At 45.3% G+C, this 72,089-nt stretch overlaps 1 protein-coding gene across 1 annotated transcript; it reads right to left on the bottom strand.

Moving 5' to 3' along the window:
- Positions 1 to 28,486: 28,486 nt before the first annotated feature.
- On the bottom strand, positions 28,487 to 65,696 carry ANKDD1A (ankyrin repeat and death domain containing 1A; the record flags this gene model as incomplete). Its single annotated transcript, XM_079699082.1, is given in 22 exon segments — positions 28,487 to 28,671; positions 29,659 to 29,730; positions 29,733 to 29,762; positions 31,704 to 31,803; positions 31,807 to 31,908; positions 34,315 to 34,410; positions 35,694 to 35,776; positions 35,779 to 35,791; positions 37,419 to 37,517; positions 40,849 to 40,923; positions 40,927 to 40,947; positions 44,108 to 44,206; positions 44,627 to 44,725; positions 48,115 to 48,213; positions 48,891 to 48,995; positions 53,528 to 53,626; positions 57,937 to 58,035; positions 60,463 to 60,545; positions 60,548 to 60,565; positions 64,592 to 64,619; positions 64,621 to 64,689; positions 65,526 to 65,696. Coding segments are annotated over 22 exon segments (1,845 nt in total).
- Positions 65,697 to 72,089: the final 6,393 nt, after the last annotated feature.

Below are 72,089 nucleotides of genomic sequence, written 5' to 3'. Positions count from 1 at the left end.
CCACAGCTTAGTGCTGGATCTTGTAGACATGACCTGAGAGAAGTCTGCCACAGAGGCAGCCCAGAGCTCTGGTGGGCAGTGCAGCCACCTCAGTTTCTGCAGCCACACATCACAACCCCCAGCCTCAGCCTGCTCCACAGCATCGCCTTGCAGTAGATCTGAGACAAACACAACTGAGAAAGGGACATGACCTTGGGCGGCTTCTGAGCAGAACTGTGGATGCATACACAGGTAGCACATAGGTCCCCTGTGACTGCATGGGCCTCACTTGCTCCAGCAACTACCTCATTTGCAGCAGGGCACGTGCCCAAAGGCAACAGAGCCTGACTGAACCCAACCCTCAGGGCTTCTACTTCAACAACTGAGGAGCAGACCCCACCCCTGACAGAGCTGTGACGGCGGTGGAGCAGAGGGGAAGTCCTGCCTCACACCCCGCACAGGCTTTAGATGCTCCAACACCAACCACACACCCCTATCAAGGGGATAATGGCCAGCACTTCCTGAGGGAAGATGTGGCTGTCATCCATACTGAACCAGCCCTTGCACCAAAAACACTGGACACACACGGTCTACACACGGACACTCCCACAAAAAAATGCCTCTTCAACACCACAGTAGATAACTGTTTCTCCTAAATTCATAGAGACAGAGAACGTTAAGTCAAATGAAAAGGCAGAGGAATTACTCCCAATTAAAAGAGCAAGAGATCCTCTGAAAGAATAAAGAAACAGAGTTCACCAGTCAACTAGACACTGAGTTCAAAAAGGTGGTAATAAAAATGCTAACTGAATTAAGAAAGATTATCAATAGAAACACAGATCACTGTAACAAGGAACTAGAAGTTACAAAAATGAACAAATCAAAAATAGACAACTCTGGGCCTCCCTGGTGGCGCAGTGGTTTAGAGTCCTCCTGCCGATGCAGGGGACATGGGTTCTTGCCCCGGTCCGGGAGGATCCCACATGCTGCGGAGCGGCTGGGCCTGTGAGCCATGGACGCTGAGCCTCCGCATCCGGAGCCTGTGCTCCGCAACAGGAGAGGCCACAATAGTGAAAGGCCCGCGTACCAGAAAAAAAAAAAAGACAGTTCAGGGACTTCCTTGGTGGGGCAGTGGTTAAGAATCCACTTGCCAATGCAGGGGACACAGGTTCAAGCCCTGGTCCAGGAAGATCCCACATGACACAGAGGAACTAAGTCCGTGCACCACAACACCTGAGCCTGCGCTCTACAGCCCCCAAGCCACAACTACTGAGCCCGTGGGCCACAACTACTGAAGCCCATGCACCTAGAGCCCATGTGCCAAAAGAGAAGCCAGTGCAATGAGAAGCCACACACCACAACAAAGAGTAACTCCCGCTCGCCGCAACTAGAGAAAGCCCACACACAGCAACGAAGACCCAACGCAGCCAAAAAAAAAAAAAAAAAAAAAAAGATTGCTATTAATATTCTGTTAATTTAGTTAACTACATTTGAGGACAAAGGAAATTCATGGTAGAATGTTTTCCGCTAAACAATGAAACAGACATTTGGCAATAAAATCTGTATTAATGTTTTCCATTGGAGTTAGAGTCACCAGGGATGAGCAAGAGGGCTCTAGAAGGGTTCAGCCATGTCTCTTGAAAGGAATGCTTGTTGGGGGTGGTTGGGCACTTTGCTGAACGTGAAAAGAACACATTGAAATAACAGTTTGGGCCTCATGTTCTTTTAAAGGTGTTTGACCAGAGTGCACTTTCAACTGAAGCTAAAGAAGAAATGTACAAACTGTATCCTAATGCCCGGAGGGCTCACCTGAAAACAGGAGGCAATTTCCCATACATGTGCAGAAGTGCAGAGGTGAATCTCTATGTACACGTAGGTCCTAGGTTGCAACACAGAGCACTTTGAACCCAGAGTCTGGTTTGGAACATAAAGTTTTTTTTTTTTTTTTGGTGGTCGAGTAAGAGAACTACAGAATTCTCTGTAGGAATGAAGCATTGACTTGATAAAGGTGGTCTACATTAGTAACTTACAGGAGAATTCAAGCATACTAGAGACACCTGGGGGACTCTATGCCCACTATCCCTTTTCTAAGAACCACAGGCCTGAACTCACACACTGAAGCAGCCGTTTGGTACAATGGAACCTTGGCTCCTGGACGCAATGAATTCAGCCAGAGCAGGACACCAGACTTAAATGAAGCCAACCTGAATCCCATGAAGTGACTTCATGGTCTAATTTTAATGCATTAAAACACACGCACACAAACAAACAAACACCACTTCTTCTAATACCTGCCTAAATGGATATTAGAATAGTGGTGAGAAATGGTTGCTTTGCAATTTGGCAAGTAGTATCAAGAGCCTTAAAAAAGGAGTCACGTTCTTTGATCCTCTTGTCCGTCCACATGTGGCAACAGATCCTGAGGAGAGGATCATAAATACAAAAACACTTGATTCCCAGAGATAGTCATTACAGTGTTAGAACAGCAGAGGATGGGAAGGACCTGATTCGTAGCAGCAGAGGGGAAGGGTAAACACCCACCGGTGAAGCAGCATGTGGCAATTTAAGATGTTAATAACAACTTGTAGTTACCTGGAAAGACTGGTTACATATTAAGTGAGGAACAAAGATCCCAAATTGTGGTTTTGTGGTTTTGGTTTTGGGGTTTTTTTTGGTTTTTGCCTGTGTTGGGTCTTCATTGATGCACGCGGGCTTTCTCTGGTTGCAGCAAGCAGGGGCTACTCTTCATCATAGTGCGCGGGCTTCTCATTGCAGTGGCTTCTCTTGTGGCAGAGCACAGGCTCTCGGCACGCAGGCTTCCGTATTTGTGGCGCACGGGCTCAGTAGTTGTGGCTTGCGGGCTCTAGAGCACAGACCCAGTAGTTGTGGCGCACGGGCTCAGTTGCTCCACAGCATGTGGGATGTTCCCAGACCAGGGCTTGAACCCATGTCCCCTGCATTGGCAGGCGGATTCTTAACCACTGCACTGCCAGGGAAGTCCCCAAATTGTGGTTTTTAAACATTTTTGGACTTTTCTGTTTTCTAATTTTTCTAATTAGTATGTAATACTCTAATTTTTTAGTGTATATATTTATTTTTATTGAGGTATAGTTGATTTACAATATTAGTTTCAGGTGTTCTATATAGTGATTCAACATTTTTATAGATTATACTACATTCAAAGTTACTATAAAATATTGGCTATATCCCCTGTGCTGTACAATATATTCTTCTATCTTATTTTATACATAGTAGTTTGTAACTTTAACTCCCTGACCTTATCTTGCCCATTCCCCAGTACTCCATAATTTTAGAACTAGGAACCATTAATACACAACAGTGATGTTTAAATAATTATTCTGCATTTCTGCAAATACATTTGCTGCAATTCCACGGGACCAAATATGCGGCTATTGACCCATCGATGGTCAGTGCTGAGGAGCTCGAGGTGCAGAAAGGCAACCTTGGCATCAGTCAGGAGGAGCAGTAGCCGTTAGAGTTGGCTGTTAGTGATGAGTGATCCAGGGTGTTCGTACAATCAGTGACATCAGTGCCCACCAGTCAGCCTCTCTCTTCGGTTCGTCAGGTTCACCGGTTATCACTGTGTTTGGAACTAGGACTGATTGTCATCTTCGTGACAGGCGGCAGCTCTTCTAAGCCAGTGTAACTATTCCCTCTTCAGTATTTTTTTTAGCTTTTAAACTTAAAGAAGTACTTCTGAAGATTCCCATTTTAAGAATTGTGAAAATTTTGCTACCAAAGTCTTCACGACTGTGTTGTTAAGTGAATGTTAATTTCTGAATTTGGGGATTCTGTGGATTTTTTTCCTTTCCTTTCTTCCTGTTATTTGCTGTAAATCCTGCACATCCACATTGTGTATCAGAAGGACATTGGTTATTTTTATGCTTTCTTGGTTACAACATATCAGAGTGCCAAGGCTGTCACCCACTGTTTGCTCTCCTGCAAATGAACTACTTCTAATTTCCAGTTAAGCAAATTGTTTTCAATTTTGGCTGTTGTCTTTCTACCCATTACAGTCTTTGGAATAAAAATTCAATTTGAGTGAGTGGCTTTTGTGATTATCATAGCTGCCAACTGGGCTACCTAAACATAGGACTCTGAGAAGCAGACTGGTGTTTGCCAAGCCTGTGTGTCTTTAGGTTAAGTTACTTAGTCTCTCTAAAGTGCAGTTTGCTCATTGTTAGATTCCAGAAACAATCCTTTATTGAGCTGCTGCTATGCACAAAGTATTTTTCATACTTGATTTTTCCCCCCTCAGTGGAAGATTTTAAACACACATAAAGTAGAGAAAATAGTATAATGAACTACATCCCCATCACCCAGTGTCAAAAATTAGCAACTCATGGACTGTGTTGTATCATCTCTTACCCAACCCTCACTTTTTCCACACATACTCTTATGACTGAATCATTTTAAGGCAATTTCTGATACCTTATTTCATCTGTACATTACTATATATACTTTCAAGGGATAAAATAATGCCATTATCACACTAAAAAATTCACCAATAATTCCTTCATACTAACATCCAGTCAATGTTCTTATTTGTGATTATCTCATAAATGTCTTTTTACAGTTGACTTGTTCTAATCAGCTTCCAAAGTTGACACTGTTGAAAGACCAGAGACTACCAAAAAGGTCTTCTACAACTAAAGATAGTATAAAGAAGGAGCCACAACAAGATGGGCATGAGGGGTGGAGTCGCAATACAGCCAAGTCCCATACCCCCAGGTTGGGGACCGACATACGGGAGAATTTCAATTGCAGGGGTTCTCCCAAAACAGAGTTCCAAGCCCCAAGTCAGGCTCCCCATCCCAAGGGTCCTGCACTGGCAAGATGAGCACCCAGAGCATTTGGCTTTAAAAGGCAAGAGGCGCGAGTAAACAACCTGACCCTGCACCTAAAGCAATTAGAGAAAGAAGAACAAAAAACCCCCAAAGTTAGCAGAAGGAAAGAAATCATAAAGATCAGATCAGAAATAAATGAAAAAGAAATGAAGGAAACGATAGCAAAGATCAACCAAACTAAAAGCTGGTTCTTTCAGAAGATAAACAAAATTGACAAACCATTAGCCAGACTCATCAAGAAAAGAAGGGAGAAGACTCAAATCAATAGAATTAGAAATGAAAAAGGAGAAGTAACAACTGACACTGCAGAAATACAAAAGATCATGAGAGATTACTATAAGCAACTCTATGCCAATAAAATGGACAACCTGGAAGAAATGGACAAATTCTTAGAAATGCACAACCTGCCAAGACTGAATCAGGAAGAAATAGAAAATATGAATAGACCAATCACAAGCACTGAAATTGAAACTGTGATTAAAAATCTTCCAACAAACAAAAGCCCAGGACCAGATGGCTTCACAGGCGAATTCTATCAAACATTTAGAGAAGAGCTAACACCTGTCCTTCTCAAACTCTTCCAAAATATAGCAGAGGGAGGAACACTCCCAAACTCATTCTACGAGGCCACCATCACCCTGATATCAAAACCAGACAAGGATGTCACAAAGAAAGAAAACTACAGGCCAATATCACTGATGAACATAGATGCAAAAATCCTCAACAAAATACTAGCAAACAGAATCCAACAGCACATTAAAAGGATCATACACCATGATCAAGTGGGGTTTATTCCAGGAATGCAAGGATTCTTCAATATACGCAAATCAATCAATGTGATACACCATATTAACAAGTTGAAAGAGAAAAACCATATGATCATCTCAATAGATGCAGAGAAAGCTTTCGACAAAATTCAACACCCATTTATGATAAAAACCCTGAAGAAAGTAGGCATAGAGGGAACTTTCCTCAACATAATAAAGGCCATATATGACAAACCCACAGCCAACATTGTCCTCAATGGTGAAAAACTGAAACCATTTCCACTAAGATCAGGAACAAGACAAGGCTGCCCACTCTCACCACTCTTATTCAACCTAGTTTTGGAAGTTTTAGCCACAGCAATCAGAGAAGAAAAGGAAATAAAAGGAATCCAAATTGGAAAAGAAGAAGTAAAGCTGTCACTGTTTGCAGATGACATGATACTATACATAGAGAATCCTAAAGATGCTACCGAAAAACTACTAGAGCTAATCAATGAATTTGGTAAAGTAGCAGGATACAAAATTAATGTACAGAAATCTCTGGCATTCCTGTACACTAATGATGAAAAATCTGAAAATGAAATCAAGAAAACGCTGCCATTTACCATTGGAACAAAAAGAATAAAATATCTAGGAATAAACCTACCTAAGGAGACAAAAGACCTGTATGCAGAAAATTATAAGACACTGATGAAAGAAATTAAAGATGATACAAATAGATGGAGAGATATACCATGCTCCTGGATTGGAAGAATCAATATTGTCAAAATTACTCTAATACCCAAAGCAATCTACAGATTCAATGCAATCCCTATCAAACTACCACTGGCATTTTTCACAGAACTAGAACAAAAAATTTCAAAATTTGTTTGGAAAAACAAAAGACCCCGAATAGCCAAAGCAATCTTGAGAACGAAAAACGGAGCTGGAGGAATCAGGCTCCCTGACTTCAGACTATACTACAAAGCTACAGTAATCAAGACAGTGTAGTACTGGCATAAAAACAGAAAGATAGATCAGTGGATCAGGATAGAAAGCCCAGAGATAAACCCACGCACATATGGCCAACTTATCTTTGATAAAGGAGGCAGGAATATACAGTGGAGAAAGGACAGCCTCTTCAATAAGTGGTGCTGGGAAAACTGGACAGGGACATGTAAAAGTTTGAGATTAGATCATTCCCTAACACCATACACAAAAATAAGCTCAAAATGGATTAAAGACCTAAATGTAAGGCCAGAAACTATCAAACTCTTAGAGGAAAACATAGGTAGAACACTCTATGACATAAATCACAGCAAGATCCTCTTGGACCCACCTCCTAGAGAAATGGAAATAAAAACAAAGATAAACACATGGGACCTAATGAAACTTCAAAGCTTTTGCACAGCAAAGGAAACCATAAAGAAGACCAAAAGACAACCCTCAGAATGGGAGAAAATATTTGCAAATGAAGCAACTGACAAAGGATTAATCTCCAAAATTTATAAACAGCTCATGCAGCTCAATAGCAAAAAAACAAACAACCCAATCCAAAAATGGGCAGAAGACTTAAATAGGCATTTCTCCAAAGAAGATATACAGACTGCCAACGAACACATGAAAGAATGCTCAACATCATTAATCATTAGAGAAATGCAAATCAAAACTACAATGAGATATCATCTCACACCAGTCAGAATGGCCATCATCAAGAAATCTAGAAACAATAAATGCTGGAGAGGGTGTGGAGAAAAGGGAACACTCTTGCACTGCTGGTGGGAATGTGAATTGGTACAGCCACTATGGAGAACAGTATGGAGGTTCCTTAAAAAACTAAAAATAGAACTACCATATGACCCAGCAATCCCACTACTAGGCATATACCCTGAGAAAACCATAATTCAAAAAGAGACATGTACCAAAATGTTCATTGCAGCTCTATTCACAATAGCCCGGAGCTGGAAACAACCTAAGTGTCCATCATCGGATGAACGGATAAAGAAGATGTGGCACATATATACAATGGAATATTACTCAGCCATAAAAAGAAACGAAACTGAGCTATTTGTAATGAGGTGGATAGAGCTAGAGTCTGTCATACAGAGTGAAGTAAGTCAGAAAGAGAAAGACAAATACCGTATGCTAACACATATATATGGAATTTTTTTTTAAATGTCATGAAGAACCTAGGGGTAAAACGGGAATAAAGACACAGACCTACTTGAGAATGGACTTGAGGATATGGGGAGGGGGAAGGGTAAGCTGTGACAAAGCGAAAGAGAGGCATGGACATACATACACTAACAAACGTAAGGTAGATAGATAGTGGGAAGCAGCTGCAGAGCACAGGGAGATCAGCTCGGTGCTTTGTGACCGCCTGGAGGGGTGGGATGGGGAGGGTGGGAGGGAGGGAGATGCATGAGGGAAGGGATGTGGGAACAGATGTATATGTATGACTGATTCACTTTGTTATAAAGCAGAAACTAATAAAAAAAAAAATGGGCAGAAGACCTAAATAGACATTTCTCCAAAGAAGACATACAGATGGCCAAGAGGTACTTGAAAAGCTCCTCAACATCACTAATTATTAGAGAAATGCAAATCAAACTACAGTGAGGTATCACCTCACACTAGTTAGAATGGGCTTCATCAGAAAATCTACAAATGACACCGTGGAGCAACTAAGCCCATGCACCACAACTAAACCTGCGCTCTAAAGTCCACGAGCCACAACTACAGAGCCCGTGTGCCACAATGAATGAAGCCCTCGTTCCTAGAGCCCGTGCTCTGCACCAAGAGAAGCCAACGCAATGGGAAGCCCGTGCACCACAACGCAGAGCAGCCCACACTCGCCGCAACTAGAGAAAGCCCACGTGCAGCAAGAAAGACCCAACGCAGCCAAAAATAAATAAACTAATAATTAAGAAAAGAATATCTATGATTTACATGGATAACGGAGTCACAGGTTCTGCAAATACTATTGTGGTTTGCTGCCTATATTCATAATTGAAGGAAATGCTAATTTTCAGTTTGACCAGTATGCATTTTTTTCCCACTGAACTTCATGGACCTGCTGCATTACACCATGGGCTCGAGTTCAAGAAATCCTTTTCTAACGAAGCCTTCTCCTGCCAGCACCAGATCCGATGAACCACTCTGGGCCCCAGCCACACTCTGTTTAAAATGCTGGCTTAGCACCTTTCACACAGCCTGCCTTGTTAACATCTCTAAATCACTGAGGGACTGCAGTCTTCTTCCTTTATTTCTCTTCACTATGTTGGACAGGTATGCCCCTCGGATGCACTTAGCAAATCCCCGTCAGCAGTCTGTGATGCACACAGGCGAACAAAACTCTCAAAATCAGCCTGGAGCTAGTGAGTAGGTAATGCAAAGACACTGACCAGGAGCTTCTGCCTTCCCTTACCTGTTTTTCCCTTAGATCCAAGCCCCAGGGCAAATTCAGACAAACAGATACACCCTCTTGGGATGTCCACTCTAAGATGCTCCCTGGACTGTGGCACTTCAGGAGCTCAGGTGTCCACCTTTCCTCTACCCACCTCTCCTGGACCTTTGCACAGCCTGCTCTGCCAGGCACCTGTCTCACACCATGTGTGCCCTGCCCTGCACTAGGATTGCTCTCTACGAAGCAGGTGTGGAAGACTGGGTCACCTGCTGACCTCCTATATGGAGGATAAAGGGCAAAGGAAAGCAGAGGCCAGATCTGTAACAAGTGCTCCACAACAATACCTTTCAAACTCAACTCTTCAGGAACCTCCAGGACTGCGCTTGGCAAACTTTAGAGTTTTTAAAAATCACCACAAGAGATTGCTAAAACAGACTGCTGGATGCCACCTCCAAAGATTCTGATGCAACAGCTCTGCAGTGGAGCCCAGGAATCTGTATTTCTAACAAGTTTCCAGGTGATGCTGATACAGCTGCCCCAGGTACCACCCTTTAAGCAGCAGGTGCTGAGATACTCTTTGCTGATTTCCAAGGTTTCCAGGGCCTTCTGGTTTGTACAGAATTTCCTTCTGGTTCCTCCTCATGTCCCTAACCTCCAAGAGTTAGGGCTGCCTCAAGACTCAGTCCAGAAAGTTCTTCTCTATCTCGACTCATCACTCTCTTGGTGAACACATTCAACTTCATGACTTCAAAGTGCATCCATATGCTGACGACTCAATGCCAACTTCACGGCTCCAGTTGGGTGTCTAAAAGGTGTCTCAAGCATGCGCAAAACAAACGCCACACTTGCCTCTAGAGGTCCCTCTATGCTTTCAATTGAGCAGGCGATATATTCTGGAGCAATCCTTGATTTCTCTGTTTTTCATACTCCACATACAATCAGCAGCAAGAACCTTCAAATTATAGCCAGACTCAGACCAATTCTTCTTGCTGTCACCATCCAAACCACCATCTTCTCTGCCTGAAATACTCCAATAGCCTCCTAACTGGTCTCTCTCATTCTATTTCAGTCCCACCTGCAAGTCTATTTCCTATAAAGCAGCCAGAGTGGTCTCTCTCTTTTTTTTTTTTTTTTTTTTTTTGCGGTACGCGGGCCTCTCACTGTTGTGGCCTCTCCCGTTGCGGAGCACAGGCTCCGGACGCGCAGGCTCAGCGGCCATGGCTCACGGGCCCAGCCGCTCCGCAGCATGTGGGATCCTCCCGGACCGGGGCACGAACCCGTGTCCCCTGCATCGGCAGGCAGACGCTCAACCACTGCGCCACCAGGGAAGCCCTCTTTTTTTAATTAAAAAACACTTGATAGTTAAATAGTGCTAGCCATCATAAAAAAAAAAAAAAAGAAAAGAAAATGTACAAACAACAAATGCTGGAGAGGGTATGGAGAAAAGGGAACCCTCTTGCACTGTTGGTGGGAATGTAAATTGATATAGCCACTATGGAGAACAGTATGGAGGTTCCTTAAAAAACTAAAAATAGAATTACCATATGACCCAGCAATCCCACTACTGGGCACAGACCCTGAGAAAACCATAATTCAAAAAGACACATGCACCCCAATGTTCATTGCAGCACTATTTACAATAGCCAGGTCATGGAAGCAACCTAAATGCCCATCAACAGACAGATGGATAAAGAAATGTGGTACATATATACAATGGAATATTACTCAGCCATGAAAAGGAACGAAATTGGGTCATTTGTAGAGACGTGGACAGAGCTAGAGATTGTTATACAGAGTGAGGTAAGTCAGAAAGAGAAAAACAAATATCGTATATTAACGCATATATGTGGAATCCAGAGAAATGGTACAGATGAACCGGTTTGCAAGGCAGAAATAGACACAGATATAGAGAACAAACGTATGGACACCAAGGGGGTAAAGCCGGGGGGTCGTCGGATGAATTCAGAGATTGGGATTGACATATATACACCAATATGTATAAAATAGATAACTAATAAGAACCTGCTGTATAAAAACAATAAAATAAAATTCAAAAAAAAAAAAGAACAGGGCAAAGTGAAAAAATAAAAAAAAATGGTCCTGCGAAATCCAGGCAACTTCATGTAAAAGATGGAAATTAGAACACTGTCTAACACCATATATAAAAATACACTCAGAATGGATTAAAGACCTAAATGTAAGGCGGGAGGCTATAAAACTCCTCAAAGAAAACATAGGCAGAACACTCTTTGACATAAATCGTAGCAATATTTTTTTTGGATCTGTGCCCTAAAGCAAAGGACAGAAAAGCAAAAACAAACAAATGGGACTTAAATGAACTTAACAGCTTTTGCACAGCAAAGGAAACCTTCGACAAAATAAAAAGACATCCTACTTAATGGGAGAAAATATTTGCAAACCATGCAACTGATAAAGGCTTAATATCCAAAATATTTATACAGCTCAGACAGCCCAACATCAAAAAACAAACAACAAGATTGAAAAATGGGCAGAAGACCTGAATAGACATTTTTACAAAGAGGACATGCAGATGGCCAACAGACACAGGAAAAGATGCTCAAGATCATTAATTATCCAAGAAATGCAAATCGAAACCACTATGATGTGTCACACTCCACTCCTGTTAGAATGGCTATCACCAAAAAGAACACAAATAACAAATGGTGAGGATGTGGAGAAAAGGGATCCCTAATACACTGTTAGTGGGAATGTAAATTGGTGCAGCCACTGTAGGAAACAACATTGAAGGTTCTCAAAAAACTAAAAATAGAACTACCATGTGATCCAGCAATTTCACTACTGGGTATCTACCTGAAAAAACAAAAACATTAATTCGAAAAGATACATACACACCACGTTCACAGCAGCATTATTTACAATTGCTAAGATATGGAAGCAACCTAAATGTCCATCAACAGACAAATGGATAAAGAAAATGTACACACAATGGAACACCACTCAGCCATGAAAAAAAGAAGGAATTTTGCCATTTGCAGCAACATGGATGGACCTGCAGGGTATCATGCTTAGTGAAATGAGTCAAAGAAAGAAAAATACTGTATGATATCACTTACATGTGGAATCTAAAAAATAAAACCACCTACTGAATATAACATAAAGGAAAGAGACTCACGGATATAGAGAACAAACTAGTGGTTACCAGTGGGAAGGGGAAGGGGCAAGATAGGGGTAGGGGATTAACAGGTACAAGCTACTATATATAAAAATAAATAAGTTATAAGAATATACTGTACAGCACAGGCAATATAGCCAATATGTTATAATAAGTATAAATGGAGTATAACTTTTAAAAATTGTGAATTATATGTACACCTAAAAGTTATATAATATTGTACATCAACGATACTTCAATTAAAAAAAGTTACCTCAGCTCTGTGCTGTCAGTCCCTCCACCTCCCTCCTCAGAGACACAAGGGAGGATCAAGATGGCGGAGTAGGAGGACATAGAGCTCACCTGCCCCCCACAAACACATCAAAAATACATCTACATGTGGAACAATTCTTGTGGAAAACCAACTGGAAACTGGCAGAAGAACTCCTATATAACCAAACCTGCAAGAAAGATTTCCATGTAACTGGGTAAGACAGGTAAAAAAAGCCACTGGATTCGGACCTGCACTCTTGGATTGGAACCCTCGCCCTGGAGAGCAAGCAAGTTGAGCCACAATCTGCGTATCCCAGTCCTGGGGGTCTTGCATGGAGGACACAAGCCCACTTGCCTGCTGGGAAATCCACTGGGATAGACAGAAGGGCTGGAGAAGCCTAGACTCCACTCACAAGGAGTATGCTCATGCTGGCTCACTAACAATCAATCAGGGCAGAGAGAGCCTTGCACTGGCTGCTGCCACCTCACCACACTTCCCAATCCAAAGGGGTCAACACCTCAGCTCTGCCCACTCCACACCACAGCTTAGTGCTGGATCTTGTAGACATGACCTGAGAGAAGTCTGCCACAGAGGCAGCCCAGAGCTCTGGTGGGCAGTGCAGCCACCTCAGTTTCTGCAGCCACACATCACAACCCCCAGCCTCAGCCTGCTCCACAGCATCGCCTTGCAGTAGATCTGAGACAAACACAACTGAGAAAGGGACATGACCTTGGGCGGCTTCTGAGCAGAACTGTGGATGCATACACAGGTAGCACATAGGTCCCCTGTGACTGCATGGGCCTCACTTGCTCCAGCAACTACCTCATTTGCAGCAGGGCACGTGCCCAAAGGCAACAGAGCCTGACTGAACCCAACCCTCAGGGCTTCTACTTCAACAACTGAGGAGTGGACCCCACCCCTGACAGAGCTGTGACGGCAGTGGAGCAGAGGGGAAGTCCTGCCTCACACCCCGCACAGGCTTTAGATGCTCCAACACCAACCACACACCCCTATCAAGGGGTTAATGGCCAGCACTTCCTGAGGGAAGATGTGGCTGTCATCCATACTGAACCAGCCCTCACACCAGAAACACTGGACACACACGGTCTACACATGGACACTCCCACAAAAAAATGCCTCTTCAACACCACAGTAGATAACTGTTTCTCCTAAATTCATAGAGACAGAGAACGTTAAGTCAAATGAAAAGGCAGAGGAATTACTCCCAATTAAAAGAGCAAGAGATCCTCTGAAAGAATAATGAAACAGAGCTCACCAGTCAACTAGACACTGAGTTCAAAAAGGTGGTAATAAAAATGCTAACTGAATTAAGAACGATTATCAAGAGAAACACAGATCACTGTAACAAGGAACTAGAAGCTACAAAGATGCACCAACCAAAAATAGACAATTCAGGGACTTCCTTGGTGGGGCAGTGGTTAAGAATCCACCTGCCAATGCAGGGGACACAGGTTCAAGCCCTGGTCCGGGAAGATCATACATGCCACAGAACAACTAAGTCCGTGCGCCACAACTCCTGAGCCTGTGCTCTAGAGCCTGCGTGCCACAATTATGGAAGCCCACGCACCTAGAGCCCATAATCCGCAACAAAAGATGCCACTGCAATGAGAAGCCTGTGCACCGCAAAGAAGAGCAGCCCCTTCCCACCACAACTAGAGAAAGCCCACATGCAGCAACGAAGATCCAACGCAGCCAATAAATAAATAAATAAAAATTTAAAAAACAGACAATTGCTGATATGAAAACCAATGTTGAAGCAATCAATAGTCAACTAATTGACACAGAAGAATGTATAAGTGATTTGGAAGACAGAATAATGGAAATCACCCAATCAGAAGAGCAGACAGAAAGACAAATGAAAAAAAAAATGAAAGTGACATACAAGACCTATATAATATAAAACATGCCAACCTACACATAATAGGGGTTCCAGAAGGAGAAGAGAGAGAAGGGGACCAAAAATGCATTTGAAGAAATTAAGGCTGGGGCTTCCCTGGTGGTGCAGTGGTTGAGAATCTGCCTGCCAATGCAGGGGACACGGGTTCGAGCCCTGGTCTGGGAAGATCCCACATGCCGCGGAGCAACTAGCCCCGTGAGCCACAATTACTGAGCCTGCGCGTCTGGAGCCTGTGCTCCGCAACAAGAGAGGCCACGATAGTGAGAGGCCCGCGCACCGCGATGAGGAGTGGCCCCCACTTGCCGCAACTAGAGAAAGCCCTCACAGAGAAACGAAGAGCCAACACAGCCATAAATAAATAAAAATAAATAAATAAAATTTAAAAAAAAAAGAAATTAAGGCTGGAAACTTCCCAAACATAAAGGAAACAGATATCCAGGTACAGGAAGCACAGAGGCTCCCAAATAAGATAAACCCAAACAGACCCAGACCAAAACATATTACAATTAAAATAGCAAAATTTAAAGAGCAGATTCTAAAGGCAGCAAGAGAAAAACAAAGAGTCAGTTAAAGGGACCCCCCCACACACACATAAGGCTATCAGTTGATTTCCCTGCACAAAGTTTGCAGGCCAGAAGCGGGTAGCATGAATGTAGTCAAAGTACTGAAAGGGAAAAACTTGCAACCTAGGATACTTTACCCAACAAGAGTATCATTTAGAATAGAAGGAGAGAGAAAGAATTTCTCAGACAAGCAAAAACTAAAAGAACTCAGCAATACTAACCCTACCCTAAAAGAAATATTGAAGGGTCTTCTCTAATAGAGGAAAGGCAAAAATCTATAGGAAAGGGAAAATCATAATAGGAAAGGCAAATATGGAAAAAGATTGAAGATCACTTAAATAAGCCAGTACATAGATTAAAAAACAATTTAAAAAATTGTAAAAGTGACTTCAGGGCTTCCCTGTTGGCGCAGTGGTTGGGAATCCACCTGCCAATACAGGGGACACGGGTTCAAGCCCTGGTCCAGGAGGATCCCACATGCTGCGGAGCGGCTGAGCCTATGCGCCACAACTACTGAGCCTGCGCTCTAGAGTCCACGAGCTACAACTGCTGAGCCTGCGTGCCACAACTACTGAAGCCCACGTCCCTAGAGCCCGTGCTCCACAACGAGAGGCCACCACAATGAGAAGCCCACGTACTGCAGCGAAGGGTGGCCCCTGCTCGCCACAACTAGAGAGGGTCCCACGCAGCAGCGAAGACCCAACACAGCCAAAAATAAATAAATTAATTTTTTTTAAAGTGACTTTAACTATCAATACAATAAACAGGAAAAGGATAAGCATGAAGATGTAAAATAGGACATCAAAATCACAAAATGTGGGTAAGGAGAGTATAAAAATGTAGATCTTGGGCTTCCCTGGTGGCGCAGTGGTTGAGAGTCCACCTGCCGATGCAGGGGACACGGGTTTGTGCCCCGGTCTGGGAAGAGCCCACATGCCGCGGAGCGGCTGGGCCTGTGAGCCATGGCCACTGAGCCTGCGCGTCCGGAGCCTGTGCTCCACAACGGGAGAGGCCACAACAGTGAGAGGCCCGCGTACCGCAAAAAAAAAAAAAAAAAAAGTAGATCTTTTAGAATGTATTTGAACTTGAACGACTATCAGTTTAAAGCAAGTAGATTTAGTTATGGGTCAACATACTTGACCCCATGGTAACCACAAATCAAAAACATACAACAGGGCTTCCCTGGTGGCACAGTGGTTGAGAGTCCGCCTGCCGATGCAGGGGACACGGGTTCGTGCCCCGGTCCGGGAAGATCCCACATGCCACGGAGCAGCTGGGCCCGTGAGCCATGGCCACTGAGCCTGCGCGTCCGGAGCCTGTGCTCTGCAATGGGAGAGGCCACAACAGTGAGAGGCCCGCGTACCACAAAAAAAAAAAAAAAAACATACAACAGATTCACACAAACCAAAAAGAAAGGAACTCAAACATGCTACAAAAGAAAACCATCAGGGCTTCCCTGGTGGCGCAGTGGTTGAGAGTCCACCTGCCGATGCAGCGGACATGGGTTCGTGCCCCAGTCCGGGAAGATCCCACATGCTGTGGAGCGGCTGGGCCCATGAGCTATGGCTGCTGGGCCTGCGCGTCCGGAGCCTGTGCTTCGCAACGGGAGAGGCCACAACAATGAGAGGCCTGCGTACTGCAAAAAAAAAAAAAAAGAAAACCATCAAACCACAAAAGGAAAAACAAACAAAAAGAAATGAACAAAGAAGAGCTACAAAAACAACTGGAAAACAAGGATTAAAATTCCCCACAAACAAAAGTCTAGAACTGGACAGCTTCACTGGTGAATACTACCAAACATATAAAGAATTTATACCTATCCTTCTCAAACTATTCCAGAAAACTGAAAAGGAGGGAACACTCCGAAATTCATTCTATGAGGCCACCATCACCCTGATATCAAAACCAGACAAAGATATTACAAAAAATGAAAATTACAGGCCAATGTCTTTCATGAATGTGAAAATACTCAACAAAATATTGGCAAACTGAATCCAACAATACATAAAAGGGATCATATACCATGATCAAGTTGGATTCACTACAGGGTTGTGAGGATGGCTCAACATATGCAGATCAATCAATGTGATGCACCACATCAACAAAGGAAAACACAAAAACCATGATCATCTCAATAGATGCAGAAAAAGCATTTGACAAATTCAACATCCATTCATGACAAAAACTCTCATCAAAGTGGGTATAGAGGGCTTCCCTGGTGGCGCAGTGGTTGAGAGTCCGCCTGCCGATGCAGGGGACATGGGTTCGTGTGCTGGTCCGGGAAGATCCCACATGCCGTGCAGAGCGGCTAGACCCGTGAGCCATGGCCGCTGAGCCTGCGCTCCGCAACAGGAGAGGCCACAACAGTGAGAGGCCCGCGTACCGCAAAAAAAAAAAAAAAAAGTGGGTATAGAGAGAACATATCTCAACATAATAAAGGCCATTTACAACAAACCCACAGCCAACATAATACTCAATGGTGAAAAGCTGAAAGTCTTCCCACTAAATTCAGGAACAAGGCAAGGATACCCACTCTCACCACTGTTATTCAACATAGCCACACCAATCAGACAAGAAAAAGTTCTAGCCACACCAATCAGACAAGAAAAAGAAATAAAATGTATCCAAATTGGAAGGGAAGAGGTAAAGCTGTCACTATTTGCAGATGACAAGATACTCTATATAGAGAACCCCAAAGTCTCCACACAAAGACTACTAGAACTAATAAATGAATTCAGCAAGGTAGCAGGATAGTAGATTAATATACAGAATTTTATTGCCTTTCTTTATATGAACAATGAAATATCAGAAAGTTAAAAAAAATCCCATTTAAAATCATGTAAAAAAAATACCTGAGTATAAACTTAACCAAGGAGCTGAAAGACCTATATGCTGAAAACTACAAGATACTGATAAAGGAAACTGAAGATGATTCAAAGAAATGGAAAGATATTCCGTGTTCTTGGATTGGAAGAATTAATACTGTTAAAATGGCCATACTACCCAAGGCAATCTACAGATTTAATGTGATCCCTATCAAATTACCCATGACATTTTTCACAGAACTAGAACGAATAATCCTAAAATTTATATGGAACGAAAAAAGACCCAGAATTGCCAAAGCAATCCTGAGGAAAAAGAAAAAAGCCAGACGTATAACCCTTCCAGGCTTCAGACTATACTATAAAGCTACAGTTAACAAAACAGCCTGGTATTGGCAGAAAAACAGACATATAGATCAATGGAACAGAATAGAGAGCCTAGAAATAAACCCACACACCCATGGTAAATTAATTTATGCAAAGGAGGCAAGAATATACAATGGAGAAAAGATGGTCTCTTCAACAAGTGGTGTTGGGAAAGCTGGATGGCTACATGTTTATCAACTGAAATTAGAACACTCCCTCACACCATACAAAAAATAAACTCAAAATGGTATAAAGACCTAAATGTAAGACATGACAGCACAGAACTCCTAGAAGAGAACATGGGTGAAATACACTTTGAAATAAATCGTAGCAATATTTTATTACATCAGCCTCTCAAGGCAAAAGAAATAACAGCAAAAATAAACAAATGGGACCTAATCAAACTTAAAAGCTTTTGCAAAGCAAAGGAAATGATCGAGAGGAACCAAGATGGCAGAGTAGAAGGACATGCTCTCACTCCCTCTTGCAAGAACACCAGAATCACAACTAGCTGCTGGACAATCATCGACAGGAAGACACTGGAACTCACCAAAAAAGATACCCCACATCCAAAGACAAAGAAGAAGCCACAGTGAGAGGGTAGGAGGGGTGCAATCACAGTTAAATCAAATCCCATAACTGCTGAGTGGGTAGCTCACAGACTGGAGAGCACTTATACCACAGAAGTACACCCACTGGAGTGAAGGTTCTGAGCCCCACGTCAGGCTTCCCAACCTGGGGGTCCGGCAATGGGAGGAGGAATTCCTAGAGAATCAGACTTTGAAGCCTAGTGGGAATTGATTGCAGGACTTTGACAAGACTGGGGGAAACAGAGACTCCACTCTTGGAGGGCACACACAAAGTAGTGTAGGCATCGGGACCCAGGGGAAGGAGTAGTGACCCCATAGGAGACTAATCCAGACCTACCTGCTAGTCTTGGAGGGTCTCCTGCAGAGGCGGGGGGTGGCTGTGTGGCTGTGGCTCACCGTGGGGACAAGGACACTGGCAGCAGAAGTTCTGGGAAGTACTCCTTGGCGTAAGCCCTCCCAGAGTCTGTCATTAGCCCCACCAAAGAGCCCAGGTAGGCTCCAGTGTTGGGTTGCCTCAGGCAAAACAACCAACAGGGAGGGAACCCAGCCCCACCCATCAACAGTCAAACGGATTAAAGTTTTACTGAGCTCTGTCCACCAGAGCAACAGTCAGCGCTACCCACCACCAGTCCCTCCCATCAGGAAACTTACACAGCCTCTCAGATAGCCTCATCCACCAGAGGGCAGACAGCAGAAACAAGAAGAACTACAATCCTGCAGCCTGTGGAACAAAAACCACATTCGCAGAAAGATAGACAAGATGAAAAGGCAGAGGGCTATGTACCAGATGAAGGAACAAGATAAAACCCCAGAAAAACAACTAAATGAAGTGGAGATAGGCAACCTTCCAGAAAAAGAATTCAGAATAATGATAGTGAAGATGATCCAGGACCTTGGAAAAAGAATGGAGGCAAAGATCGAGAAGATGCAAGAAATGTTTAACAAAGACTTAGAAGAATTAAAGAAAAAACAGAGATGAAAAATACAATAACTGAAATGAAACCTACACTAGAAGGAACCAACAGCAGAATAACTGAGGCAGAAGAACGGATAAGTGACCTGGAAGACAGAATGGTAGAATTCACTGCTGTGGAACAGAATAAAGAAAAAAGAATGAAAAGAAATGAAGACAGCCTAAGAGACCTCTGGGACAACATTAAATGCAACAACATTCACGTTATAGGGGTCCCAGAGGAGAAGAGAGAGAAAAAGGACCTGAGAAAATATTTGAAGAGATTATAGGCGAAAACTTCCCTAACATGGGAAAGGAAATAGCCACCCAAGTCCAGGAATTGCAGAGAGTCCCATACAGGATAAACCCAAGGAGAAACATGCTGAGACACATAGTAACCAAATTGGCAAAAATTAAAGACAAAGAAAAATTATTGAAAGCAGCAAGGGAAAAATGAAAAATAACATACAAGGGAACTCCAATAAGGTTAACAGCTGATTTCTCAGCAGAAACTCTACAAGCCAGAAGGGAGTGGCATGATATACTTAAAATGATGAAAGGGAAGAACTTAAACCAAAATTACTCTAGCCAGCAAGGATCTCATTCAGATTCCATGGAGAAATCAAAAGCTTTACAGACAAGCAAAAGCTAAAAGATTTCAGCACCACCAAACCAGCTCTACAACAAATGCTAAAGGAACTTCTCTAAGTGGGAAACACAAGAGAAGAAAAGGACCTACAAAAACAAACCCAAAACAATTAAGAAAATGGTACTAGGAACATACCTATCGATAATTATCTTAAACGTGAATGGATTAAATGCTCCAACCAAAAGACACAGGCTTGCTGAATGGATACAAAAACAAGACCCATATATATGCTGTCTACAAGAGACCTACTTCAGACCTAGGGACACATCCAGACTGAAAGTGAGGGGATAGAAAAAGATATTCCATGCAAATGGAAATCAAAAGAAAGCTGGAGTAGCTATACTCATATCAGATAAAATAGACTTTAAAATAAAGAATGTTACAAGAGACAAGGAAGGACACTACATAATGATCAAGGGATCAATCCAAGAAGAAGATATAACAATTAAAAATATATATGTACCCAACATAGGAGCACCTCAATACATAATGCAACTGCTAACAGTTATAAAAGAGGAAATCGACAGTAACACAATAATAGTGGGGGACTTTAACACCTCACTTACACCAATGGACAGATCATCCAAAATGAAAATAAGAGAAGTTTTAAATGACACAATAGACCAGATAGACTTAATTAATATTTATAGGACATTCCATCCCCAAACAGCAGATTACACTTTCTTCTCAAGTGTGCAAGGAACATCCTCTAGGATGGATCACATCTTGGGTCACAAATCAAGCCTAAGTAAATTTAAGAAAATTGAAATCATATCAAGCATCTTTTCTGACCACAACACTATGAGATTAGAAATCAATTACAGAGAAAAAAACATAAAAAACACAAACACATGGAGGCTAAACAATACGTTACTAAACAACCAAGAGATCACTGAAGAAATCAAAGAGGAAATCAAAAACTACCTAGAGACAAATGACAATGAAAACACGATGATCCAAAACCTATGGGATGCAGCAAAAGCAGTTCTAAGAGGGAAGTTTATAGCTATACAAGCCTCCCTCAAGAAACAAGAAAAATCTCAAATAAACAATCTAACCTTACACCTAAAGGAACTAGAAAAAGAAGAACAAACAAGACCCAAAGTTAGCAGAAGGAAAGAGATCATAAAGATCAGAGCAGAAATAAATGAAATAGAAACAAAGAAAACAAAAGCAAAGATCAATAAAACTAAAAGCTGGTTCTTTGAGAAGATAAACAAAATTGATAAACCATTAGCCAGACTCATCAAGAGGGAGAGGACTCAAATCAATAAAATTAGAAATGAAAATGGAAAAGTTACAACAGATACCACAGAAATACAAAGCATCCTAAGAGACTACTACAAGCAACTCTATGCCAATAAAATGGACAACCTGGAAGAAATGGACAAATTCTTAAAAAGGTATAACCTTCCAACGCTGAACCAGGAAGAAACAGAAAATATGAACAGACCAATCACAAGTAATGAAATTGAAACTGTGATTAAAAATCTTCCAACAAACAAAAGTCCAGGACCAGATGGCTTCACAGGTGATTTCTATCAAACATTCAGAGAAGAGCTAACACCCATCCTTCTCAAACTTTTCCAAAATATTGCAGAGAAAGGAACACTCCCAAACTCATTCTATGAGGTCATCATCACCCTGGTACCAAAACCAGACAAAGATACTACAAAAAAAGAAAATTACAGACCAATATCACTGATGAATATAGATACAAAAATCCTCAACAAAATACTAGCAAACAATCCAACAACACATTAAAAGGATCATATACCATGATCAAGTGGGATTTATCCCAGGGATGCAAGGATTCTTCAGTATACGCAAATCAATGAATGTGATACACCATATTAACAAATTGAAGAATAAAAACCATATGATCATCTCAATAGATACAGAAAAAGCTTTTGACAAAATTCAACACCGATTTATGATAAAAACTCTCCAGAAGGTGGGCATAGAGCGAACCTACCTCAACATAATAAAGGCCATATATGACAAACCCAAAGGAAACATCATTCTCAATGGTGAAAAGCTGAAGGATTCCCTCTAAGATCAGTAACGAGAGAAGGATGTCCACTCTCACCACTATTATTCAACATAGTTTTGGAAGTCCTAGCCCTGGCAATCAGAGAAGAAAAAGAAATAAATGGAATACAAATTGGAAATGAAGTAAAACTGTCACTGTTTGCAGATGACATGATACTATACAGAGAATTCTAAAAATGCCACCAGAAAACTACTAGAGCTAATCAATGAATTTGGTAAAGTTGCAGGATACAAAATTAATGCACAGAAATCTCCTGCATTCTTATACACTAATGATGAAAAATCTGAAGGAGAAATTATGGAAACACTCCTATTTACCATTGCAACAGAAAGAATAAAATACCTAGGAATAAACCTACCTAGGAAGACAAAAGACCTGTATGCAGAAAACTGTAAGACACTGATGAAAGAAATTAAATATGATACCAACAGATGGAGAGATATACCATGTTCTTGGATTGGAAGAATCAATATTGTGAAAATGACTATACTATCCAAAGCAATGTACAGATTCAGTGCAATCCCTATCAAATTACCAATGGCATTTTTTACGGAACTAGAACAAATCATCTTAAAATTTGTATGGAGACACAGAAGACCCCAAATAGCCAAAGCAGTCCTGAGGGGAAAAAAATGGGGCTGGAGGAATCAGACTCCCTGACTTCAGACTATACTACAAAGCTACAGTCATCAAGATAATATGGTACTGGCACAAAAACAGAAATATAGATCAATGGAACAGGATAGAAAGCCCAGAGATAAACCCATACACCTATGGCCAACTAATCTATGACAAGGGAGGCAAAGATATACAGTGAAGGAAAGACAGTCTCTTCAATAAGTGGTGCTGGGAAAACTGGACAGCTACATGTAAAAGAATGAAATTAGAACACTCCCTAACACCATACACAAAAATAAACTTAAAATGGATTAGAGACCTAAATGTAAGACCGGACACTCTAAAACTCTAGAGGAAAACATAGGAAGAACACTCTTTGACGTAAATCACAGCAAGATCTTTTTTGATCCACCTCCTAGAGTAATGGAAATAAAAACAAAAATAAACAAATGGGACCTAAGGAAACTTCCAAGCTTTTGCACAGCAAAGGAAACCATAAACAAGATGAAAAGACAACCCTCAGAATGGGAGAAAATATTTGCAAACGAACCAATGGACAAAGGATTAATCTCCAAAATATATAAACAGCTCATGCAGCTCAATATTAAAGAAACAAACAACCCAATCCAAAAATGGGCAGAAGACCTAAATAGACATTTCTCCAAAGAAGACATACAGGTGGCCAAGAAGCACATGAAAAGCTGCTCAACATCACTAATTATTAGAGAAATGCAAATCAAAACTACAGTGAGGTATCACCTCTCACCAGTTAGAATGGGCATCATCAGAAAATCTACAAACAAAAAATGCTGGAGAGGGTGTGGAGAAAAGGGAACCCTCTTACACTGTTGGTGGGAATGTAAATTGATACAGCCAGTATGGAGAACAGTATGGAGGTTCCTTAAAAAACTAAAAATAGAATTACCATATGATACAGCAATCCCACTACTGGGCATATACCCTGAGAAAACCATAATTCAAAAAGACACATGCACCCCAATGTTCATTGCAGCACTATTTACAATAGCCAGGTCATGGAAGCAACCTAAATGCCCATCGACAGACGAATGGATAAAGAAGTTGTGGTACATATATACAATGGAATATTACTCAGTCATAAAACGGAACGAAATTCAGTCATTACAGAGTGAAGTAAGTCAGAAAAAGAAAAACAAATATCGTATATTAACGCATGTATGTGGGACCTAGAAAAATGGTACAGATGAACTGATTTGCAGGGCAGAAGTTGAGACACAGATGTAGAGAACAAACATATGGACGCCAAGGGGGGAAAACCGTGGTGGGGTGGGGATAGTGGTGTGCTGAATTGGATGATTGGGATTGACATGTATACACTGATGTGTATAAAATTGATGACTAATAAGAACCTGCAGTATAAAAAATCAACCAAACAAAAAAAACTAATACTAAACTTTCTTTGGGTTATTTGTATGGTAATATGTTAATATAAATGTTTCAGACATTACATGAAATTTCTAAAAATCTTATATGTTCTGTTATAATGTTATAAGTCATAATTCTAGTTATTACCTTAAAATGTGTATCTCAGAAATAACTAAATTTTCTTGTCATTTTCATTATTATGAACTTTCATCAAATCTTTAACTGTGGTCATTTTTATGTCTTTCGTCATTTACAGACAGTTCTGGGTGTACTCTGATGCTTTTGCAAAAATGTTCCTATAAAAGCGTTTCATCTTCAAGGAATTCATGGAAAAGACTCTGACAAGTACAGGTTTCTGGTAACTAACTATACTGCTGAACTGAATGAATAAGCATTTTCAGAACTCTAATGGAAAACTGATGAATTCATAAAAGTGCTAACAAAAGATCAAGATGAAAAAAAAATTATTACATGGGACTGAGTGAACTGATGAGGATGATTATAATTTTTGTGACTTTGAATAAAAAAAAAATCCCACAAGGACTCAGAGGCAAAAAATATACAAATCAATTTTCACTGCAAAGTAAAGGAGCTGTTACAGTGGAGGATTACTGGACTGAATGTCAATATTATGACATAGTATGAGTGTGTTTCGTGTTTGGTAATTGCAATCATTGTTGTTTTTGTTGTGGTCATCCATTTACAATGCTTGGTGTCAGTTTATCTATCTCTTGTAAAACTAAAATACAGTGGGTGTGTGAGGAAAAAAAAAAGAAACCATCAACGAAACAAGAAGACAACCTACGGAATGGGAGAAAACATTTGCAAATGATGCAATATACAAGGGGTTAATATCCAAAATATACAAATAGCTCATACAACTCAATATCAAAAAACAAACAACCCAATCAGAAAACGGGCAGAAGATCTAAATAGACATTTTTCCAAAGAAGACATACAGATGACCAATAGGCACATGAAAAGATGCCCAACATCATTAATGATTAGAGAAATGCAAATCAAAACCACAATGAGATATCACCTTACACCTGTTATAATAGCTATCATCAAAAAGTCCACAAATAATACTTACCTGGCAGGGGAGATACCATGATCATGAAGGTGGTTTTCCCAGGGCGAGGCTTATCCATTGCACTCCGGATGTGCTGACCCCTGCGATTTCCCCAAATGTGGGAAACTCGACTGCATAATTTGTGGTAGTGGGGGACTGCGTTCGCGCTTTCCCCTGTTTTAAAAAAAAAAAAAAAAAAAAAAAAAGTCCACAAATAGCAAATGTTGGAGAGGATGTGGAGAAAAGTGAACCCTAATACACTGTTGGGAATGTAAATTGTTCAGCCACTATGGAAAACAGTATGGAGGTTCCTTAAAAAACTAAAAATAGGGACTTCCCTGGTGGTCCAATGGTGAAGACTCCGTGCTCCCAAGGCAGGGGGCCTGGGTTTGATCCCTGGTCAGGGAATTAGATCCTGCATGCTGCAGCTAAGATCCCTGGCACAGCCCAAATAAATAAAAATAAACAAATAAATATTTTTTAGAAACTAAAAACAGAGCAGCTATGTGATCCAGCAATCCACTCCTGAGTATGTATCCAGAAAAGATGAAAATTCTAATTCAAAAAGACACATTCACTATGAATAGTGCTGTTCACAGCAGCACTATTTACAATAGCCAGGACATGGAAATAACCCAAATGTCCAACAGGTGAGCAGCTTAAGAAGATGTGGTATATATACACAATGGAATATTACTCAGCCATAAAAAATAATGAAATATTGCCATTTGCAGCAACATGGATAGACCTAGAGAATATTATATTTAGTGAAGTAAGTCAAACAGAGAAATACTATATAATATCACTTATATGTAGAATCTAAAAAATAGTACAAATGAACTTATTTACAAACAAACCTATGGTTACCAAAGGAGTGAGGGAGGTGGGGAGGGACAAATTAGGAATATGGGATTAACAGATATAAAGTACTATACATAAAATAGATAAGCAACAAGGGTTTACTGTATAGCACAGGGAACTACATTTAGTATGTAATAAATACCTATAATGGAATATAATCAGAAAAAAAACTGAATCACTATGGTATACACTTGAAGCTAACACAATATTGTAAATCAACTATAATTCAATAAAAAAGTATTGATCTAAATATTTTTTAAAGTTAAAAAATTTTTCTTTAAGTTTAAAAAAATTGTTTACAGGTTGATTGAGTAGGCAACAAGAGATCATTCATGAGAACCCTATAAATCAATCTTATAAATCCTGTTTAAAAAAAAAAAATCCACAATAGCTTGTTTGAAATTTTGCTATTGATCTCCCAAACAAAAGAAATAAGTATTGAACTTGAGAGATATGTTTCAACGTTTAAACTTTATTTATGGACTTGCTTTTTTATCTCAAAAAACAAACAACAGGGCTTCCCTGGTGGCGCAGTGGTTAAGAATCCGCCTGCCAATGCAGGGGACACAGGTTCGAGTCCTGGCCTTGGAAGATCCCACATGCCACAGAGCACCTAAGCCTGCGCACCACAACTACTGAGCCTGTGCTCTAGAGCCCATGAGCCACAACTACTGAGCCTGCATGCCACAACTACTGAAGCCCTTGTGCCTAGAGCCTGTGCTCTGCAACAAGAGAAGCCACCACAATGAGAAGCCCACACACTGCAACGAAGAGCAGCCCCCACTCGCCGCAACTAGAGAAAGCCCGTGTGCAGCAACAAAGACCCAATGTAGCCAAAACTAAATAAAAAATAAAACAAAAAACAAAATTCATCCAGGTAAGTGATCCAAGTCCCATGTGGTATGAAATACCTTTCTCATATGGAATAGATGGTAGAAGAAGATTCTCCATCTCAACACAGCATGTGCAGATGAAAGGTGCCACAATGGCAGGGAGGCTGTGTGTTGTGCTGGGGACTGAATCCCACTGCAAACTGTGAGGCCTCAGGCCAGACACACCTCTCAAATCATCACCCTGATGGGTTGGTTTCAAAGCCTCGTTTTCTTTCTTTTTGTAAGTTTTAGTTTCAGTTATTTTAAAAAATAGACTATTTTTAAAAAACGGTTAAAGAAAACTGAGCAGGTAGTACACAGCTCCCATACATCCATCTCACAGCATAGTTTCACCTTTGTTCACTTGCATGTGTATTAGTATTATATAACGTTTGCAGGTTTCTCTGTAGGATAAATGCCTAGATGTGGGACTGCTAGGTCAAAGGGTAAATGTATTTGTAGTTTCGATGGATAATGCCAAATTGCCTTTCAGAGGATTGTACCACTGTGAACTCCCACCAGCCATGTTTGAGAGCTGGAGCCCCTTTCAGCTCTAGCAGTTTTTATTCTATCTTCTTCCCAGGACGCAGGCCCAAAGGCTAACTTTGTGAGGAGTTTTTCTAAGATATGGGCTCCGAAACTGGCCACAGCCAGCTGTGCCACATGCAGGAGAGCTCACATTAGACAGAAACAGCTTTCAGGCAGAACTTCCAGGTTCAAATGACAAAATTTGAATAAGGTGTGAAGGTGAGTTAATAGTATCCTAGCAGTGTTAATTTCCTGGTTATGTAAGCTGAGTGGGGGAAGCTGAGTGAAGAGTATTTGGAAATTCTTTTAACTATTTCTGCAGCTTTTTCGTAAGCCTGAAATGATTTTTAAATTAAGAGTTTAAAACTTTAAAAGGTATTTTGAAAAAGAGGGAAAAAATGCGAGTGTATGCCTCCAGGAACTGTCAAAATGTACAAATAAGCTGAGAATAGAAACAGTTGTGGAGTAAGCACAGCATTCATAAAAGTCAGGGATTGAATTAAGGGCAGTCCTTCTCGTAAGGGATGGATGGAGCCCTTCGCCAGGTTGGGGAGACAGGAATGCTGAGTTTGGCCCCGGACCTCACCACCTGATGAGCTGCTTATCCACCCTGTGCCTAGAGTCCTCTCTGAAAAGACATCCCTTGCACCACAGGGGGCTGCTGTGAGGCTCCAGTGAGATGCAGGAGATGAAAGTAAACTGAGAGCTGCAAAGGACCATACCTCTGAGAAGGGATTACCTGCAAAACCTGAGACAGGCCCCCGTGAAAAAGATCACAAACATTTGCCTGCTGGTCCTGCCTAATATGGGTTTCAGTGGAAGCAGCTGAAAATCTGTTTACAGTAATTGTTTTTTAAGACCTTAAACAGTGGTCCTCCTCTGTTCAGTGGCCCCCACTCTGAGGTCCCATGCTCCTGAAGGTCCAGTCCCTCCAGGTACATGGCTGTGCACTTCCTTGGGGCGCTAGAGTCATCGTTTGCTTTCTTCCTGATGCTTTCTGCAAAAGACAAGAATCCTGTTGCCTCTGGTTGCCTGAGCGCTGCCTCACAAGGCTAGTTTGATGTTTTAATTGCCTGCAAGAATTTGTGTTAAAAGAAGATGCAGAATAATATTTAAGAACATGCTGGAAGAAGAACCAAGTCATCTCTAATTCCTCCCCTCTGAAATGACTGTTTTCGCACCTTGTGTGTGGCAGCTGGGGGAGACCGACCACACAGGGGACTTTCCTCTTGCCCCTTGATAACGTGCTATCAACGCTTTTCCTTGTTGCCAAGTGACTGATATACCTTCATTACTATGGATGGCTGCCTAGTACCCCATCCTGTGGTTGCCCTGTAATGCACCATGGCAATGGAGGTTACAGAGTTTAAGCCTTTTTCATCATGAGCAGATTTTGTTTTTAATGAGGGATCATTACTAGAACCTGTTACTCCGCTTGCCTGATGGTTCTACGTGGTGCCCTGAATCGCAAATCCCAAAAAAAGCTTTTGGGATTGACAGACTCAAATAGGTTGTGACGGCCTCAGAACTTTTATTTGACCAAATCTTACTGGTTCAACTCATCTTAAGCCAGTTTTGGCCCATAGGTCTTAATGTTTTTTAAAAAAAAACCCTGCAGGCTGTTCCCACCTTATTCCAAACTGGAGAGAAAAAAAAAATCAATGTAGTATAGAGAGCTGGATAGGAAGAGATTGTAGCTTCAGTGGCCTTGGGGCTGTGAAGGTCATAGGGATCGTCTGGGTCACCCTCATGGCACAGATGGGGAGACTGGGGCCAGGAGGTACTGTGAGTTGCCCAAGGCTCGGTCTGGGTTCCAGGAGGAGGCAGGGCTAAGGACCATCAATCTGGAAGGTTCAGAGCCAGCGCCACAGCGCTGTGGTCTGAGCAGCCCTGGAGGGCCCTGCTGCACTCCAGCGGGGCCATGCAACTCTGACTCTGCGCCCGGCGCTGCCCTGAGCAGGAGCCGGGCAGGGGGGACACTTACCAGCCAGGTCCCTCCTGCCAGTGGCGACGAGGCCTTTGAACAGCGCTCTGCTGGGGTTCTCACTGGCTGTAACCGGTGCCCGTGCTCCCGGTAGCTCTTGGTGCCTGAGGATCGTGAGGGGAGAAAGAGAGAGAGAGAAGGCGCCAACCCCGCCTGCCTTACCAGAGCCAGGCCTGAGCACACCCCTTACCGCCACCAGCACATCAGACGCTTCTCCAAGTGCCAGCAGAACTCAGCCCAGAGATGGGGAGGGCATGGGAGGAAGGGGAGGAGCAGCCTTATATGGGATGGGGGGTGGAGTTTTGTGTCAGGAACACCTGGATCTCCCCAGTGCCAGGCTTTCCCCTGAGCATCCACCATGTATCCTATTGGTGTCACTGGGAAGAGAGAAAGAATTGGCATTCACTGTGGTACCACGATGCACACATGACTATACAGTTCATCTCTCTGGCGGCTCACAATAACCTATGACTTGCATGCTAGTGGCCCTGTTCTTTCCCCTGAACCAGTGGTTCTCAGCCATAAGTGCTCATTGGAAACACCTGGGAGGCTTTAGCAAACACTGACACCTGGGTCTCCCTCCCCCTTCTGAGATTCCTAGTACTTGAGTCTGGGTGTGGCCTAGGCAAACAGATCAGTGTTAAGCCTTCCCAGGTGATTCCAATGTTTGGAAAATAAGTGCCCATGCTCTTCAGTGCCGGTGGTGGGGTTAACTTGTTATTCAACTGTGACCAGGTCAGCTCTCCCAGCTGGGGACAGACGGTCTGGCACAGCCATGGGGGCACAGCCATCAGGTCCAAGTCAGTCAGCCACTGCGTCCCTAATGTTCTGGTGTCCGTGGGCCCCCAGCAGGCACTTCCTCCTGGTGCTGCTCGTGATGTAGCAGTTTCATTTGACCCGTTTATTCACTACCCCTTGTCCCCAGCCCTGTAATTTACCAGTGCTCCTTTATCCGCATGGGTAATAGAGTTCACTTGTGGACTCCCCACTCTATTCCACTACCTGATTTGCATATGTTTATGTCAGGTATCTCTCTGTGTTAAATATTTTAGCTTTCTAAATTTGAGTCTGGTTGAGTTAGACCCTCTTCGTTTTTTTCCTCCAGAATATTCATTTATATATTCACTATTCTTTCAGATGAACTGTAGAATCCTTTAGTCAAGTTTCAAAAACCTCTTATTTTGATTTGATTAAAATTGAATCAAAGCTTTAATATGGGGAAAATCAGTATTTACATGACACTTTTTTTAGCTGGAAATACAGAATGTCATTCTACTTACCCAAGTCTTCTTTTATAGTTCAAATAATTTATATTGTCTTACTCATATGTCATTCGTATTTCTTCTTAGAAACACACACTATTGTAAATGGAGTATATTTTTACATATATTTTAATATATATTATATATATTTTAAAATATTTTAAAATATACATATTTTTACATATATATATATTTTTTGCATATATATACCTCTATATATTTTGCCCACTTATTGATGGTACAGAGGAATACTATGGTGTTCATATATTTAATCATGTTTAGCCATTTCATTGAATTATTTTATTCTAAGAGTTTTTCCATTGGTTCTTCTGGACTTGCTGTGTGTGTGTGTGTGTGTGTGTGTGTGTGTGTGTGTGTGTATCTCATCTGAAACTAATAAATCTCTCTCTTCCTTTCCAGTATTTACACTCAATTTCTATTTCTGTTTCATGCCTTAATACCAGGGCCAGAATTTCCAAATAGATGTTAAATAATAGTGGCAACGGCAGCTCCTCTCCTTTTTACAGGGAGCACCTTTAGTTTCATGTGTGAATGATGGGTTTCAGCTCAAGCTGATTCGTGAAGAATGTGAAGTTCACAGGTCAGTGTGGAGGGAGGGGCAGAGGGTCCAGTCTGGGTAAAGGCCTGGAGAGGGGAAGAGCACGTGATGTGTTGGAAGTGGCGTGTGGCTTGCTGAGGCTTTTCCCCCAGAAGCACAGAAAACACCCCACGTGCCCCCACCCCTCCACCCGCTTGCTCTGGGGCACCAAGGCAAGGTGGTACCTGTCCACTGTTGCTCGATGGCGTGGACGTGGGCCTCAGTGAACTCCCAGCAATACACCAGCTTCTTCCACTTGTGGGGCTGCAGGCACCTGGAGGCCAGTCACCACAGCACAGAGCGGAGCTGCTGTGTTTCCTGCTGATGGTCCTGCTTAAAGGTCAAGCTCCTCCCAGAGGGGTCACAGAGGTCCCTGCATGAGAGCTGGTCCTGTGGGGCAGATCCCAGAAATGCAGCAGCTGTCTGGGAGAAATCCCTGCCCGGCTCTCCCTCGTGAGCCTGGACACAGAACTGGTGTCATCACAGGCCTGGGGTATAGTGTCCATTACTCTGGTTTCTGACTCTGTGCCTTGCTTTGAGTGCTGGAAACTGAGTTGCTTACACTGTTTCTCATCCAGAATTCCTTTTCTCACCTCCCTGTCTCTCAATCCCATTGCCACAGTCAAAAGACCACCTGGGTGCCACCTCTTCCAGGAAGCCTTCCCATTTCTCTCTTTTCTTTGTGTTCTTATAGCACGAGTGTGAGTAGAATGACTCAGCAGCTGTGGCTAAAACCAGGCAAGCCAAGAATCAGGCACGAACTAAACTTGCCAAGTGACAACAAGTAGAGAAGGTCTGGGTTACAGAATTCTTTCTATGCAAAGCAGGTGATAAAATGAGAGGTTACCAAAAATTATGTAATAGCTTAAGTTAAACCCACAAAAGTCTTAGTTAAAGCCACAAAAGCCCCTCGAAAGGATATGGATGCAGATTTCTAGTTGTTAAAAAGCTCAGGTGATCACTGTAAAGTAAAGGTGCTGTTACAGTGGAGGATTACTGAACTGAATGTCAATATTATGACATAGTATGAGTGTGTTTCGTGTTTGGTAATTGCAATCATTGCTGCTTTTGTTGTGGTCATCCATTTACAATGTTTGGTGTCAGTTTATTTATCTCTTGTAAAAATAAAATACAGTGTGTGTGTGTGTGTGTGTGTGTGAAAAAAAAAAGCTCAGGTGAGTTCTGGCATCTGCAGCTCTGAATCTTACATCCTGGTTAACTGTGTCTGGCCAGTCACCTAAGAGGTGACGACCTGGGAGCTTGGCTCTCTCCCGGGGTGGTAAAAACTGTTTCTTTAGAGCAGTGTTCTCAGCTGCATCTTACATTGGGATCATCTGGGAGCTTTAAGAACCACAGAAGCTTGGCCTTTACCCCCTAGATTCTGATTGAATTGGTCTAGGGGTAGGAAGGAGGGATTTGTGATTCTAACTGCACCACTGCCTTAGTGTTGAAAACTTTTAAAGCCTGAGGTGGTTTAAAATTAAGCATAGAGATGAATCAGTTCATCACACCATTGGTATTAATATTTAGGAGTAATCTGTTGTATGTAAAGGGGTTGTAATATTTATGAGAATCCAGCATGTCAGTGAAAGAGAAAATCTTACGATTCCTATGGAAATTTATCAATTGATTGATTTTTGGACAGTGATTTTTTTGAGAAGTGTAAGAGAAGTTTACTAAGTTTGTAAACAATATCAGAATGTTTATGATATTTGAGATTCACTTTATAGGTTTAATTTATTGGATTTAATGGGATAATTTAAGAATTTAGGAAGCATTTGAAGTGCTTAAAAAGAAAACCTATTATATTAAATTTATTCTTTCAGTTTAAAACGTTAAGGTAGTTTAATTAAGCTTAAACATGGGACCAAACTTTAATCAAAAGGCTTCCTTGAAAGTGACTGTTAAAATTTACTAGTTGTATAAATATAATAATAAGGTTGTAAAAATAAATTTAAAAGTTTGAGGAAAAGTAGAATTTAAATTTTGTAAACAATTTAGTATTAATTTCTAAAACTGAAATAAATGCAAAAATTTATTTTCTGTGTATAAAAGCAACCATTAAGGACAACAAAAAATCTCTCCACCCACCCCCATTTGCTGACACTGGAGCTGCAAATGCAGAACCTTAAATCTGCCACTCCTCTTTCCCAAATCCACAGCAGATATCACTAATCAATCCCAGCACACTTTCCTTCTGGGCTCAGAAAGTTGCCTGAATAGAACACCCCAAGCCACAATTCCAATCACCTGGAGCTGACTGAGCTGGAACCAATTTGCCATTTCTTTATTCATGCATAAATGCATTCATCCATCAACCAGGAGCTAGAGCAGGGTCTACTAGTATCTCCACACTGGCACGGACCTCAGTCAGCCTTATTTCATTTTTTTTTTTTTGCGGTATGCGGGCCTCTCACTGCTGTGACCCCTCCCGTTGCGGAGCACCGGCTCTGGACGCACAGGCCCAGCGGCCATGGCTCACAGGCCCAGCCGTTCTGCAGCATGTGGGATCCTCCCGGACCGGGGCACGAACCCGCGTCCTCTGCATCGGCAGGCGGACTCTCAACCACTGCGCTCCAGGGAAGCCCAGTCAGCCTTATTTCAGTGTGGTTTGGGTGTTCACCCACCTCTGGATGCCCTCAAAGAACCCTAGTGTTAGGTAAGGCAGGGATTATCACTCGCTTGGAAACTGAGGGGCCTCTGAATTGGTCAGGGCTGGGGTTCAAAGCCAACTCCAGCTGAAGCCATGGCCACTCCCTTTCCAACACGGAGAGACCAAGCGCAGGGTCTCAGTACCTTCTCCCATCTGTAGAAGCGATCGGCTTTTATGATCATGTCCACCAGGCTGACATGGTTGATGTGGGCGGCCGCTGGCAAGGCGGTTTTTCCTTGCTGCGGGTAAGAAGGGAGAAGGGAAGCCAGAGTTCCTATAAGAGGGTGTAGGGTGGCCTCTAGCACTGACTATAGACCCTCCTGCCCAAAGAAAGTGGTTTCCAGCAGTCTACACTGGAGAGCAGAAGGGTTTTCTGGGAGTAACTCTGGGTGTGGAAAAGTCACAGGTAGAATAAGGCAATAATTCCAGCAACCACCTCTTGTGTTCCTCTAGAATAGGAGGACTTAAAGCTTATAAAACTCAGCCTGGGGCTTCCCTGGTGGCGCAGTGGTTGAGAGTCCGCCTGCTGATGCAGGGGACACGGGTTCGTGCCCCGGTCTGGGAAGATCCCACATGCCGCAGAGCAGCTGGGCCCGTGAGCCATGGCCACTGAGCCTGCGCGTCCGGAGCCTGTGCTCCGCAACGGGAGAGGCCACAACAGTGAGAGGCCCGCATACCACAAAAAAAAAAAAAAAAAAAACAACTCAGCCTGCATAAGTCTTCAAGGTCATCTGTGAGATAGATGTTACCAGCCTCATGCCTCAGATGAAACCAGAACCCAGAGAAGGGGCTTGGGCTCCTGTGTCAAGTTTACTGCCTCCCCTCAGGTTTCCAGCCCTTTGCTCCAGGCCTCTGGCACAGTGCTGGCCTCCACCACCTCCAGGGACCTGCGGGGAGATGGGAAGCTCCTCTTCAAGCTTGGCCAGCTGCCCCGGGCCCCAGCTTCTCTCCCAGGAAGCAGGAAGCCCTTCCCAGGTCCAGCCCCAGGGCCTGTTCCCTGCCCCCATCTCTTTCCCATACCATCCCAAGGGCTGGGCCACGTGTGCAAGGGCCCCTCCCCTCATGAGCCTGTGACCTCTTCAGCCTCATACTAAGCCTTCAGCTCTTCTCGAACTTCTGGCCACCTGAGGAGGGGGCCACCCCAGAAGCACCGTGACCCGGGAAGCTTCCCCCAACCCTGTTTCACACGTATGGAATTGTGGGGTGGTGACATGCTCTCTTCCCCTCTCCCCAGCAGATGACTCAAGGAGCTCAAAGTCTGATGGGGGCCATGAAACAGAAGACAAACATATCACAGGCAAGGACCAGGAGAGGGGCGGGCCAAGTGCTGAGGGACCTCAGGGGAGGCAGGGGAATGTGATGGAGGGGCAGGAAGGCTTCCTGGAGGAGGTTGCCTTTGAGCTGATATATAACAGATGGGAAGCCTTGAACATTCTGGGAGCAGGAAGCATTTGCATCAGGGTCTCTGGCAAAGAGGGAGTCATGAAAGCTTGCAAGGGAGGTTGGTTGTGAGCAGAGGTACCTTATCTCTCAGGTTTAAGTTAACCCCAGCAATGAGGAGAATATCCGCTATGTTCTGCCAGGCGTGCTTGGCGGCAAGGTGAGGGGTGTCTGCTGCCTCTGGAAAAGAAGCCAAGAGGACGGAGAGCAGAAAAGCATGTAGAGATGGCCTGTGGCTCAAAGCCAGGACAGGACCAAGGTGGGTACACTCCCAACTGGGCCTTAACAGAGTTTCTCTAAGAAGTTATGTGGGGCTTCCCTGGTGGCACAGTGGTTAAGAATCCACCTGTCAATGTAGGAGACACAGGTTCAAGCCCTGGTCTGGGAAGATCCCACATGCTGCAGAGCAACTAAGCCCGTGTGCCACAACTACTGAACCTGTGCTCTAGAGCCCATGAGCCGCAACTACTGAAGCCCAGGTGCCTAGAGCCCATGCTCCCAACAAGAGAAGCCACCGCAATGAGAAGCCTGCGCACCACAATGAAGAGTAGTCCCTGCTTGCTACAACCAGAGAAAAGCCCGCGTGCAGCAATGAAGACGCAACGCAGTCAAAAATAAAAATAATAATGGTAATAAAATAAATTTATATAAAAAAAGAAGTTATGTGGGAGGGTAAACTGGATTTAATCATAAACATAATACTTAGCAAACTTAGTAAATAACAAAAAAGTAGAAAGAACAAAGAAAAAATACCACTCGCTATCCCACCTAAGTCAACCTCTGTTAACAGTCTTAGTACATTTCTTCTAGTATTTTCTTTAATGCAGAATGTTTTTAGTTTTATGGTTTTACATATTTGAGATCATCCTGTATATACATTTTGCATCTGTATAACTTCCTGCATATTATAAACTCTATAAACACCATTTGTTTGGCGGTATGCGGGCCTCTCACTGCTGTGGCCTCTCCCGTTGCGGAGCACAGGCTCTGGTCGCGCAGGCTCAGTGGCCACGGCTCACGGGCCCCGCCGCTCCGCGGCATGTGGGATCCTCCCGGACCGGGGCATGAACCCGTGTCCCCTGCATCGGCAGGCGGACTCTCAACCACTGCACCACCAGGGAAGCCCTATAAACACCATTTTTTGTAACTCCATAAGAGCCTATCTATGCCTATACCATAATTTAACCAAGCACTTCTCTCTTATTAAGTATTTGGGGCCCTTTTTGAAATGAAAACTGATAGACTGCTACAACAAATATCTTGGTGCATGAGCTCTTAATATACTTCTGAAGCTCAACTCTCAGACGTGCAAATACTGACCATTTTAAAGGTATATGTTATATTCTGTCAAATTGCTTTCCACCACTAGTGGTTGTGTGTGGCGGCCCTGAGGATTGTATGGTTGGGGGGTGGATTGTGGGGATGGGGATTTTAAAACGCTCCTGATTGATCACAACTTCAGGACTCAGAGGCTTCTTGTTATACAAGATTAACCCAGTCACCCCTGCCCTGGGAATTTTCCCTAAGGGAAAAAAAAATCAATGAAAGGAAAAGGTTGCATGTAGCAAAATGTTTACCACAGTGTTCTATACGTCATGACAAAAACTTGGAAATACTCAAATGTTCAAAATAGAGGAATGGTTGATAAAATAATGCTACCTTCAACAAATATTCGAACAACTTTTGACAAGCTGAAAGAGCAATTCCTTAATTCTGGGCCAGGCTAGTAGACCACCGTCAAGCCCTGCCAACCTGGGAGGATGCCCAGAGGCTCCATGGGGCCCAGATGGTTTCTGCAGCCAATTACATTGTCAGCGGCGTCCAGGTCACTGCTGGTGTCGATGAGGAGCTGCACCAGGACGGGGAAGTTGTGCCTCACGGCGATGTGCACAGGAGAGGCGCCCTGCTGGGGGCGGGTAGAGACGCACAGATCAGTTAATGGGTCCCTCCCAGGACTGCCCAGCTGCAGGCTGGTGCTAGAAGATGGGAGTTGGGAGGAGTACAGTAAGTCCCCTACGTACGAACATTCAACTTGCAAACTTTCAAAGATGCGAGCGTGCGAGCGTGCGTGCGCGTGTCCGATCACATAAATTAATTCACGTCTGGCGTACATTGTCACATGCGTGCATCCTCTACTAGTCGTGCTTTTGTGTACTTTACTGTACAGTACTATTGCTATGCAACACGAGGAGCTTACTGATGAAGACCTGATGGAACTGGAGGCTCAGATAAAGGACAAAGAGACACAAAAGGAAGAAGAAGTAACTGAAGAAACGAAGAGATTCATGATGCAGGAAATGCACGTGGATTTTCTTTATTTGAGGAAGCACTGTTAGTTTTTGAGGCACAGGACCCGAACACAGAACGGTACACGAAAGTTGCAACAGCCGTTCAGCTGCTGTGTCATCTATGACGAGAAAAAAAGAGCTACTACCCAGACATCACTGAATCATTTTTTCAAGAGGGTAGATAGAATTGAATCCAGCAAGGAACCAGAACCTGTGCCATCAACGTCAGGCATGAGTGAAATTGCAGCTTGCCCTCCATCTCCTGTTGCTGATGATCCTTCAGCTCTACCATCTCCCACCTCCTCTCCCCACCTCCAGTCAGTAACTCTTCTTGCCTGTTCACTCAATGCCAGCCCCTGTATGCCAGCTGTTGTACTGTACTACTGTACTTTTCAAGGTACTGTACTGTAAGATTAAAAATGTTTTCTTTATTTTTTGTGTTTGTTTTTTATGTATTATTTGTGTGAAAAGTATTATAAACATATTACAGTACAGTACTATGTAGCCAATTGTGTTAGTTGGGTATCTAGGCAAACTTTTTTGGACTTATGAACAAATTGGACTTATGAATGTGCTCTCGGAACAGAACTGGTTCATGTGTAGGGGACTTACTGTATAGATAGTGCTTCTGAGTTTGGACCTTCTCACTTCTCAGATGACATGAGTGGCCTGAGGAATTTACAGCCCACAGCCTGAATCCCTTGGGCCACGATTGATCCTCAAGGTGGGTGGGAGCCTGAAATCCCAAGTTTGAGACCTTGCCATGCCAGGAACTCACTACGTGACTTTGGGCAAGTCATCTCGCTTCTCTGCTGCTCTTCATCTGGCAAGTGATGCTTGCTGAGGTCCCTTCTAGCAACAACACCTTAAGATTCTCTGCTATCTCATTTACTCCACACATGAACCTAGCAAGTATATAGGAATGGTATTCTTATTCGTACTTTCATCTTACAAATGAGAACACTTAATAAGTTCATAAAAACTTACATGACACACCCAAGCACACATAACTAATAGAAACCCTGTGTTACTGGACTTTCTACCCCCGGCATCTAGGTAGGTGCTCAACAACTATTTATGTATGAAATGAATGAGTGAGAGAGCCAGCCAGGACCAGAACAGAGGTCTCACCCAAACCCAACATTCACCCAAGGCCTCACTCAAGGCTGGAGGACTCCATCTCCAGTGGTTCCCTGTGAGCACTGACTACATGACAAAGTGGACATACTGCCACAGCATCCTTCTGTCTAGGTGTATGGTGACACACATCTAGTAGAATAGTACAAAGCCAGAAAAATCAATGGGATAGATCTATACTTACTGTGGAAAAACACCCTCACATGTTGAGTACCAAAAGGTGACAGAACAGAACACACACACATACAACAAAAATTCCCATGACTGCCATTACTAGTTTAGGCCAGAAAAAAACAGTTTATGGATATTGGAGAAGAAGAGTTAAACTATATGATTACTAGTAGGCAACGTGACTGTATATCTACATAGGTCAAAATAGTTATTATACCTCCACCAAAAAAAAAAAAAAAACCTCTAGCAAAATCAATGAAAAGTCATATAGAAGATAAAAATACCAAAGTCAATAGCATTCCTGTATTGAATGCCCACAAGAAATTACATATTTTAAAAAGATAGTCTATTTGCAATGACGGCCAAAATATATAAAGTACCTATGAAGAGTATAATTGGAAATGGCTATTACAAAGGCAAACAAAAACCATAGAACATCACTGAGGGATACAGAAGAAGACATAAAGAAATGGCGAGACATGTTTGTAGTGAAAAAATAAAATATTACAAAGATGACCATTTTCTCTTATATTATTTACAGGCTTAATGTAATCCCAAACCCAAATAGCAATAAATGACAAAAAGTATTCTGAAACACATCTGGAAAAAAATTTAAAAACCTAGGTAAAACTACCACAGAATTTCAGCGGTGTCCTCAGATCATTGCTAGATAACTGTGAAATCAAAATCAGGCCAAAAGAAGGTCTACTGTGAGGGCTTCCCTGGTGGTGCAGTGGTTGAGAGTCCGCCTGCCAGTGCAGGGGCCACGGGTTCATGCCCCGGTCCAGGAGGATCCCACATGCCGCGGAGTGGCTGGGCCCGTGAGCCATGGCCGCTGAGCCTGCGCGTCTGGAGCCTGTGCTCCACAACGGGAGAGGCCACGACAGTGAGAGGCCCGCGTACCGCAAAAAAAAAAAAAAAAAAAAAAGGTCTACTGTGAGAGTGAATGGGCAGACATTGGAAACTGGCTCAAGTGCACAAGTCGGATGGGCTAGGAAATTTATCAGAGCTCTAATGGTGGCTCTCCAGGAAGCAGCAGGCCATGGAGATAAAATAACCAAGGACGCTGGATATGGCCTCCATCATCCTGGAAATAAGTCTGTGGGAATGTGGTGGGAAACAGGAGTGGCAAGAGAGCAAGTATTGCTTTTCATTGTTTTACATTTTATTTATAGAAACCTAAAGAATCAAAAAGAACAAAAGGCATCTGGTGAAAAGCCTTCTTCCCACCCTCAACACCCATCTGCTCTGTTGTCCCCACTCCAATGGTAACACCTTACAAAGCCATAGTACAATATCCCAACCAGAACACTGACATTGATAATACCCACCCTCTTACTTAGATCTCCCCAGTTTCACTTGTAGTCATTTGTATACATGTGTGTTCTATGTAATTTTATCACACGTGTAGGTTTGTGTATCCCTTACATAGTCAAGATGCAGCACAGTTCCATCACCATAAGGGTCCCTTGTGTAGTCCTTTTATAACCACACCCTCCTCCCTTCTCTGCCCCACGCCCCCATCCCTAGCCCCCCGCCACCACTAATCTGTTCTCCATTTCTATTTTGAGAAGTGAGGTCCTGGGAGACTCGGCAGTTTATCCCCCGCCTCCTCATCTTCCATCCAGGACCCACACGTACATGATCAGCCATGTCAGTGCTGCCTCCTGCATGGACGAGGGCCCAGGCCATGTCCTCAGAGCCACCAAGGGCTGCTTAGTAGAAGCAGCTCTGCTTTTTCTAGAGGGAAACAGGCATCAGTGCAGCATACTAAAGACCCCTCACAGCAGGGTTTACAAAGCACTTTGAGATTCATTATCCCATTCACAGCTCACAATCCCCCTGGGATTATTATCCCCATTAAACCCTGAGACAGGAGAAATCAATGACTTGCTCAGGCCTAGTGACTAGTAAAAGGAGTTCACTATGGCCTCAGGATTTTCCTCACCTCCAGTCACAGACTCCGGAACAAAGGCCAAAGCCTTCACAATTCCTTAGCCAGTAAAGACACGTGGAGTATAGACGCTGAGGAGATGGTTTTCAAGGAGGGGGACCAGTAAGATTTACCTGTACAGGGCAAATCCCACCCAGCATGTACTGTCCAGCTGCAGCTGGTCTAAGCACATCCACAGAGGAGCCTGGCAGGGCCAGAGGGAGGGCTTCTTCCTGGATGAGACTTCATCTCAGGCAGGACCCACTAGGTAACCAACTGTCCCAGATTGCCTGGGACTGAAGGTTCCCTGGATGTGAGACTTTCTGTTTTAAAATCAGGATAGTATGGGGCAGACCAGGATGAGTTGGTCACCCTCCCAAAGTCGAGTCTGAGCAAGTTTACAGGGTGGCTGGGAATCCATCCACTTCCCTGTGGGAAATGCAATCACTTTAGGTTTGCCCCCTCCTCAGAGGCCCTGCTGCACGACACTGCCAGACGTGGGAGTGTCAGAATAGACCATGGCCTCTGCCAGAAACCTCAAGTCAAGGCTGGAGCACGAGACCCAGTGAGGTGGGCAGCTCCAAGCCACCAACGACCACCAGCTGGATCTAAGCCCCTGAGTCTCTAAGCTCCCGTGCTGTTACTGCTGGGGAGGTGGCCATGGCATGACCTGGCTGTGCCCCCTCCCAGTGCCTGGTGCTGGGCACAGAGAAAGGGCCTTTCTGACTAAGGAGCAACACCTTGCTGATGGAGGTGAAACAGGAGTGAAGGGGGCAGGGCACAACCTTTAAAAGAATGACATATGGGCTTCCCTGGTGGCACAGTGGTTGAGAGTCCGCGGGCCGATGCAGGGGACACGGGTTTGTGCCCCGGTCCGGGAAGATCCCACATGCCGCGCAGCGGCTGGGCCCGTGAGCCATGGCCGCTGAGCCTGCACGTCCGGAGCCTGTGCTCCACAACGGGAGAGGCCACAACAGTGAGAGGTCTGTGTACCGCAAAAGAAAAAAAAAAAAAAAAAAAAGAATGACATAGCCACAGTACATGATGAAAACTAATGAGAACCAACTAGGTCCAAGATGGCAGAAGATTCGACCTCCAGTAGACCTTGAGCCTCATTATATGCTCACTGTAATACCTTAGCATGCTAAATGAGACACCCACCAGCGCCATGACAGTTCTGAGGCTAACTATAAAAGGCCAAAAAGTGGGCAGTGGCCCAATTTCTGGAAACTCCTGCCCCTTCCTCAAAATAGTTGGAATAATCCTCCCACTCATTAGCCTATGAAATTACCCAGTCCATAAAAACTAACCATGCCATATTTCGAAGCCTCTTGCCTCTTGTCTTCCGAGATAGCCCACACTCTATGGAGTGTGTTTCTCTCTAAATAAATCTGATTCTTACCTATCACTTCGTCTCCAAATTCTTTTGCAATGAAGAAAGAACCTTAAATTCACCAGCAACAGAAGGACATGGCTGGTGCCCTGGGATAGCTACTTTCCCCCTCTTGGCTGTAATGTCCCCCACTATGCCCCTGGGGTAGTAGTCTCCACACCTTCCAGGGGAGCAAATTAAATGTTTTGTGGTTTATAAAGCATTATTCACATTTAAGGGAATTTACGATTTATATTATTATTATATTTACATTTGCCATTTTGCTATTTCTTTTCTTTTCTTTTTTCCGGCCGAGCTGTGCAGCTTGTCAATCTTAGTTCCCCGACCAGGGATTAAACCTGGGCCCTTGGCAGTGAAAGTGCAGAGTCCTAACCACTGAACCACCAGGGAATTCCCTTTGCTATTTTTTTTCTGAATGTCTCTTGGTTTTTTTTGTCCTGTTTCCCCTTGACTGCCTTCTTTTGTGTTAAATATTTTTAGCATATCATTTTCATTCCTCTGTTTTTAAACTATTTTTGCTATTATTTATATTATTCACTATTAATATTATTTTTGCTACACTATTGAAATTTAGAACAAAAAGAGAATTCCAGACTCTGCAGCCATTCAACCAGCCAAGAAAGAATATTTGTCACTGATCTAAAAATAAAAAGCAAAACAAGGGCTTCCCTGGTGGCGCAGTGGTTGAGAGTCCGCCTGCCGGTGCAGGGGAGGCGGGTTCGTGCCCCGGTCTGGGAGGATCCCACATGCCGCGGAGCGGCTGGGCCCGTGAGCCATGGCCGCTGGGCCTGTGCGTCCGGAGCCTGTGCTCCGCAACGGGAGAGGCCACAACAGTGAGAGGCCCACATACCGCAAAAAAAAAAAAAAAAAAAAAAGCAAAACAAAACAAAAACACCAACTTCCTACCTAAAGAAAGGCCACAACCCCCTTTTCAAGGACACAGAGAATTTCTAATGGTCAACTCACAGAGTGCAATGGTAAGGGAGAAAGAGGCCTGTCCCAGAGTCACACCCAGGCTCCAGCTCTAATTGCGGTGTGGGCCTCATGTTGGGGACACCCCACCCCTAACCCCGCTGGGCAAGGCAAACGTTTCAGGCCATGAGCTCTGGAGTCAGGGGAATAGGCTTTTCAGACTCAGCTTTGCTTCTTACCAACTTGTGATCTGGGAAAGTCACTGAACCTCTCTCATCTGTAAAATGGGGGGAATTTTTCTGAGGTAATAGTTATGAAAGGGCTTTGTGAACTGTCACGTGCCCAGCAATAAGACACTAATGGGTACTGAGCTCCTATTATGTCCCAGGCAATATGCTAGGTATTTAGGCTTCATAACAATATAAAATAGTAAGTATATATCACCTCCAATTTATAGTTGAGAAATGAGGCTCAGAGAGATTAAGTAACTTGCCCAAAGTCACAGAGCTCAGCAGTAGAGAAGTCAAGTCCAGAACCTGAGCCTGTTCCCTCACAGCCTTGTTCACACAATGTTCAGGAATCATCGTGGCTGCTACAGTTGACACAGTCACGTCTCTGCAGGCAGCCGAGGGCACACACCAGTCGTGAGGAGGCCCGGCTACCTGGGTGAGGACATTCGCGCTACTCCCAGCCCTGAGGAGGAGCTGCACACGGTCGGGGTGGATCCCTTCAGCAGCTGCGTGCAGGGCAGTCAGATTTTCCTGAAACACAGGGGAGCGGTGTGAGGATGGCAGGACGCTGAGGCCAGAGCCCGAGACCGGAGGACACCCCTTCTGCCAGGGCTCCAGGGCTCTTTGAGCTCTCCCCTCCCTGCTACTGCAGACATGACCTGGTGATCTGTGCTTCCCGGAGCCCCGCACCTGATTCTCACCTTGAGGGGCATAGGGTGCATTCACTCCCTCCGCCACAGCTCTGCTCGTGTTCTCCTTGCCCTCCAAGCCGCCTCATCCCCGCTCGGTCTATTCCCTCCTACTCCATCCTGGCCACAGTGACCTCTCCCTTCTTTGAACGCACACTCCTGGCTTCAGAGCCCCTACCAGGGGAAATCAGGCTGCACCACGGGCTGCGGGCTCCTGGAAGGCAGGGGGCAAGCCAGTGTCACACATCTCTGCATCCTCCACCGCATTCCTCTCCTCCAGGTCCAGCCTGACGTCCATGAGTCGCTGCAGCACAGCCAGGTGGCCCCAGCGGGCGGCCGGGTGAAGGGCTGTGTTCCCCTCCTGTGGGGAGAAGGGCTCCTGAGGGGTCAGTGGAATCACAGAGCCTTGCAGGCCCTGGGGACCCGCTGGAGCTGAGATCCAGAGAGGGGAGACATGTCCAGGGTTATAGAGCAAGTTGGTGCACGCTGGGCACGCTGCACGCTGGGCCCGCTGCACGCTGGGCCAATGCCACCCTGCTCTGAGAACTGTGCCAAAAACTACCAAAAACAAGGGGCACTTTCAAGGGCCAAGTTCTGGTCTCTTTTCCTACACTTTAAGACGGACATATTACTTAAAAAAAATTTTTTTTTAATCCCTATTTTTCCATGCTCCAGTTTAAAGCCAGTCCCAAATAGGTGACCCCAGATCCATCCCCTCCCTCTACTCAGGCCACAGCCCCAGACACTCTCCTTGTGCTCAGGCTGCGCCCAGCAGCCACATGGCCTAATTGCTCACCTCCTGTGCCTTTGCTCAAGATGTCAGCTTCTCATTGAATAGTGCAGCCCACCGTGACCACAGTACTGAAAACCACAACTCCCATCTCCTGTTCTCCTGATCCCCTTATCCTGCTCCACTTTTCCTTTTCCCCCATAGCACTGACCACCTAACACCCTCTACAATCCACTTGTATACTATGCTTGTTGTTTATTGGCTGGAACATAAGCATCACGAGGGCAAGGATTTTTGTCCATTTTGTTCTCTGAAATTTCCCCAAGTGCCTAGAATAGGGCCTGGGCACATGACAGACACTCAGTAGATATTTGTTCAATGATAATACATAATGTGATGGAGAGCTTGACCTGTGTCTCCTGGAACTCGAGAACCAGAGGATTGGGAGCAGCCTCACCCTTGAGAAGTCTAAAGGTGACAGTGACAGAGCCAAGAGAGGCGGCCCCACTGGGCGGGCAAAGGGCACAGTGTTCTTTGTGTTGGAAGTGGTCCCACAGAGGGCAGCCTATTTGGGATCGTCCTTAAAGGGATCTTGCTGCAGGAGGGTAAGGGGCCCCAGGGAAGAAGAGGCAGCTGGACGTGGCCAGCCCGAGAAAAGGTATGTCCCTACAGAGGAACCACAGATGGGGGACCAGGACAAGGACCCTGGAGGGACCCACAAAAGCATCCAGAAGGGAGGACCCAGCTTCAGCCATGCATCATGCCCAGAAGGCCATGGGGACGATCGAGGTGAACCAGTCACAGGGGTCTCCTGGGTCAAGTGCTTTCCTCTGCCCTGGCCTGTCTCAGTACCTTCCCCAGGAGACATTCAGTTTAGGCACAGATATCTATAAAGGGCCCAATGAGGATGTGAACACATACAGAAGCCAAAGCAGTACTTAAAGTAGTTAAAAACATACCCTGCCCCCATGATAGATAAACACACACATAAACAGCTATAACTATCTTACAGGGTCAAGGAGGAAACATCTACATTTCCTTTATGATCATCATTATATTATATTAATAAACAAAATTAAGTTTAAAAAATCCCCTCACAGATTTTTTCGGCTCTTCTCCCACCCGCTCCGTGGTCGGCTCGCCACAGCAAGCAAGGGTCAGGCTGTGGGCGGCGTAGCCACAGCCTTAAGTCTCTGTGTTCAAAGAGACTGGAAGGAAGTGTGTGAACGTTGGGGTCTGGCACGTGCCCCCAGTTAGCAGAGCTGTGGAAACAGGGCAGGGCTTCCCTCTTCCTTCTGGATTATAAATATCTACTTCCTGCCCTTTGAAGCTGCAGATGGCATGGACCCCCTGCCAGGGCCCTCACACTCTGCCCAGGCAGGACAGGGGGCTGGGTGGAAGGAGGCCTTGGCCTTGGGCCTGGCCTCTCCCCTCCATCTGTGGGGACATCCAGCCTCTCCACCTCTGTGGGGCCCTGTCAGCCTCTCCTTGACATTTCGGAGGAATTAATCACTCTCTCTGGGCTCTCAATGCCTCCCTACCACAGCACCTGCAGCGTGAGGTATGTTGTCATCTGTTCTGACAGGTCTGTCCCCCTACACAGGCTGGCGGGTCCTCGCACGAGTCAGACCTTCAGTGGCCCAAAGCCTTGAAAAGCTTACTGTGCCCTCTCCCCAAATGAAATTCAAAATGAAAACATTCCTCATTGGAAAATACAACACTTAACAGGGACATGTAATTTTAAAAACTTCTTCCTAGAATTTCTGATTGCAAGATTCTGGGTAAGTTCACCAAAGCTGAGCTTTTCTTGCTTTCTAGTTTGGTGCTCCTGCTCTCTTGGGGCCCTGAGTACATCTTTTTTTTTTTTATCTTGCCTCCTGGGTAGATGTGTCCTGGCAAGGGTCATCCTTTACCCTTGTCTGTACTCCCAGTTCCTGGCTCAGGGCCTGGCACAGAGCACAACCTGCTCAGCCCATGTTTCTGAAATGAAGGAAATCAGCCTGATTTGAAGCTCAGAACCTGACTTAGCCTTTTCATCCTGAAAGGCTGAGTATGGGTGGACAGATCTGGTGCAGACCCCCAGGGCTCAGGGCCGCAGGAGGCAGCCTGATGAAGGAGGAGCACAGGGGGGCATCAGGATGCTGGTTCCAAACCCAGCTCGACCTTTGTCTTGCTGTGTGACCTTGGCTAAAGTATCCCCTTCCCTGGGCCTCAGCTTCCACATCTGTAAAATGAGAAGGTTGAACTGGCCCTTGATCTAAGATCCTGTGATCCATTGGTCTGTGAGCTCTGTCACTAGCTTTGTAAACAGAACTCCTTGTATCCTAGCCAAGCATATTAATCAGAAAATTAACAGTGGAATTCTTCCCTTTGTTGGAAGCACTGTTTAGAATTTGCTGCAACACATTTGCCTAATGATTCGCAACGATCCATTGATATAAGTCATTTGTAGGGTAGTCCCCTTGGGTCCCAACCCCTCACCTATTCTCAGATAGGTGAATTCCTGCTTATAAGCTCTCCACCCTGAATGAACTGCTCCCTCCTCAGCGGTCTCATCCTACTTTTGCCATAATCATAGTAGATTACTAAAACACAAAGAAAGCAAAAACCAGCAGGCATGTGGTTACCGTCCCCCAACTCCTCCCCATTCCCCCCAGCAACAGACATCCCCAGTGGAATCACAGCCCCGCTCAAACCCACTCCAGGCATCACTACCAACCAATCAGATTTGCCATCCTGGCTCCCCACATTGGCTCACAGCTCTTTCCTAGGATTGTGGTTGAATTCCTTAAGAAACTGTGTCTTGGGCATCTTTGTGCTCTTCACCCAGAGCACATGGCTGGCCCATAGTGTGTGCTTGAAAAATGCCTGTTGCATGAGCATCAGACACACGCTGGTCTTTGGGCCACCAGCCCCTCTAGCACGCTGCAGTTGGCAGTAGACACAGGTGAGCTGCCCGTGACCACCCCGGTCAGGAGCCCAGAGCCCGGCCCTCCCCCTGGGACCCATGGTCACAGTACCTTGTCTTTGACACTGTGGTCACAGCCAGAGCCCACAAGGAAGTCCAGAGAATCCAGCTGCCCGTGCTCTGCAGCCCGATGAAACACTGTCCTTCCCAGCTGGCGGGGGAGGAGAAGAAAGTGAATCTTCCTCGCCCTGCCCACCTGGCCTCAGTTTCCCCAACCACACTGGGGCACTTGCAGTGCTCCAGACACTCTCCCCCACCTTGCCCTATACACCCTGCCTGGAAAGCCCAGACCATCTTCCCCACAAGACCCCACTTGGCGGGTCCCTCCCCCACTGAAATCCTCCTGTGGCTCCTGAATAAAGGACCCATTCCTGAGGCTGGGGGTTGAGATCTCCATGAAGGCCCCTAACAACCTCTCAGGGCTTCATTCCCAAGATTCTAACCCATCTGAACTCACACACCAAAAGCCCTTTTCCTCTAAAGCTCTAGCAATTGTCTCTCCTCCATCTGGAATGCCCCTTGCTTTCTAATCTTACTGATGAAATCTATTCATTTACCAAATTCCACCTCCTCCAGGAAGCAGAAAGCACTGTCTCCCTTCTCTAACCTGTCTAGTCCATATCAGAGTCTCTCTGAGGGAACTGACCATGTGCTGCTGGCGTCCTGCTCATTTGTGCCCTAATGCCCCTTCTAGACCAGCAATTCCCTGAGGTGGGGTCCAGTCTGCACTGCCCATGGCTCAAGGGATGCACTCAAGGAAAGTACAGGAGAGGCCCCAGGAACCCCAAGCCCGATGGGAAGGACACACAGCCTTGAGGCCACACTCACCTTGTCAGCGTGGTCCAGGGCCACGTCCTCCAGGTCCTCTGTTATGAATGCCAGCACCGGCACATGGCTTTTTTGGGCTGCGCAGTGCAGTAAGGTCAGTCTGTCCTGGAAACAAGCCCAGGGTGGTCCCTGCAGTCTGCGAAGGGAGGCCCTGCTCACGCACTGGTTGTCTCCCAAACAATGAGTGTTTGGGATCAGAACAGCTTTCCAAAGGAAACCACACTGAAAATGGGGATAGGCCCCTGGGACATCCGCAGGACCCACTTAGCCTCACGGGGGCTGGTGGGAGTCAGGATGCCAGAGTTCAAATCCCAGCTCCAGCATTTATCAGCTCTGTGGTCTTCGGCAAGTTACCTATACCTCTCTGAGCCCCCATTTCCTCATAGGTCAAGTTAGGATAATACAGGCTTATTGTGCTTCACTTTATTGAAGGTCTCTTAGCCCCAGAAGCAATATTTAAGTGAGGGAAGTTTGCAAATCCTATATTTATAGCCCACAGCTTCTACCCTGGCCTTGCATTACAGGTAGATTATTTGGAGTACTTTTCCAAATAGATTGTAACCATCAATGGGTCATAAAAATCAATGGAACAGTCTTCTACATCTTGACAGTGGTTTGGGTTACAGAGGAGTAGCACTTGTCAAATTTCAGTCTGTAGGGACTTCCCTGGTGGTGTAGTGGATAAGACTCCACACTCCCAATGCAGGGGGCCTAGATTCCATCAGGGAACTAGATCTCACATGCAGGCCGCAACTAAGAGTTCACATGCCACAACTAAGGAGCTGGCGAGCCGCAGCTAAAATGAGGAGCCCTGGAGCCGCAACTAAGGAGCCCGCAAGCCACAACTAAGACCTGGTGCAACCAAATAAACCAAATAAAAAATAAATAAATATTTTTTTAAAAACTCAGCTTGTATTTCATTGTATACAAAGAATTTGAACTCTAGTTAATAATATGCATGCTGACATATTTAGAGGGAAGTACATTGATGTCTGCAATTTATTTTGAAATACATCCAAAATCTACAAAGAACTCTAAAAACTCATCAGTAAGAAATTATCCCAATTAAAAAATAATCTGCACACCAAAGAAGATATATGGAATGGCAAATAAGCACATGAAAAAATATATGACATCATTAGTCATTATTGAAATGCAAATTAAAACGACAAAGAGTTTCTAACAATAGAGTATGGAAAGGGAAAAATGCTAACATTCCAGTGGAGAAACCTGGCCGGCACCACTTTAACCAAGTGATCAAGCTTGATATTGTGATTTACAATAAGAAATATATATTTGGTCTTTGTCCTGGCTCCTGGCACAGAGCTCCTAAAACCCTAGGAATCTCCTAAATGGTAACCGTGATAAAGGTGTCTTTTATGATGTTAACGAGGTGACTTGAAGCCCCTAAGTAACCAAAGGATGGGGGCTGGTTGCCGGGGGAACCAACAGTGAGTAGAGGGTTGGAACTTCCAGTCCCACCTCCCCACCTTTGAGGAGAGGAGAGGGGATGGAGGTTCAGTCAATGACTAAGGGCTGAGAATTTAACCTATCAAGTTTATGTAACGAAGCCTCCATTAAAAACCCAAAAGGACAGGGCTTGGATAACTTCCAGGTTGGTGAATCAGATCACATCCATGTGCCAGGTCCCAAACTCCATGGAGACACAAGCACCTGCGTTCAGGATCTTGCCCTGTGCATCTCTTCATCTGGCCATTGATGATGCATATCCTTAATATCCTTTGTAATAAACCAGAAATATAGTAAGTAAACCGGTTACCTGAGTTCTGAGAGCCGCTCTAGCAATTAATCGAACCTGGGGAGGGGTTTGTGGGAACTTCTGATTTACAGGCAATTATATAGCCAGGCAACCACCTGGGCTTGTGATTGACATCCAAAGTGTGGGCAGTCTTGTAGGACTGAACCCTTAACCGGCAGAATCTGACATTATCTCCAAGTAGTGTCAGAAATGAGTTAAATTTGTGGACTCCCGGTCAGTGTCCACAGGGAACTGAGTTAACTGCTTGGTGATGTGGAAAAAACACAAATCGGAATTGGTGTCAGAACTGGATCAAGAGACCGTCACCAGTGACGAATCACAATGGTATCACATGCCCCCTGATAGGAGGTAATGAGAAGGGCATTTGACCTCTGTGATCTTCTTCCCAAAATTCCATAACCCCAATCTAATCATGAGAAAAACATCAGACGAAACCAAATTGAAGGATATTCTACAAAATACTTGACCAGTACTCTTCAGAAGCGGCAAGGTGATGAAAAACAGGATGGACTGAGAAACTGTCCCAAGATCAAGCAACAGGACTGTGCTACTCTTAACATCAAGAGGAGGAATCCGATATTTTCCTCCCCCTGAAACGAGGCTGACCCTGTGATGGGATTTGACCAGTAGAATGCGGTAGAGGTAATATCTCAAGAAACCTTGCTACTTCTACTCTTGCTCTTTTGATGTCCTGGGGCTGTCACAGAAGGAAGTCTCCATGAATGTCAGCTACCACCTGGAGACACTGGCCACACCATCTGCGACGTTCCCTCTTCCTGCAGAGGCCCCAGACATGTGCTGACTGTGTCCTCATAAGTGAGCCCAGGCAAGGCCAGAGGAACTGACCAGCCTATGATATTATGAAAAACCATAAATCAATGTTACTTTAAGCCACTACATTTTAGAGTGGTTTGTTACCAAAAACAGAAAACTAATATGGAGTGGACCTGCTTAACTAGAAGATCCACTACTCAGAGCACTGCCCTCCACACACACTTAAGACCTCACCTCCCTCATTCTAGAACACTGAGGCTCATTCTGTGTTGATAGCAAATTTCATCGCAACAGCTACTGGATTCTCCAAGACCACTGAGACTCTCTCTAAGGCTAAGCTAGACAGGCAGGACTGGACAGGAGGGCCCTCAGCTTGAAACTGGGCTTGGATCCCACACTCTGGGCTTGGATCCTGTGGCCCATAACTTAGGGGTATCCTTCACTGAGAGCTGTCAGACATTTCTACCACTGCCAACAAGATCCAAACAATGGTATAGGGCAGACCTCCTGTGTGCCATGGCCCTTTTTGGTGTCTGATGAACACCCATCTACTATCTTACAGTTCTGGAGGTCAAAAGTCTAAAATGGGCTGGGAGGGCTGCTTCTCTTCTGGAGTTTCTAGGAGAATCCATTTCCTGGCCTTTCCAGCTTCTAGAGGCTACCTGCATTCCCTGGCTTGTGGGTCACATTACTCCAACCTCTGCTTCCTTCAATCACATCTCCTTCTCTGACTCTCCTGCCTCCCTCCTTCTTTCCCCTAAAAGGACATGTGGGCACATGTGGATAATCCAGAATAGTCTCCCCATCTCAAGGTCCTTAACTTAATCACATCAGAAAAATTCCTTTTGCCATGTTAGGTTCTAGAGTTCACAGGTTCTAGGGATAGGGTCATGGACATCTTGGGGCGGACAGCATTCTGCCTACCAGAAAAGAAAAACAGTGATATTGAAATAGAATTATCAAAATATTAAAACCCAAATTTTTTATCTAGTAGCATATGTGCTTTATTGATCCATTAAACAACAAGATCTAGTGAAAGGTCTAATAACTACCATGATTTCAAAGTAATGATGAGCATAAACAGTATTTTGAGATAACTGCAAAAACTGTAATGTGATATGAAAAGAGCTACATTTTGTCTTAGCGGCAATGTCACAGGTAATATTGATTCTACCTGCATTCATCATGGAAAGAAATGCTAAAATTTTAAGCAGAGGGCAGTTTAAAAAAAAAAGGTCCTTGTTTTCCCTTCAAAGTTCATGGATCCCCAAATTCTGTCTCTCTAAGGACCAAGGTTGAGAACTCCTGGCTGAAGGTATTTGGCCCAGAAATGTTTGCATTTTCATAAGGGCCACCAACTCCCTAAAAGTTGAGACACCAGTTCAGGGATTCTGGGCACTCTTGACTCCCTGGGGCTCTCCTCCCTCAAACCATAGCACACACCAGTGAGCAACAGGGGACTGCCAGGGTCGCTAACGTGACAGGCACTGGGCCAGGTACTTTAGACACAGCACCGCACTTACTTCTGCCTCAGCTCAGAGATGGGTACTAGTACCCCTATTTCCAAATGGGAAAACTGAGGCTCAGGGTGGTAAAATAATTTGCCCAAGGTCCCAGAGTTTGGTAAATGGTGCTTTGCTCCTTCTACCTGGCCATACTGACCGCAAGGGAGCCGGGGCCCCGTGGGAGGGAGAAGGCCCTACCTCCTTCTCATGTAATCTTCTGAGGGTGTTACTTTAATTCCCCTTTGTGAACAAGAGGCTGGCCAGAGGGCTGGGGACTGTCCCAACATCACAGAGTGGTAAAGAGTAGGGGGATCAGAAGCCAGGGGCTTTCAATGCTGATGAAAGAGGCATCCCCAGGCCCTTCCAGCCCCAGTGGAAGTAGTGAGGGTCCCAGCTTCACAAGGCTGAGCTCAGGTGGGGGTTCAGGACGGCTCTCAGAGGGTCGAGGCAAGCTGGGGCAGGCAGAGGCACATGAGGAGACAGAAGGGGCAGTGATGGGGACAGGCAGCAGAGGTGGGGGCAGCCCTGTGCAGCAGGAGGTAGAGAGAGGGCAAGGGGGCTGCCAGCTGAGGCCTTACCTTGTTCTTACAGTGGATCTTGGCCCCGGAGTTGACCAGGATCTGGAGGATCCGTAAGTGGCTGAACCAGGCAGACAGGAGAAGCGCATTCATCCCAAACTCGAGGAGGACATGGCGGGGGAAGGGAGGAGACTATAAGGGGGCATGGCTGTGCCACCTGGGCCCAAGTGTGCTTTGCACAATCGTTCAACCATAAGGGACCATGAGTGCCACCCAGGCCGGGGAGCTCTGGGCTTTAGGAATTTAGAGTCCAGGAAGCTGTTTTAAACAGAGGCTGATAAACTATTGCAAACTTTCCCCCACCCCCCGAGTTTTATTGACAAATAATTGACATACATCACAGTATAAGTTTAAGGCATACAGCATGATCGTTTGATTTACATATATTGTGAAATGATCACCACAGTAGGTTCAGCTAACAGCCATCTTCTCACATAGATACAAAGAAAGAAAGAAAAGAAAAAAGGGAAAAAGATTTTCTCCCTGTGATAACTCTGAGGATTTACTCTCCCAACAACTGCAAACTTTTGTGGGGATACCAAATAAACCTTAAAAATAAAAGAGCTGCCATCTCCTCTCACTACCAGTTCATAAAGATGGACCGTTTTACCACAAAAAATGTGAAAGGAGCTGATCTCAGAGTATACTCTTTCCAAATACAGCTTCAAGAAACATACACTGCGTTGTTCTAATTTTCTGATTTTCTGTGACTGGTGAAGACCTCATCCTGGACTGGCGTTTGAGAATCAACTGTTTGAATCTCCTGCGGAACATCCTCCAGGCAGATGGCTTAGGTCTGTGCACATGAAGGGACGGCATCTTGCCGCTGCACAAGACAACCACTGCACTGTCAAACACTTCTCACCGTGAAAAGCCCCTCCTCATGTGGAACTGAAATCTGCATCCCTGTGCTTTCCACCCTACTGGCCCTTTGGAGCAACTGAAAATACATCTAGGCCTTCTTCTGGTGGCAGCCCAGATCCTATTTGCAGGATGCTCTTCCTCAACATCTGCGAAGTGTTTCCAGGTCACCAGAGCCCCTGCACTGACCTCCACCTTCGTGGGGCTCTGCATCTGAGGTCAGGCTTCATCCCCACCTCTACTGAGTCTTTCCTTCTCTGTGAAGAGCACCCCCAGGCCTCCAAACTCACCTCCCAGGATGCACTGACAGCCAGCCACCCTCTTAGAAGTGGTTTTTCTCTGTCTTTCCTTGAGTGTGGTGGGATGCGGCAGGGTCTGAGCAGAACAGAGGCCTGGGAGATCATCACCACCTTCTGCCTACAGGCCGCACTGGCCTCCCTCAGCTTTGGGCAGCCCCAAAGTTTGTCTCTAGTTGGGCGTTCAAAGACCAGAACATATTTTCCCACCGAAACAGGGTCATGTGTGGCTCTGGGTCCCCTGGTGAGGCCAACGGCCTGTCATTCATGGAATGAGCCCACAGGGTGACCTGGTACTGATGGGCCACAGAATCTCCCCACAAGCATAAGAAGCAGGCTTGCAGTGGGAGAATGCTCCCAAGTCCAGCTGGGAGCAGAAATGCAGAGCCCACCTCAGGAAGGGCTAAGGGATCAGTGTCCCCTGATGTGTCCTCATCCCCAGCACACTCTAAGCTGCCAGAAGAACAGGGTTGGCCTAGTCCTGAATCAGCCTCAATTTCACAGTCTGGACCTCTGGGGGAAAGAGTGCCTCACCCCAGCACCTGCACAGAGCACCCTAGTCACAACCACTTCCCCACTTGGCTCCACAAAGAGCTTCTGGGTGGGGGGGGGTACCAGGAAAAGGGGTCTTAGTGGTTGGCAGCAGAATCCCTCTTAGGGACAGAACTGGGTTTGGGTAAAAGCTGTGACAAGTGGTTGGGATGAAAGGTGAAACCCAGAAAGAACTGACTCGGCATCATGTCAGGAATTTGGAGGCAGGGCGGGGACGGTGCAGACAAGGACAGCATTGAAAGTGGGGCAGGGGAAGAGGCCAAGCCCAAGACAAGGAAAGGACCAAGGGACTTTAAAGAACAGGAATGGCATAGAGAACAAACTTGTGGTTGCCAAGGGGGAGGGGGGAGGAGGGAGGGATGGGCTGGGAGTTTGGGGTTAGTAGATACAAACTATTACATATAGAATAGATGGACAAGGTCCTACTGTATAGCACAGGGAACTATATTTAGTGTCCTGGGATAAACCATAATGGAAAATAGTATAAAAAAGAATGTATGTATATGTATAACTGAGTCACTTTGCTGTACAGCAGAAATTAACACAACATTGTAAATCAACTATACTTCAATTTAAAAAATAAATTTAAAATAAAGAAAAAAAGAAAGCATATGGTAAAGGAAAGAAAATAATAAAGAACAGGAATGTCAAAGACAAGATTTTAGGATTTTTACATTGTTTTTGTGTGTAATGTAAATCCCCTCCATCTCTTATTTTGGAAAGCCTGCCCCACATCAAAGTGTGTGAATGGGGTCTCTATGGAAAGTGGGGAGAAGGACTGTGATCCATGTTAGGGGTGATGCCAAGGTAGAGACAAAGGACTATGTGCAAAATTTCAAGAGGACGGCAAAAACCGAGCAGAAGCTGGAAGAGCCAAGAGTGACCACAAGAATTTAAGCCCTTCCTTCTGAAACCTTGGGAAGGTGCTGGACCCACCATAGCACCTCAAATGGGGACTAGAGTTGGTCTCAGCTAGAACCAAAGAGGCCAGGAGACCCAGCACTGGCTCAGAGCTCAGCCACTGGTAGAATATCAGTAACTGTGGGCTGGCTGGATGACGAAGGTCAGAGTCCAAGGGGAGAAGCCCACAGGAGCTTGGGAATGAAAAGGGTCAAGGCTCAAGGCTGGGGGAGGAGAGTCATGGGAGACAGAGCCTCTTGCCAGTGGGAACCCCAAGATACCTCACTGTCCTAGTTCCAGGAACTATCTAGGACAGAGCCCTGTGGCTTTTCACTAGAGACCTTCCCCCCAACAACAGGATTTCCCTTCTCCAGTGTCTCCTCTACCCTCCTGCTATTAAAGTAGGCACGCCTACCAGCCTTCTTATTTTTCAAAATGTATTTATTGCTGTTTGCAAAGGAAAGAGAGAAAATTTGTAAGCACCCTCTCTTACTATTCTCCCTCATATCTTCTTTTCTCACTCAGTCCCTCAAGGAAGAAATAACAGAGCATGGTGGTGATAGTAAGGGTCTTTTATTTTTTAAATTAATTTATTTATTTATTTATTTTTGGCTGCGTTGGGTCTTCCTTGCTGCACGTGGGCTTTCTCTGGTTGCGGCGAGCGGGGGCTACTCTTCATTGCAGAGCGCGGGCTTCTCATTGCAGTGGCTTCTCTTGTTGTGGAGCACGGGCTCCAGGCATACGGGCTTCAGTAGTTGTGGCACATAGGCTCAGTAGTTGTGGCTCACGGGCTATAGAGCGCAGGCTCAGTAGTTGTGGCGCATGGGCTTAGTTGCTCCGCGGCATGCGGGATCTTCCCGGACCAGGGCTCGAACCTGTGTCCCCTGCATTGGCAGGTGGACTCTTAACCACTATGCCGCCAGGGAAGTCCCAACAGTGAGAGTCTTTGTGGGCAAAAGGCTGATGCAAGAAGTTCCAGTGGTTTATTGGGACACTCAGACTAAGGAAACCAGACACTCTCCTTCCAGGGTCATCTCTAAATGAGGCCTAAGCAGGAGCAGGGAGGAGATGGGGGAGGGAGTGGGGAGGCAGGTGTTGCTGCCCCACCCCCAGCCCTGACTTGTAATCAAGCCCCCTTCATGGTGGGGCCTCAGAGCAAAGAGAAGTCAGGACAAAGAAAAGTATTTCCATGGAAGCTAAGTTTCTGCAGAGAAGTTTATAATTTTTTAAAAATGTATCCCTGTCAAATGCCGTTGTCAGATTCAGCTCTTTATCCAAACCCGTAGAGATAAATTTGTAGACCTTGTTATTATTCTGTTCTCTCTCTTAGCAGTGTACTCCCTGCCAATTTGTTAAGTAAGACTGTTAGTCTTTATCCAGGTTGTGGGTTAGTGTTTGCCAGGGCAGAGCCCTGTGGCATATCATGAGAGACCTCCCTCCCGATGACTTTACTAATGAGGCCTTTGTCAACCCACCCGATTACCTGTTCTACAGCCCATATCTCTCCTGTTCACATGACATTACAAGGGACTGAAAAGGTTGAGAACTGAAAGGCCCTTGAAAATGAAGAGATCTTTATGACTGTGCAAAGGGAAAGTGGGATTGGTACACTGTCATTAGCCCCTGAAGACTCTGACCCCCTACCCAGCCTGCACCTGTTCGTCTGTGTATCAGTGACAACCTCAGCAATGACAGCTGGCTCATAGACCCAGAATGAGTTCTGATGCCCCTGCCCCACCCTAAGACAGACAGGAAGACGGACATGCACACACAGACATGCCTGCGTGAGGGGACCCGTACCGCATCCTCATCATCCACAGCAGCCTCGTGTTCCAAGAGCAGTCGCACAGCCTGCTCGTGCCCTGCGCCCGCAGACCGATGTGGGGCCACCCTGCCCACCTGCCAGGAGGGAGAGGAAACCTGTGAGACACCAGCTGGCTGCCCGGCCCACCTCGCACAGCCTCCCTACCTCCCAGCCAGGACAGCTGGTCTGTGGGGTGGAAGGACCTTTGCTGGCTCTGGTGACCAGTCGGCTGGGGCCACAGCCCCACTCTGACCCCCTCCTCTTCCACTCTGCAGCTGCTGAAATGAACGTAGTAAAACACCATGTCTAGATCCGTCTGTCCCCCACCTAAAACTCTTCCCAGCTTCCCACTGCTCTTGGATCAAACTTCTAAACCTTGGGCCTATGAGGCCCTGCATGGCCCGGCACTGCTTCTCAGAAATGCCAGACAACATCCTGTCTCTAAGTCTGTTCCTGTTGCTCCCTCTGCTGGGCAGCCACCTGTGTCTGAGGATTATTTTCCAAGTCCCTGAGGAATCCTGAGTGCCTGGGTTCTGTTCCCTCCTTCCTTCAGAACAGGGCTGAAGGGTTCTGACCTACCCCCCACCCCCAAACTCACTGTCAGACCACCCTGGCAGTTCACCCTGGTCTCTGGCCCTCAGCACATCTGAGCAGGCCTGGGGGAAGCCAGCCTCCAACCCATGAACCCACTTCCCTCCACAGTTTTCAGCATGTGATGGGGCAACAAAAGAAAACACTAATTTTCTGTGTGGTCTCTCTGGGGACGAGCTGTCCCTTCCTTTCCCATGCTGTCCCCTCTGCATGGAAACACTGCCCTTTTTCACTGGCTCCCACAAAAATGCCACTTCCTTGGGAGGACTTCTGGCCGAGAGGGCCCCTCTGACGCCCACATGCTCTCAAATTGTGACAGTGGGAATGAACTATTTGTGAGATACTCTATTTAATGTCTGTTTTCCCCCACCAGACTATCAGCTCCAAGAGGGCTGGGACCATGTCTGCCATGGATTCTGCTGTCCCCATCACCTAGCACAGTGCCAGCACAGAGTAAGCCCTTAATACTTATTGAACAAATGAATCATTCAATGAGTAAATGAATGAATGAATCTGGCATTAGCATCCTATCATCCATAAGATGCAAGTCCAACTTGCAAGTCTATGTTTCCTTGCAAGTGCTTGTCCAGGAGATGAGACCAAGGCTCCAGTCACCAATAATGTGCCGTGTGACCTCAGGTGACTTGCTGCCCTCCTCTGCGCCTGCCTCCATCTATAAATAGGACTAATCCTCCCTGCTCTCCTCCCCTCTCCAGGGGTGAATGAGAACCACCAGGAAACAGGTAGATGAGTGCTCTGAAAACCAAAATACACCAGACACACCCTAGAATTCCTGCTACTATTACTGAGCCCTAGGCAGGCTGTGAAGACCCAAGTTGTACCCATCACATCAAACCAGACAGAGGATAACTGCTGCAGTCAGGAATCCTGCATCCAACCCTTTCAGCCTCCACTGACCTCTCACCCAGACCCTGGCATCTCCTCTAAGATGCTCCTGACAGCTAGAAGCCCCAACACATGGAGAGGCTACCCCACGTGGTACCCAGGCCCGTCCCCAGTGTCCCCAACCAGAAGAATGGCTTTTCCCTCTGCCCCCTTCTCCAGCAGGGCTGTGAACCACCCCACCTGCACCCTTCCCTGAGGCCTGGTCTGCCTCCCCACCAGGCCAAGGGCAGGCCTGGGCCCACAACAGTTTTACACACTCAGTGGGCACAGAGGGCCCTCAGAGAACTGAACTGCCTAGGAGACATTCAGGCCAGGGAGGGGCTGTTCCCCGATCCTCCTTACACAGTGTCGGGGGTCCTCCGCCCTCATCCTGTACCCCTTTTTGTCCACACAGTGCTTCCTCTGGAGAGGCAGCTCCATGAGGCTGCCCGCCGGAACCACGTTGGGAGGATGCCTCAGAGACCTGGCGGTCCAGTGGTTAAGACTTCGCCTTCCAGTGCAGGGGGTGCAGGTTGGATCCCTGGTCGGGGAGTTAAGATCTCACATGCCTTGTGGCCAACAAACCAAAGCATAAAACAGAAGCCATATTGTAACAAATTCAATAAAGACTTTAAAACAGAACACTGTAAAAAAAAAAAAATTGCAACTGACACATCAGCCTCCCTTGGTCCAGAACCCCTGGACTTCTGACCAGAGGCACCAGGCCACCTTTGTCTCTCCAGGTGCCTGTCCCTATCTGCCAGCCTCCAACTCCTGACCTTTGACTCCCTGCCCTATTGACTCTAAATCTGTTTCTTGGAGGAGCCTTCTGGATGGGTCACAAGGATTAAGAGTTAAGAGTGCTGGAATCCTGACCCTGACTTTTGGGCCTCAGAGCTTTTGAGACAAAGTGGACAAGGAGGCCAGGGCCTGAGCCTCCCCCAAGTTAACACGTGCCAATGTGCCTGCCCCAGGCTCCGTGAACTGTCCCTCCTGTGTGGAGGTGACACTATAGCATTATTCCCAGCCGGAGCCCCTTTACACATGTGATTTCTGGCCCTGATGTGTACTCTCCTCTGGATCGGCTCCTTCATCCTCCCAACGTGGCTTCGGCGGGCAGCCTCATGAGCTGCCTCTCCAGAGGAAGCACTGTGGGGACAAAAAGGGGTGCAGGTTGAGGGCGGAGGGCCCCCGACACTGTGTAAGGAGGATCAGGGAACAGCCCCTCCCTGACCTGAATGTCTCCTAGGCAGGGGGTCTTCCAGCTCAGAATGGTGGGTGGATGTTTCTCCTCTTTCTTAATGTTGGAGACTTCCCCAGACAGGCTACTTCTCCTTCCAACGCACCTCATGTCCACGAGACCAGGACTCAGCAGAACCCTAAAGCTGGGAGACCGTGGGCAAGACCATCCACAGGAGCCAGGTGTGTGCCCCTCCCCTCTCAGAGGTGCCCCGTCATCCAGTTTTCCTGACTGTTATTGCTGTTCTTGAGGAAGGGAATGCAATTCATTCTCACTGGAGTTGATAACCACCTTTCCCATGGCTCCATCAGTGAAGAAGGCAGCCAGGATTTACTGGGCCACCCACTGCGTCAGGCCCGGGAGAGGCCACAGGCGCGTGTTCACCCGGCTTCTTGGTCCTCGTCTCTCCACCTCTTCTCTCCTCATCCCCAAATCCTAACCAGCTTTCGCCTCCTGGTTGTGGGGCCCTGTCTGATTGCCTCCTCTGTGGTCTCTGCACTCCTCTCATCCTTGTCGCTGCACCTTCATCTCAGTCTCAGACTAGAAGGAACGTCCAAGCCCCGCTTCCAGTCCCTTGCTATGCCCAGCGGTGGGCTCAGAGGGTTGGTGGCCAGGCCAGGGGGACTCAGGCCTGACGACGTGGTCCAGGGCTCATCTCACCAGAACCCCATGCTGCCGTCATCCTGACTGCTCTTGGCTTATAAAGATGTCCGGTCTCTTTGGCTGGACCCCAAGCTCCTTGGGGGCTCTGGCCACACCTGACACTTGCCAACCCACCCACACTTCACAGTGGGCCCAAAGCTGAGCACATGGAGGAATCCACAAAACTCTGCTTCCATGAGTGACACTGAAAATCGCCAAGCTGACAGATGTCTGTCCCCCCTTCAGAAAGGCTTAGATACACAAGCACAAGGGACAAATATTGGGCTGGCCAAAAAGTTCGTTTGGGATTCCCGTAACATCTTACAAAAAAACCCGAATGAACTTTTTGGGCAACCCAATATCGGCTGGCTCTTTGCACAATCAGTACAGGGCATGTAATTTGAGGTTTTATTGCTGCTGAGCCTACATCCTGCACATTTGGTCCACTGCAAATGCCCAGACCCAGCCCCTCTGTGTATCCAGGGACAGGTCGCCAGTGTCTTGGCAGGGAAGGCTAGGATGCATTAAAGTGACAGAGAAGCCTGCCATCAATTTGTTTTTTCCAGATAAATTCTACGTGGCTTTCCAGATACAGGAGAGGGTGTGGGGCTTTCTGAGGCCTCACAGATGCAACCTATGGACCTCAGAGCTGCTGCCCTGTGGCTGAACCATTTCCTGGCTGTGTGACTTAGGTTACTTAATTTTTCTGTGCCTCAGTTTCCTCATCTGCAAAATGGGGACATGAGCTTCCCTGCAGGGTTATTGTAATGATTCAATATAAGTATGTGAAAAGCTCCTAGCATGGTATCTGGCAAATAGTACCATCGTCATCATCACTATTATTCCTCCAAAACAAAGGGTCAGAGAGTAAATTCTGGCGGCCAAAGACCTGGGGGTGGTGGGGCTTCCTTCGTTCAGGGCTCTCTGAGCCAGTGAAGCCCCAACCAAGGAAACACCCTCCCTACCCACCTCCCTGCACTGCTTTTCTTCACACCACCCCTCACCACTGGCCTATGCTATATTTACATATTTATTAGCTTTATTGTCTGCTTCCCCCATTATAATATAAGCCCATGAAGGGAGAGATTTTTGTCTGACTTGTTAACTACTATATCCCTAAATTCAGGCCCTGGCATATATTTGCTGAATGAATAAGTGACACACAAATCATTAAGTCTCTTCAGGGCTTTTGAACTATATAAGATGTTGCTCCAATTGAGACTCATTTGTTCCCTGGAAAACCAAACCACAAGCTCAGGTAAATGGCAGGAAAGAGGTGTATGCAGACAGGGGGAGCTTCATGTCAATACTTCAGGGGAGAGGGGAAAACATCTCCTTCCAAGTGTGGTCCCCATTGATGGCGCCACCCTTCCTCACCCCCAAAAGGGTCTGCCTTTCCTATAGGGGAGGAGAGGGTCCTGCTGGAAGAATCCCTCTCAGATCTCAAACATCTCCGGGAAGCAACTGTGTCCTGCGCATTCCTTTCCTTAAACTCTTGGACGAAAACCACCATGAACCAGGTTCAGCAAAAGATCTGGCAGTTCAGGCGTAAGCTTAGGGAAGCTGGGGTTTAGTACCCACACTGCCACTTTCTAACAGCAGGAAACATCCCCCTTGGGGGCCTCAGTTCCACTGTAGAATCAGGGGAGGGTGAAAAAGTGATCTGTAGAGATCCCTACCAGCTCTGACTCCCTTTCTCTTGGTGGAAGCCTGGGATAGTGGCCTGGTTTGTGTTGGCAAACAGCCAAGAGCCTGAAGGAGAGCATGGAGACCCTGGAGAGCACCAGTGAAATCAACTTCAGTCTCATCTCTTCCATGCATCCTCTTTCTGGCCACAACAGACAGACACCGCACTCTGGCCTCTGAGCCTTTGCCTATGCTGGATCCTCTGCGCAGAATTCCCTCCCGCGCACCCCAGTGATCCATTGCTGCACATTCTTCAAGGGCCTGCTCAAGTGATGTCTGCCCCAAGCAGAACCCTGTACCTGCTTGAAAGGCTTAGCACCTGATGGAACCCCCACTCCTATCTGCATCCCAGCGAGGAAAATGGCACAGTCCTTCTCTCCCTTTACCAGGCAGTGCAGCCAAAGGTCCCCCAAGCTGGCTGATGTCCACAGGGATGCCACTGACTGGCCCAGAGGCCCTAGCAGCCAGGCACACTCCTGGAGGGGGCTCTGAGGTGCCCTCATCCCCCCTGCAGCACACCATACCTCCTCCACTCCCCATCCAGCCCTGACATTCTAAGGGAGCTGGGACCCTCAGCATTTCTACCACTTTAAGGCTGTGTGACCTTGGGCAACTTGTTTAACCACTTTGTGCCTCAGCTTTCTCTTCCGCAAAATGGAGATAACAGTAGGTCCTACCCAGAAGGCTGCCGTGGAGATCAAATAAAGTGCCAGCTCCGGCTCAGTCTGGCACACAAAGTAAGTACCCAATATAGGATCGTATTACCATCGTCTTTCAAGCTAATGTCTCCTCTATCCAAGCTCCCCGCTCCAGGGTGGGGAGCACCCCCAGTCTCAGGTGAGCAGCCAATGTCCCCTCGGCCAGGTGCGAGTTCCTCTCGGGGCCACAAAGAAGCCCAAGACGCAGGTGGCCACGCGGACCACGCAGATCGCAGGCTCGGTCGCCCCCGCTGGGTTGCGGCGCATTCTCTCAGCCTCTACCCGCCCCTGTCCCGGCCCCCACCCCGCGGACTCAAGGCCCTGGGTCTCCCACGCCAGCTCCTCCTCCATGCCGCCGCTCCGGAGCTCCTCTGCGTTCTGCCTGGTCTCAAGCGGCACGTCCGCCCGACTGGGCCCAGGAGCTGAGGGAGGAGGAGCTGAGCTGGGGGTGACGACGAGGCTCCCGGGAGCGTCGGAGTGCAGGCGGCAGCCACTCCTCCAGAGCCCTCGCCCCTCCTCAGCTCTTGGGTATGATGCAGGCGCAGTTGCTCCGACCTCCCGACCGCCCCCCATCCCGGGCCAGATTGCGGGTCTCTCTACAGGCTCCCTCGACCAGCCCACGGCCCAGCGGTTCGGAGCCACTTGGGGCTCCGCAGGTCCCCCTGGGAACATCTCCTCTGCGAGCTGTCCCAGCCTCCCGGTCCCGGATGCACGACCTCCCGCAGGCCCCTGGCTCGCGACTCGGGAGCCTGGTCTGGCGCCCCCAGGCTCTGAAAGTCAGACCCCTAGCACTTGGGTGGGCATTTAAGGAACAGTAACCTCCGCAAGCCTGCAGGCATATGAAGAGATGGTCAGATTTGTTCATGATCAGAAAAATACAAATTAAAATGACAGTGAGATACCACTTACACCGATTAGACTGGCAAAAATTAGAAAAACTGGATAATGCCAAATGGTGGTGGGGAATGAGGGGTGTCATGGCCAGGTGCACTGCTGGTGGGGGTAGCCTGGGGCAGCCATTCCGGCAAAGAGTCTTGGCAGTAATGAGGGAAACTAAACACAGCGAACTCTGACCCTAAAAGCCATTTCCTTCTCTTACAGGCTCATCAGGGGACATGTAAGAGGATTTTGTTGCTGGGTTGTTGTTTTGTGGTTACTGGGAGCTGGAAGCAACCTAAGTGTCCACACTGGGGGAGTAGATGGATAGGTAAAATGTGGTACTACTATGCAACTACAGATGCAAGGACCACATGTATTTACAGCAACATGGATTGAAACACCAAGTGCTGAGCAGAAAGAGTAAAACCACCAAATGAGACCTAAAACACAATACCAATAAAAATACTTGCACACAAAACAACACACATTTGCAAAGGTACATACAGCACAAACAAAACGATACACATTAAACATATCAGAATGTGTTGTACTTCAGACCCTGGGGGATGTCTATGTCTTCTCTTCTTTGCCTTTTAGGCATTTACAGCCTCTTTAGATTTGGGGATAGTGGGGTCCCACGCATCTCTATCCCAAGGCAAGAAGTCATTACTATTTCTTGTGGGATCAGAGGAGGACAAATATCTTTCAGTCATTAGTGTAGATCAAAAAGGCTTCCTGGAGGAGGAAGTACTTGGAATGGCCTTTGAAAAATAACATAATGATAATAGCTAACAGTTAATGAGCCCCACGGTAAGACTTTGTGTGGATTATCTCATTTTGTCCCCCAAACCACCCTATGAAATGGACATTATTACCACCAGATTATGGGGGAGGAACTGAAGCACAGAGAGGGTAAATAACTCTTCCTACCCCCCACAGTAAGTGGTGAAGCCAGGGTTCTAACCCAGCTGGTCTGATTTAAGAGCCATGGCATGAACATCTGGTAGGTGGATAGGACATTGATGGAGCCAAACCTGCAGACAGCTGGTGGTTGATCACTCTCCAAGCCCTGGCCTCCCTGATGGATGCAGAGGTGCCAGGGAGCAGTTGGCTGGCACAGCTGCCCAGCTGCCATTCTTGATGTCCATGGTCTTGAACCAGCAGAATGAAGTGACTGCTGCTTTATCATTTTCCTCCTGCAGCCACTGCTGCCTGGAGATAGTCTGTGTCTCCACACTTTCCCTGGGGCACCTGGAGGTGAGACCCAAGTGACCATGAGTCAGCATTAGAGAAACCCTTGGGAAGTGGGTGACAGACAGAAGCCTGGCTGTCCCCACCAGACCAGCCACCCTGGCCCCACCAGACCAGCCACCCTGGCCCAGGCTAGGCCACACCCATCCAGTGCTTCCAGGTAAACCCAGAAGTTTCTATGGGCTTCCTCTAGGAGGCCTCCCCAGCCTTCAATGATCCCACATTCTGGCCAGGGATTTTTAAATTCATTATCCCACTTAATCCTCACAGCAATTCTGCAAAACAGACATTGTCACTCCTATTTAATGGATGAGGAAACTGAGGCTCAGAAGGGTCCAATAACTTTTCGAGGTCACAGCAACAAATAGTGGTAGAGGCTGGATTCAAACTCACTGCACCACACTGCCATTTCGGTCTGGACCAAACTGGCCCATTATCCAACCCCTTTTCATCCTTCAAGTTCAACTCCACAGCACGCACTCCTAGCCTCCAGCCTCCCAGGAAGGCTCCCTTGTAGATGCCATAACTAGCTAGTGGTCTAGGTCAGTCCCTTCCCCTCTGTGGGCCTCAGCCTCCTCATCTGTAAAACCACTGGGTTGGAGGTGGAGCCTGTGAGCCATCCAGCACTGATGGTCCATGGTTGGACAAGGCACAGTGATCTTTCCTAAGATCACTCAAGTGGGTTAAGGGCCTCTAGCACTGGTGACAGGTTTCTCCACAAGATGGCCCTCCTGGTTTTCTTTGCTTTTACCTCGTATCTTAAGAAATTAGAGAGGGTTTCTTTGTTTTACAAAATAGAACTGTGACTTGTGTTTAACAATCTACCTAGTTGATTTCATGCTCCTTTGTTATTTGGGTGACATTCTGTTAGAAAGACAGAATCCCAGGCCCCACCCCAGACTGACTGAATCAGAACCTGCATTTCCACAAGACCTCTGGTGATTCCTGTGTACATCAAAATACGAGAAGCACTGCTCTAAGCTGTCAACGCTACTTCATTCCAATCCATCTTTTTCGGGCTTTTTTGCCTATTTTCCCAAGCAGGTCTAATTAATCTCTTTGAGCTGTCGTCATTTCTTGAGCAACAGCTGTGTACCAGCCACTGTATCAGTTCTTTATCAGCATTATTTCCTGTACTCTTCCCAACCTCCCTATGATGCCTTTTCTTCACAATTTGTAATTTTGGAACACACAAATAACACTGGGTCCACCTATTCCCACTCAGAGCCCAGTGCCCTTTCATTTCATACTCAAAAGAATCACTAGCATGGTTCCAAAGCCTTGAAAAATAATGCAGGGGACTTTCCTGTTGATCCAGTGGGTAAGACTCCGTGTTCCCAATGCAGGGGTCTCGGGTTCGATCCCTGGCCAGAGAACTAGATCCCACATGCATGCTGTAACTAAGAATCCACATGCCGCAACTAAAGATCCCACATGCCACAACGAAGATCTCGTGTGCCACAACTAAGACCTGGCACAGCCAAAATAAATAAATAAATAAATAAATAAATAAATATTTTTTAAAGAGAGAAAGAGAAAAAGAATGTAAGTGATATTGTCTTTGTCAACAGTTTATTTAACATAGGCTCACTGCAGAAATTATAATAATTTCACAAGCTATTAGCATACAGGATAATGTCTCTTAAAAAGCCAATAAAGAGGGAGCCATTTTCAAGAACACAGCATTGAGAGAGAAGTGCATTGTTGAGACCATCTGGATGGTCAGGCCTCTATATAAATTCTTAAGAATCTCGTGGGCGAGTGCAGAGATCTACCAGTTCTGCAGGCACCAAGAGAAGCCTGAGGATGTCAGCTCTGAGCCCCAGCAAGAAATAACAGACTCCACCTTGGATTAGTTCACCCACTCCTGCTTCATTAAAGAGGATTTTGAAAAGAAAACCCCAATCAAGTCCCCTTTCCAGCCCCACTTTGTTCCAGAATTGAAGAGAAACAGTTTCCTGTTCCAGCCATGTGGCTAAAAGGGTCTTGGTGCTCTGGCCAGGTGTCAGGCCTGTGCCTCTGAGGTGGGAGAGCTGACTTCAGGACATTGGTCCACCAGAGACCTCCCAGCTCCACGTAATATTAAACAGCAAAAGCTCTCCCAGAGATCTCCATTAAACGCTAAGACCCAGCTCCACTCAACGACCAGCAAGCTACAGTGCTGGACACCCTATGCCAAACAACTAGCAAGACAGGAACACAACCCCACCCATCAGCAGAGAGGCTGCCTAAAATCATAATAAGGTCACAGACACCCCAAAACACACCACTGGACATGGTCCTGCCCACCAGAAAGACAAGATCCAGCCTCATCCTCCAGAACACAGGCACCAGTCCCCTCCACCAGGAAGGCTACACAACCCACTGAACCAACCTTAGACACGTGGGGGCAGACACCAAAAACAACAGGAACTACGAACTTGCAGCCTGCGAAAAGGAGACCCCAAACACAGTAAGTTAAGCAAAATGAGAAGACAGAGAAACACACAGCAGATGAAGGAGTAAGATAAAAACTCACCAGACCAAACAAATGAAGAGGAAATAGGCAGTCTACCTGAAAAAGAATTCAGAGTAATGGTAGTAAAGATGATCCAAAATCTTGGAAATAGAATGGAGAAAATACAAGAAACGTTTAACAAGGACCTAGAAGAATTAAACAGCAAACATTGATGAACAACACAATACATGAAATTAAAAATTCTACAAGGAATCAATAGCAGAATAACTGAGGCAGAAGAACGGATTAAGTGACCTGGAAGATAAAACAGTGGAAATAACTACTGCAGAGCAGAATAAAGAAAAAAGAATGAAAAGAATTGAGGACCGTTTCAGAGAACTCTGGGACAACATTAAACACACCAACATTCGAACTACACAGGTCCCAGAAGAAGAAGAGAGAAAGAAAGGGACTGAGAAAATATTTGAAGAGATTATAGTTGAGAATTTCCCCACTATGGGAAAGGAAATAGTCAATCAAGTCCAGGAAGTGCAGAGAGTCCCATACAGGATAAATCCAAGGAGAAACATGCCAAGACACATATTAATCTAACTATCAAAAATTAAATACAAAGAAAAAATATTAAAAGCAGCAAGGGAAAAACAACAAATAACATACAAGGGAAGCCCCATAAGGTTAACAGCTGATCTTTCAGCAGAAACTCTGCAAGCCAGAAGGGACTGGCAGGACATATTTAAAGTGATGAAAGGGAAAAACCTACAACTAAGATTACTCTACCCAGCAAGGGTCTCATTCAGATTCGATGGAGAAATTAAAACCTTTACAGAGAAGCAAAAGCTAGGAGAATTCAGCACCACCAAACCAGCTTTACAACAAATGCTAAAGAAACTTCTCTAGGCAGGAAACACAAGAGAAGGAAAAGACCTACAATAACAAACCCAAAACAATTAAGAAAATGGTAATAGGAACATACGTATCAATAACTACCTTAAATGTAAATGGATTAAATGCTCCAACCAAAAGACACAGACTGGCTGAATGGATACAAAAACAAGACCCATATATATGCTGTCTACAAGAGACCCACTTCAGACCTAGGGACACACACAGACTGAAAATGAGGGGATGGAAAAAGATATTCCATGCAAATGGAAATCAAAAGAAAGCTGGAGTAGTAATTCTCATATCAGACAAAATAGACTTTAAAATAAAGACTATTACAAGAGACAAAGAAGGACACTACATAATGATCAAGGGATCGATCCAAGAAGAAGATATAACAATTGTAAATATTTATGCACCCAACATAGGAGCACCGCAATACATAAGGCAAATGTTAACAGCCATAAAAGGGGAAATTGATAGTAACATAATCATAGTAGGGGACTTGAACACTCCACTTTCACCAATGGACAGATCATCCAAAATGAAAATAAATAAGGAAACACAAGCTTTAAATGATACTTTAAACAAGATGGACTTAATTGATATTTATAGGACATTCCATCCAAAAACAATAGAATACACATTTTTCTCAAGTGCTCATGGAACATTCTCCAGGATAGATCATATCTTGGGTCATAAATCAAGCCTCGGTAAATTTAAGAAAACTGAAATCATATCCAGTATCTTTTCTGACCACAACGCTATGAGATTGGATATCAATTACAGGAAAAAATCTGTAAAAATACAAATACATGGAGGCTAAACAATACACTACTTAATAACCAAGAGATCACTGAAGAAATCAAAGAGGAAATCAAAAAATACCTAGAAACAAATGACAATGAAAACACGACGACCCAAAACCTATGGGATGCAACAAAAGCAGTTCTAAGAGGGAAGTTTATAGCAATACAATCCTACCTCAAGAAACAAGAAACATCTCAAATAAAAATCCTAACCTTATACCTAAAGCAATTAGAGAAAGAAGAACAAAAAAAAACAAAAGTTAGTGGATGGAAAGAAATCATAAAGATCAGATCAGAAATAAATGAAAAAGAAATGAAGGAAACAATAGCAAAGATCAATAAAACTAAAAGCTGGTTCTTTGAGAAGATAAACAAAATTGATAAGCCATCAGCCAGACTCATCAAGAAAAAAAGGGACAAGACTCAAATCAATAGAATTAGAAATGAAAAAGGAGAAGTAAAAACTGACACTGCAGAAATACAAAGGATCATGAGAGATTACTACAAGCAACTATATGCCAATAAAATGGACAACATGAAAGAAATGGACACATTCTTAGAAAAACACAACCTTCCGAGACTAACCAGGAAGAACTAGAAAATATAAACAGACCAATCACAAGCACTGAAATTGAGACTGTGATTAAAAATCTTCCAACAAAAGCCCAGGACCAGATGGCTTCACAGGCGAATTCTATCAAACATTTAGAGAAGAGCTAACACCTATCCTTCTCAAACTCTTCCAAAATATAGCAGAGGGAGGAACACTCCCAAACTCATTCTACGAGGCCACCATCACCCTGATACCAAAACCAGACAAAGATGTCACAAAGAAAGAAAACTACATACCAATATCACTGATGAACATAGATGCAAAAATCCTCAACAAAATACTAGCAAACAGAATCCAACAGCACATTAAAAGGATCATACACTATGATCAAGTGGGGTTTATCCCAGGGATGCAAGAATTCTTCAATATACACAAATCAATCAATGTGATACACCATATTAACAAATTGAAGGATAAAAACCATATGATCATCTCAATAGATGCAGAAAAAGCTTTCAACAAAATTCAACACCCATTTATGATAAAAACCCTCCAGAAAGTAGGCATAGAGGGAACTTACCTCAACATAATAAACACCATACATGACAAACCCACAGCCAACATCGTTCTCAATGGTGAAAAACTGAAACCATTTCCTCTAAGGTTAGGAACAAGACAAGGTTGCCCACTCTCACCACTTTTCTTCAATATAGTTTTGAAAGTTTTAGCCACAGCAATCAGAGAAGAAAAAGAAATAAAAGGAATCCAAATCAGAAAAGAAGAAGTAAAGCTGTCACTGTTTGCAGATGACATGATACTATACATAGAGAATCCTAAAGATGCTACCAGAAAACTACTAGAGCTAATCAATGAATTTGGTAAAGTAGCAGGATACAAAATTAATGCACAGAAATCTCTTGCATTCCTATACACTAATGATGAAAAATCTGAAAGAGAAATTAAGGAAACACTCCTATTTACCATTGCAACAAAAAGAATAAAATACCTAGGAATAAACCTTCCTAAGGAGACAAAAGACCTGTATGCAGAAAACTATAAGACACCGATGAAAGAAATTAAAGATGATACAAACACATGGAGAGATATACCATGTTCTTGGATTGGAAGAATCAACATTGTGAAAATGACTACACTACCCAAAGCAATCTACAAATTGCTAATCCCTAAATTGATAGGGATTCAGTGCAATCCCTATCAAATTACCAATGGCATTTTCTACAGAAGTAGAACAAAAAATCTTAAGATTTGTATGGAGACACAAAAGACCCTGAAAAGCCAAAGCAATCCTGAGAAAGAAAAACAGAGCTGGAGGAATCAGGCTCCCTGACTTCAGATTATACTACAAAGCTATAGTAATCCAGACAGTATGGTACTGGCACAAAAACAGAAATATAGATCAATGGAACAGGATAGAAAGCCCAGAGATAAACCCACACACATATGGTCACCTTATCTTTGATAAAGGAGGCAAGAGTATACAATGGAGAAAAGACAGCCTCTTCAATAAGTGGTGCAGGAAACTGGACAGCTACCTGTTAAAGAATGAAATTAGAA

Source organism: Hyperoodon ampullatus (assembly GCF_949752795.1).
Source record: "Hyperoodon ampullatus genome assembly, chromosome: 3".
NCBI classification, from domain to species: Eukaryota; Metazoa; Chordata; class Mammalia; order Artiodactyla; family Ziphiidae; genus Hyperoodon; species Hyperoodon ampullatus.
The sequence above is the reverse complement of the archived record's forward strand: the minus strand, read 5'-3'. Positions and strand labels throughout refer to the sequence as shown.